General features: G+C 47.2%; 4 protein-coding genes, 1 long non-coding RNA gene and 1 pseudogene across 11 annotated transcripts; 1 reads left to right on the plus strand and 5 right to left on the minus strand.

Moving 5' to 3' along the window:
• Positions 1-2,001: 2,001 nt before the first annotated feature.
• On the minus strand, positions 2,002-5,778 carry LOC120711453. The gene is made up of 5 exons (XM_039996986.1): positions 5,580-5,778; positions 4,116-5,123; positions 3,840-4,009; positions 3,164-3,361; positions 2,002-2,859 (listed from the first exon to the last, which is right to left on the minus strand). Exons 1-5 carry the CDS (start codon positions 5,716-5,718, stop codon positions 2,251-2,253), a joined length of 2,124 nt encoding a protein of 707 aa, XP_039852920.1. The 5' UTR covers positions 5,719-5,778; the 3' UTR covers positions 2,002-2,250.
• An 884-nt stretch (positions 5,779-6,662) lies between these two features.
• Positions 6,663-11,089, minus strand: LOC120711454 (protein NTM1-like 9). The gene is made up of 7 exons (XM_039996987.1): positions 10,709-11,089; positions 9,681-9,967; positions 9,084-9,410; positions 8,662-8,952; positions 7,932-8,573; positions 7,438-7,531; positions 6,663-7,341 (listed from the first exon to the last, which is right to left on the minus strand). The coding sequence occupies exons 1-7, from the start codon at positions 10,875-10,877 to the stop codon at positions 7,127-7,129; spliced, it is 2,025 nt and encodes a 674-aa protein (XP_039852921.1). The 5' UTR covers positions 10,878-11,089; the 3' UTR covers positions 6,663-7,126.
• Positions 11,090-32,113: 21,024 nt separating this feature from the next.
• LOC120713179 (reticuline oxidase-like) lies at positions 32,114-33,739 on the minus strand. The gene has a single exon (XM_039999185.1). The coding sequence runs from the start codon at positions 33,737-33,739 to the stop codon at positions 32,114-32,116; it is 1,626 nt and encodes a 541-aa protein (XP_039855119.1).
• Positions 33,738-37,258, plus strand: LOC120713180 (annotated as a pseudogene).
• A 3,331-nt stretch (positions 37,259-40,589) lies between these two features.
• LOC120711457 lies at positions 40,590-41,796 on the minus strand. Its single transcript, XR_005690295.1, has 2 exons — positions 41,337-41,796; positions 40,590-41,111 (listed from the first exon to the last, which is right to left on the minus strand). It is a non-coding gene; the product is annotated as an uncharacterized LOC120711457 (long non-coding RNA).
• A 1,320-nt stretch (positions 41,797-43,116) lies between these two features.
• Positions 43,117-54,906, minus strand: LOC120711455. Of its 7 annotated transcripts, none has more exons than XR_005690294.1 (4): positions 54,424-54,906; positions 53,569-53,681; positions 44,536-49,280; positions 43,117-44,415 (listed from the first exon to the last, which is right to left on the minus strand). XR_005690294.1 is itself a non-coding variant. In XM_039996991.1 (4 exons), exon 4 carries the CDS (start codon positions 47,343-47,345, stop codon positions 45,975-45,977), a length of 1,371 nt encoding a protein of 456 aa, XP_039852925.1. In that variant the 5' UTR covers positions 47,346-49,280; positions 53,569-53,681; positions 54,424-54,600; positions 54,701-54,906; the 3' UTR covers positions 43,117-45,974. The 7 variants fall into 7 exon arrangements, 6 of the variants coding, with proteins under 6 accessions (XP_039852925.1, XP_039852929.1, XP_039852924.1 ...); XM_039996991.1 differs by having other exon boundaries at positions 43,117-49,280; positions 54,424-54,600; positions 54,701-54,906; XM_039996995.1 differs by having other exon boundaries at positions 43,117-48,852; positions 48,956-49,280.
• Positions 54,907-71,150: the final 16,244 nt, after the last annotated feature.

Raw genomic sequence — 71,150 nt, forward strand, 5'->3', positions numbered from 1 at the left:
GTCACCAATTGCATCTTATTTATCTATACAAACACGAAGTGCACATCAAGTCGGCATGTGTGTATATACAAATTGCATAGGACTTGAGCTTGTATATGCTGTTAACTCTCTTTTAAAATTTGTTTAAGGCATGTAATATCCTAATTTTGCTATGATTTGACCTCATCTAAGTTGCTCACATTAGAGAATCCAATAAGTTGGGGAAAAGATGATGCTGAATGTTATTGTGGATTTGTGGAGGGTTTTGGACTCCATAATGATTATTTGAGTGGAAAAGGGTTATAGATAGCGAGGCGGGATTATTTTAGGCAAAGTATGCATTTTGGCCCGTCAACTTTATTTTATATGTGGATTGATTTTCTAATCACGGATGACAAAATAAAGTTGATTCACGAAGAAACCATCTTGACAGGAGAACTGAAATTCTGAAACTACCAAGATGTAATGTGAACGCACACCATCCCATATGACCAATTCAGATGCATCACTCTGGCTGGCTTGTACTTTGGCAACACGTTTGCAGTACGTGTCAAAAAAAACACGTTTGAAGTACTGTTCAGGGACTAGGCCGGACACAACACGACCTGGCACGATTAAACAAACTAATCCTTGTTTCCGAAAGAGAATTAAACAATCTAACACATGGCTACAAGTTGCAGATTAGTAAAACTGTAAGTCTGTTCAAGTGGATAGGATCATCCTTGCTTTATGCTATCACATGCTCCTTCCAACCAAAACTTAAACAATCAACCTTTTGTACTTAATAATGGTTGCTCTCAAAGAACATACATAAATTTGAATAGTACTTTTCAACTTGCTTCTGGAAATAGGTTTTCATGCATGCATTTATGCATACAAGTGCTTGTTTCAGTACACTTCATCTCCGCGTGTGGTGGCATAACCTTGTCAATTTTTGGATCGTTCATACATTTCACTCACATTTATTTCAAGTACATGCATATAACAATATGGATACTCCATGTGCTTCTAGAAAAAAAATCATTGTGGATTGCAAACCTAAATTTGTTGTGCATGATCATAATCGATTCAGGACAAGATAACAGGAACGAAGTGTGCATTGTAAATAAACCTAAATTGGTTGTGCATGATCATCTCCAAAGAACCTCACTACTGGGCATTCCACATGAATTAATATTTCATTTATGTAGCACGCATGTAAAAACCATTCCACAGATTTCAGCCATATTTGTTTGCCATCATTGCCAAAATTAATTAAAGTGATGATCTAAAGGCATTCCTTTTATTTTTGATAAAAAATACTAGAGTGATCAAAATTACTATCTTATACTGGAATTTTTATCCTGTTCCCAAAGAGGCATTTTGATTGTTCTGTTCGCCTTTTATTAGTTCAGCAAGGAATTTATTATTGTATTAATCATTCAATTGGATACACCTTAAACTTAATCAACAGCTTGTTTCCAGTCTATCAATAAAAAAGGATTTCTCCTATTAACAATGCCTTACTAGATCCATACACTAAATACTCCATTAAAAAATCAACTGTAAGGTCAAACTGAATCAAATTATCTAATGGGGGCAGTGATTGAAACTTTGCTTTGTGAGGTTTGACTTTTTCATGTAATTATCAATTATCATAGCATTTATAAACCTTCTGCTCCTTTCGATTCTTTGGGAAAGCCTTTAGGAGTACACTTCGACCATCAATTACTCATACAATTAAAATAATTATCAACTGTACAACATAAATACAAATTAAAATATATGCGAAATGTGAATCTATCGATATAACTTTCATATACTAATCATGCATATAAATTGACTAACTGTTGGTCAGAATTTATGAAGTTTGTTTTTTTTATAATACTAATTTGCCTTGTACTTTGAAATATGAACGTCGGGGGAGTATTCTGTTTAGAAAGAGACTAGTTGCTAGCTTAGGAGCAGGTACCTAGAACCGACTTCTAAATCGCTAAATCTAGCTAACTTGCTGCGTATATGAATCCTAGTATAGCACCAGAGTCAACAAACTGCATATGTTCTCAATGACAATAATCATTTGCACTTAGCAGCATAGACCATTAGCATACTGATCCAAGTTAGGAATTATAAGCACTGTTCGCCCTAGTTTTCCGTAGACTGAAGCAGCACCGTTTAGCAAAGCAGTGTCAATTCATCCTAGTTATACACCAATAGGCCTTGAATGCCTAGGGATTCATGGTTGCTCATATATGTACAGTAGCTATATATGCATCTGGCTGGCAGATCCCTTCAGGTTGAGCCGATTTCTTCCTTCAGCACATGCTCCCAATCTGAAGATCCAAACTCACAACTTTCACACAAAATGCCATCGCTTCCAGAGATATGTGAGAGTGATGGCATTCCATCTGAAGTGCTTGCGTCCAATCCTCTGTGAGCCCTACTTGGTGCTACTAGTAGACCAGAATGAGCATGGGGGTGCACGCCAGTTTCTTCCAAGCCTGACAGGAAATATTCATCCTCAATATTATTTGGCACGGTTATGTGACCTTTTGACCTTGATAGAACACTGCTGTGTCCTGACTGAATGCGGTCGGCAGCATAAAGGTTATGACTCTTCCTCCAGGGGTGATCCTCGAGCATCAGTGGGCTAGTTATGGCAGATCCATAGGAACTACTTGGATCTCTACCCGTATCAATTAGATGGGAAGGAGGGATTCTTGGACCATCACATGTATGAGCCCTGCTAGATTCTAGGTCAATTTCCAAACGAGTTTGTTTCAATTGATACTTCAACGCACAATTTGCACGTTCTGCGTCGATCCACAATTTTTTATAGATAAGAGCCTGTGAGTGATCCTCCTCGCATGAGAGCTCCTTTGGAAAATTGTTGAGTGAAGGCTGTTCAATAAAATAGGTTGTTAGAAAGCGTAAAGCAATAATTTTACTGGATTTGCATGTGAGTTCAGGGGTCAAATCCTGATAAGTCTGATCGTAATGTTATAAAAGAAATAGGAAAAAAGATCATAAGATATTTTCAAAGAGAATGCTAACAGCAAGTTGTTTTACATGATCATTCTAAAAGTTGCCAAACAGCTTTCACCACATATCTTGTAATTTCCACTTACTGAGAGACAAAATATATCAAGAAACTCTGCATGTTCATAAACAAGAAAGCTGTCTTACAATGTGTAGAAAAGGTTACCTGGTACCCAGTCACGCACTTTTTCCTTAACTCACCAAGCAACCGACTAGAATCAGCAATATTAGAGATAATTATGCCTTTTCCATCATCAGCAGTGCAACTACCATTGTAGTTTCCTGTGACAGATTTTGAAACTGCATTCTGAGAGTAGCAAGCCTTTAGTCCTCCAGCCTTGTCAGAAACACCCTTAACAGGAACCTAGGAAGATCCAAAACAAAAGGGCTTATTGCATCACTGAATCAAATCGTGCAATTAGAGTACAGGTCTTTCCAGTTTCAAAATGCTTATGACAAGTGGCAGCACCGAGAATATTTAAGGATTTATCCAGCTCAAGAGGAACAAAATTTCACAGAACCAGAAATCAGTAGTTCACAAATAATACACAGAATTACACAAATAGGGTTAATGAAATATTCACAGTTATTCCTTATAAGAGGGCATTGGTAAATAACATTTAGCACCAGAAGGCAAATATGGTTCATATTAAAGAAAAAATAAGAATAAACCAGAATAGTTTAGCTTAACCCTGCCCTCTCATTTCAAAATAAACAAGCTGGAGAAACAGGACAGGAAAACTGAAGGGTGCACATTGTGCACATGGTCGACAGAATGTATTTCCAATTGACAGAATCCTGAACTGACAAGACTTTGACAAAAATAGCAAAAAGGGGTGCACCTTTCTTGCTTTAAAAAGACAACTCTGAAGATTCTCAATTACTGATTGGAGGAGGCTGTAGTCATGCTCCTCTAGCTCAACTTCATCAGAATAATTATTACATAACAGCTCCGACATACTCTTGATCGCCCTCAGGATTCTTGATATGTTCGTTCCAGATGAAAAGGAACCTGTAACAGTGTCAAATACATGCAGAAGCCAAAGAAGGAATTAATGCGATATACGGCGCACCAGGTGAAATCATATAGAACATTTTGATTGAGTTGTTAGACAGACCATTGCTGGTATTTGATTTCCTAACTGACAAGGGAATAAAGTCAGGAGCAGCAGAGTTTAGGCCAGATCGTTTTATGTCATCATCTATCACTTCTAAACAGTGTTTCTCTGCATTGCATTTTGCTGCACCATGTTTCACAGACTCGAGCTCCTTCCCATGGGAATCTTGTGTCAGGTTTGTACCAATGTCTCCAGGTTTTCTGGACAGATCCAATTCAGCATGCGATTGTAAATGGTTTTGCTTATTCTTGCTAGCGACCAAATGCGAAAGTTTAGTTGGAGCCTCACAAGCAGTGCTAAAGCCTTGTTCCTGGCCTGCATCAAAAGCCACTGATTCTTGTTTCACAGATTGGGCAACTAATGTTTGCTCAACGTCAAAAGGAGAGGGACGAGAAGCCGTCCCTCGCCAGCATGGTGAATCGACAGAACACTCTGATGGATCAGGATTGACGTCATCAGCCGCTGTAACACATGGGCTAGCACACGCAGATGGTCCCTGAGGCTTCACACTGAATTCAGGATTTAGCTCTTTCGAGAAAATCATGGTGCCTTGTGAAGTGCCATTTCCAATAGTAGGGTTACTGAATTCTATGTTTCCACGGAAGGAGACAACTTTCCTAGTCTCTTTATTAGATTCATCATTTTGCCTCATAGCCAATTCGCTAGAACCAAAACTGGTGTTGTCAGTTTCTGAAGTTTTGTTCAGAGGGCTTCTGATCGTCACCGTTACCCTCCCTGAGGTCATGGGAATTCGGCGCTGATTGAAATTGGAAGCTATGGTAACCGATGACTCTGAAACTACCGCATCTGAGGAACTTGGAGATGGATAGACACCAGCAGGACTTCCACGTGAGGAGCTTGGCTGACTTTGGCGCATTCCATGTGCATTGCTTGGATAAACAGCGTCGCTCGGCTTCGTCCCAAAGTGGGTTGCCAACGACGCCGAGTATGCATTGCTGACCTCTCCATTCAATGCAAAGTTATCATCAATCAACCTCGAAGCAACACCTACAAATCCACAAGACACAATTAATACCATCAATGCATAAGAAAAATAAATGGGAACACATGTATTAAGCTAGGCAGTACTACATCATCTACATTACTTTGATGCCGACTCAGTTCAAGCCAAGCAAGGATAAACTATTGAAAGGGGGAAGTTAAAGAACAGAACAACGAATATAATTTCTCTGATAATGAGTGCTACGTGCCAGATAGTGCTGCTTCAACCTTGGGCCAACCACTGCGAACCTTAGTAAAGCGCAAGAACCACAAGGTCAAAATCTTTCGCTACGCCACCGCACCAAATCGACATGTCAGAACAACAAAGTAATCGGGTAGCGCGAGAGGACGTGAGCAAGAGCAAGTAGCCTAGGAAAAAAAAATGCCATCCAAGAGGCATAGATAGCTCCGTGGGCGCCAGCGACGAGTGGTTGGGGACGGGAGAGGAGGAAAGAAAGTTACCGTCCTGGAGGCGCCCAGGAGGGGCGCGGCCCTGGCGCGCGAGGAGGGTGTAGGGGGCGGCGTTCGGGGAGAGCGTGGACGACGCGCCGCTGGGAATGGCGCCGCCGGCGCCGGCGCCAGCGAAGGAGGAGGAGGGCATCGCCGGCTAGGCCGGTGGGTTCGGTCGGTCTCAAGGCAGGGTGGGATGGGGTGGTGGAGAGTAGCGAGGGGCGGGATGGTAATTTCGGGGAAGTGGAGGGGCGTGGGTGTTGGACTTTCCGCCTCTTCGCGTTCCGGAGCGGAGGCTTCGTCGAGAAGGAAGGATAAAATTCGCAGGGAATAATCAAATCAATAACAAGTTTAAATTATATCATCGAGCTATGGTGAGCCTGTAATTGCAAATTGTAGAAAAGGATTAGAGGATGTCCCCAAAGAGAGACTATTGTCGGAAAGGATTAGGGATTCTAAAGAAAAATTCCATGGGCTTTGTTGGTTTTTATTCTCGTTTTTAAAAATGTATACCTCAGCAACGCACCCGTACATATCGCAGTCCCTGTGAAATTTGCAACGTAATTCTTGTACAGTCCAATGAAAATTCAAGCAAGACCTCCATTTTAGATGTTTTGATTTAGAAAAAAAAATTGGGAAGCAAATAAACTAAGCTTTGTAGCAGTTTTGTGATTTAGAAAATGCCAACCACAAAATCCTCTGTCACATCGAAACCATAGATTCGGTGGAGAAATGAAAAGGCTGCTTTGTTTTGGGTTAGGATTTAGAGTGAAGATTTCCGATTACCATCCGTCACAACACATCTTTATTTACTTGTCATTCCAACTTTTCGACCATCGATTTACTTTGCGTTCTACTTATTGTTCATTTATTATAGCACAGAACCAGAAACAATTAACAAACCCGATCCACAAAACCTCTATTACATTTTGCATGGAACTTCAGCTGCCACCTTATGCGCAAAGCATCAGCAGAATTCATAACAAACCTACACAGATAATAGCATTTCTTCACCACGAATACAAATTCATCTGACCCCGTCTCATCAGGTACCAACATAGCAACACAGAAACCACGACCAGCAAGACACCATCATCAGGAACTGAAACTTTTGCACGGACTATCTACATTAACAAGACATTACCAAGGTTCATCAGACATTCAGCGCCCTATCTAACAGGGTCTTGCTACATTACATCAGGAAATAAAGCCAGCAGCCGAGGGCATGGCTTGCAACTACACAACAGCTACCACAAATTCACCAGAATCTGCGGCAACAGCTGGAAAAAAAAACAAACAAGGACGTACTACTACTATAGTACTATGCCTCTAATAATGGTTCTTTTTTTTTTCTTTTTCTTCCTCCTAACGTGCTACCTCTTTTTTTGGATTTTCAGCTTACTCTGCTTGCCAAGAGAACAGACACAGGATGTACTACGGCCCTATAAACCCATGCCGTTAAGACAAAGTTATGTACACATGACAACACACCACCAGGTCAATACTGGGAACCTGAGTGCGCAGAACATGACTACCCTACACTGCACCGGGATTATCTTTCATATCCATCCATACACCCGGACACAGAGAAGCAACAGCAGGGGCACCGAAAGAACCAGCCCGACCATGTAAGGTTGGAAGCCCCCCTTCTGAGCTGGTGCTCTCACGTGGGGCTCAAGACCATCCTCCTGCTTGATAGCATCCTTCCCGCTCTTCTCAGAAGCTTTCCGCAGCCTTGGAACTGATTTGGCTTCTGGAATAGCTGTTTCAGCAACTGCAGTTCAGCAACATATGGAATCAGCTTAACAAAGCAGAAGTTAGTGATCACAAAGCTACACAACATACACAAGTTCCAAAGCTGTATTATTACCAATTTCAGGCATGTTCTTGTGTTCACTATCACCGCAATTGTCCAATATACCATCAACAGTTTCAGCAAAGTTTGTACTTGCATCTTCTACAATCTGGACAAAAAATCGAAAGAGAAGTTAGACGATATCATTTGCTAAAACAGGTGAGCCGGGATCAAAAGAGTTCATTACAAAACACTGCACAACAGATGCTACACATTCAATAAATTACACATTCAGTAAAATTATCTATTGAATATCCTGGGGTTAGCTCATTAATGACAGAAAAAAACAAATGTTCTTTTAGGTCCCGTTCGGATCCAAGTGCTAATGGGTGAAAGTGCTAAACTATAGCACTAATGTATCCAAACAGGAGTGCTAATAGGATGGGCTAAAGTTTAACCAAGACACAAAAACTACAGCAAATATACGAGTGCTAATAGGTGTTAAAGTTTAGCACTCAACTTTAGCCCCTACGAACAGACCCTTATTTCAGAGTAACAAGGTCCCTCACCTCAGATTTCTCTGCTTTGTGGTGACTTTCTGTTTCATTGATGATGCAACTTGAAGTATCATCAGTACTCGGACATGGTCCTGTCTTGAGGTGTGACTGCAGCCGCAGCCTTCGCACTGCAGTCCCTTGTTGGGTCAATGAACTCTCTGAACTTGAACTTGGAGCAGGCCGGCTTCTAATAACAATCCCTGTTGACTCAGCTTCATCTCCATCAGAAACCACATCCTTATCTGCAGCTTCATTCACATAGTTCGGAGTCACAATGCACGATACTTCATCTACAATGCACGATACTTCATCTTCACTCTCATCTCTAGTTATGCTCTCGCCACTCTCCAAATCAGTAGGCAACAGTAGCCGGAGCCTTCTTGTTGCAGTGCCCTGGTTAGTGAACACGGAGTTTGGCTGCACAGAGGGCTGTGACTGCCGGGGCATAAGAGAAATCCCAGTTCCAGCCCTCCTTGCACTTGAATCCTCCATGTTATTGAACAGTTCATGCAAGGAATCAGCAGCAGAGTCCACCGAAAGTACATCCTGGTCATTTATGTCATAATGAAGCAATGGTGTATTCTCATATTGAGAATTCAGAGGGTTTGGCTCATCTAGCACGAAATCTAGATTTGCCCACCAGCATTCTTCACCCTGCAAAGATAGCAAAAGATAAGGATGCCAGCATTTACCAAGCCCTAAACATCAGGTGCCAAGCTCAGTAAGAATAGAAAACCATTACCTGTGCAACCCCGTGGTTATCAAATTCCATAGGAATGTCCGAGTCATACTGAACTTTTGATGTTGTTGATGAATGTTCATCAGGATCAACAAGTGCTTGGTTCAAGAAAGCATCGAGGGCATCGGGAGGATTCATGTTGCCATCAAAATCAAAAGCTCCTTGCTGGAAATCAGAGAAGAATGCATTTCCATGCGGTAGATTGGGGGCAATATCAGGCACAAAATTGTTAAAACCACCATTCCCATTCTGTGGATGAACGAACTGAGCTGAAGCACCAGCAGAAGGATCAACCTGCTCGCAATTATAAATATGACAAAAGTCCTTAGAAGAAATTCAGTGCCTAGGATTGTAACAGGATGGATATTATGCAGCAAAATGCCGAATGCTAATAGAGTAATAGGCTTTTACTGTTTTGTGCTCACCTCAGGTACATTAGCATGTCCAATAATAGGCATACGGGAAACATCCGCTGTAGTAGCCACCAAGTTATCATTTCTGTCCGCCAGCCACCTCGTCATCGGCATGGCATGGGTTTCCACAGATTTTGGCAGCTCGATCGGACTTTCATGCAGACCAGACTCTGGAGATTCCCTGTTTAATGGTGTGTTTGCTTCCTCATTCACCTCTATGTTGTCAGGTGACGAGCGAGAAGGAGTAGGCGAGTAGCCACTCCTATCCACTTCATCTGGGCTAGGGCGCTCAGGTTTCTCCTCCTGCTTCCGGAAGAGGCGATAAAGAACGTAACCACCCTGAAAGCAGTAGATACATAACTGTCAGGTAATGAAATAACAATTGAACATCAGACACAAAGCACCAATTTCCTACAAACTCAAGCTGTAACTGCAACAAATGTTAGAGCTATCTTTACCAGCTGAAATCAAAGTATCTTTGAGGGACGTGTTCTAAGAATTCTCAGTTATATTTCTCATACTCAAAATAAACTATGAAGATTTCCACCACGGAGCTTAACAACCATTAGCAAAACAGAGAAGAGAAGCAACCAGACGGTAGAGATTTACCTGCTCGCCAGACTCGAACCCCGGCTCGGTGGTGCGGTACTCATGCATGATCCACCCTGTCCGCTCACCCTTGGGTGCGCGTCCGCGGTGGAACACAAGGGTCTTCTTCATGCCAATGATGTGCTGCTTGCGCTTGTCACCCTTGGACTTGATGATCCTGTCCTTGCCTGTGGCCTTCCAGTATCCAGCTTCGGTGGCCCTATTCGACCTGCTCCCGTTGGGGTACTTGCGGTCCTTGGGCGCGAAGAAGAACCACTCGGGATCATCCGACCGGATCAGCGATTTATCTGCACATACACAATCACGTCAGCAGTGTTCCGGATCACGCAACGGGAATCATCATCTTTCGCGGGCGAGTTTGTTTTACACGCGGGTAAACAAAGTGAATCATCGCCGTCGTCAAGGATTTTGTTCAGCTGGCATCGCACCAAATCAAATCGCATCTCGGAAAAGGGGAGGCGCGGGGATTAAAGTAAAGGATTCAGCGGAGTTCGAGGGAATCGCATCGGGCCAGCAAAGCAAAGCGCCGACAGAGAATTGCGCCTCAGGAAACTACTAGCGCAAGCAGAGGCAACCCCGAAACCAGGCAGAGTAAGCTGCAGCTGGCAATCTGCTCTGCTTTTCAGCAGATGAGCATCCGAACCCTGCAGCAGGAAGGTTCGCGGGGTAGGTCGCGACGGAAACCCGGAGAAGAAAGGGGGAATCGCGAGAACGGGGAACGGATTTGACCGAAATGGCACGATTCCAATCCGGCGAGGAAAAAATCCAGGAAATGGGGGAGTCCGACAACATCTGACAAAATCCCCCCAAATTGGGCACCAACTGGAAAACAACCTGATCAGAAACTGCACAAAAATAGGAGGAGTTCCGAAATACTGACTACCCGAAGAAGTCTTCAAAAATCTGCGCATAGCTCTCACCGTCTAAGACGAACAACCGAGACAAAATCGAAAGCGGAAACAAGGGGGGCGGGCGATCGGAGCGGTGATGGGAGGAGGCACGAGCCTCGGCGGAAGCAGCATCCGTACCTGGGAGGTCCCACGGCTCGCACTTGCAGACGTCGATCTCGGGGATGACCTCGACCTCGGAATTGATCTGGCCGGTGATCTTGCCCTTGAGGTAGTGGCGGACGAGCTCCTCGTCGGTGGGGTGGAAGCGGAAGCCCAGCGGCAGCGCCTTGAGCTCCATCACCGTCATCCTCGTCGAGATCCAGGCGGGGGGAGGGATATGCTTAGCGGCGAAGGAAGCGTGGGGGGAGGAGGAGGATGGGAAGGGAGGGAGGGGGAGCGGGGTTGGGCTAGGGTTTGGGCCGGGTGGATTTGGCGTGGGGATTTTAGGGGAGGAGGAGGGGAGGGGCGGCGGGGGAGGGAGGAGACGTGGTTGCGAAGAAAGCGAGTGGCTGGCCGCTCTGCTTTACCGCGCCGCGGAATTCCTCTGCATATACTAGCGCGCGGCCGCGTACGAGTAGGCGCGTGCCGGATGGGCCCCCCGCCCAGCCGCCGTATTACGACTCTGCCACTGGCGCTGGCAGGTGGGCCCAGCCACGCCCCCTTCTCTCTGCCTTTTGGCTTCCGGGCGGCGGAGAGGGTCCTTCTCATCTGTTTTCCTTTTTCTTCCTTTGATTTGATTTTGACGAGAATTCCTTTATCTTCTCTTCAAATTTGTCCGTTTTGGAGGGATTCCAAGTGCTCCGCTCGGCGATGTTTTGTTCAGCGCTCGAGAAGTTTTGCTGGGATTTGGTCGCCACACAGCATGAATGGACTTGATTTGTTCTGGCAGTGCTTTCTCGTCCTGTTTTTTTTGACGCCACCCGCACAGCCACGCCCCCTTCTCTGCCTTTTGGCTTCCGGGCGAGAGGGTCCTTCCTTGTCATCTGTTTTCCTTTTTCTTCTTTTGATTGATTTTGACGAGAATTCCTTTTATCTTCTCTTGAAATTTGTCACAGCCCTCGAGAAGTTTTGTTGGAATTCAGCCGCAACCCGCAACACAGCATGCATGGGTTTGATTTGTTCTGGGAGGGTTTCTTCTTGTCTTTTTTTGGCAAAACAGTCAAATTCATCCTTTGAATTATGGGGCTCAGCTCAATTTGGTCCTTGAACTATAAAAACATCCAATTTAGTCCCTAACAATCCTAATTGGTCCAACTTCATTCTTGAATGTGACATGGCACGCCATGAAGGCTACTCCAGTCACCGCTCAATCAGTTTGGGATATGAAATGTCCTTTTTACCCTCCATCTATAGAGCAGGCTTAACACTGACAACTTTCAGTCTGCATCGAGCTGACCGATCCCTCACTAGCAAGGTCCTCGCCCCTCCTAGGCAGCGCAGGTCATCAATGGCAGGAGGAGGAAGCGGCTCGATGCAGACTAAAAGCTGTATGTGTTAAGCTTGCTCTGTAGACGGAGGGTCTCGGACACACACACCATGGGTTCAGAATCAGAACGGAGCTTGAGGACATGTGACATGTGAGGAGCTTGGCTTTGGAACTCGGTCTCGTTGCCTTTCCTTCCCAGTGCGTCCCGCCATGCTTGCCACTGCGCAGAAATTCCCTGCGCCGCGCGTTCAGCTTGTCCCGCTTTATCTTTGCCATTCTCAGCCACACCCTGCGCCATTCGGCAGCAAGCGACGCCAGGCTTTTCTTCTTGCGAAGTTTGCAAATTTTCAGGCTTTTTCTTTCCGAAGCCGATGCATCGGGCATGCCAATAATACGAGTGTTAATAGAAGTTTCAGAAGGTTATACTGCCTGCTTCAGTAGTCTTCAGTGCCGTTGTTGACACGGTCTTTCGCTAACGACGGATTAAGAAAGATGTTTTCAAGTTGAGTTAGCTTTGCTTTGGCCTTTGGAGGGAACAGAGCAAGTATCAGTCGCATTCTGCACAAATCTGCAATACTATAATTGTCAGGATCTCCTTTTGGAAAATTAGAATTTTTCAGTCTCTCTCTCTCTCCCCGAAAGTTTCCTCCAGGTTTTGTTTCTGAACCAAAGACAGGGTCATGGAAGTGATGCGAGTACCAATACAAACATTGAAATTTATACATGCGCGCCTGTCTACTAATGTTCTTGTGCAGCCGCGCGAAGAACGGCACACTGCCACACTTTCACCTACTTCAGTCGCCGGTCTTTGCTAATCCGCTGATTAGAAACTTGTTTTTAAAAAAAATTGAGATCAATCGGAGCATTGGAGAACGACAGTAGTGGCAAGGGTTTAAACCTTTACTTGTTTCAGTTTCAGAAGATCAGCAGCAGCAGCGAGTTGCTGTCAGCGTGTAGTACTAAGGGTGTGTTTAGTTCATTTTGCAAAAATGTGTAAAGATGTAAACATGGCATTTGAAGTACTAAATGAAGTCTATTTGCAAAACTTATTGCATAGATGGGTTGTAAATCGCGAGACGAATCTAATGATGCTAATTAATCCATGTTTAATCAATAATTAGCGGATGGTTACTGTAGCATCAATGTTGCAAATCATGGATTAAATAGACTCATTAGAATCGTCTCGCGATTTACAACCCATCCATGCAAAAAGTTTTGTAAATAGACTTCATTTAGTACTTCAAATTAGCAAGATTCTGTTTCACTTTAATGCGTTTACGGCTTTTTTGCGTTTACATGTAAAGATCTAAACAGGGCCTAAAGTTGGGTGGCCATCAGGTGCAAGATTCTGACGCCTGACGGCAGTAGCTCGATCCCTGTGACGGAACCGCCAAATTAAAACTCTAATTAATTAAGTGTAATGGCCGTCATTTGAACGTATCGGGCCCATTAGCTTAACGGCTTAATTTGGCGATCCTTTATCAACCCACGGCTCGATCAAAACAACACCGGTGGTCTCACATGAAGGTGAGCGCAGATGGTACGAGCACCGCACATTACTTAAAAATACACACACCAAACCCTTATGAAATACTTAGTTTACAAACCGAGTTCGAAATACATAATAATACACAAATGTGTCTGCCATTTATACAAAGTTTTATAAACATGGAATCTGCCCACTACAACACATAAGAACGGAAATGAAAATTACACACTCAGCCCACGAGTGTGCAATCCCATACACTCCAAAGCTACATGCCTGGATCCTCGACGTTCCATCCATCCGCATCCAGTCGAACAAACTTGGCGCAACACGGACAGAAGTCTACGTGTGCGGGTCCTGAAATTATTTTTCCAACAAAGCCCTGAGCAACTAATACTCATCAAGACTTACCCGACCAGTGAGTATAACTTAGCCCACATATCTAGACATGCAAGATTTTCTGGCTAGTAGTTGGTTTTGCAGAAAAGCACTAGAAGTGAGTCATTCTTTCCAAATTTTATCTCCCATTTATATCGATAGATCCACTAATAATCTAGCATTTTGCAATTCTACAACAATCAAGGTGAGCAATACATTAACTAAATAACAGCGGCCCTCATTGCATCTCATCTCATTATATTCCATTTCCTTTCTACGACGTGACCAAGAGATCAAGGCTCTCATGACCGCGAGACACGGCGAATCGATCCGATTTAACCTTGCAAGGTGGACCTAACCAACACGGCACGCCAAAGCCCCGTCGGACCCCACGCACTAACATTTCCCCTCCCGCCTCGAACTACAGGAACCAGCCCAACGACATATGGTCAGTCGAGCTCAACGTGAGACCACCAAAAGTAAACATATGCATCCCCAATTCTCCGCGACTACTCGACTCGCCCAGGAGTTGGGTGCGGGTTCCTGTACTTTCGAAGCAAAGCAGTACTCGGCTTACCGGTTTCGACTACCTCCTACTCCCGGCATGCGGCTAGTACAATTCAATCCCCGATCAGCACAGCCGACAACGGAACGGTCCTTAATCGACACAGATGGGGCTACACCTTCCCCCATCCGGTCTCCCATCCCATACCTTCCATCTTGAATATAATAATTCATATACTGTAATATAAAGACATCATATATCTGGCGAGTAACAGAATTATCACTCGACTCTATCGAGCCCTATTAAGCATAGCAGTGCTAACGACCCATTCATACTAGTATAAGGCCTAGGAAAACCTAGGGATCATGCAACTTAAGTTTCAAACAATTCCTAAACCTAATGCACAATTATTAAAGACATATATAGGTGTCATAATTTGAAATAGTAGGATGTGCACCGGGGCTTGCCTTCGGGCTGCTGCTCGACACTGGGCTCAGCTGGGCCTTGGGCTAGGTGCTCACGCCGCTCTTCCTGCTGAACTTGCCCCTGCTGCTCCTGTGGCTCGGCGATCACCTCGTACACGGCTCCCTCGGCGGCGGCGTCTACACGTATGCTAATGATATGAGAATGCATGCATGGGTTGCAATCTTAAAATAGCCAATGACTAGATGTAACTATTAGTAATTTACACAAAAATTGCGCTCCCAGGCCCAGAACATTCCCCAAAAATCCGGAGTATCCGGATGAATACCCGGAGTATCCGGGCCCTAAAGTCCGGAGTTTCCGGGCCTATACCCGGTGTTTTCCCCGCAGTGTCCCAAACCCGGAGTATCCGGGCTTATACCAGGAGTTTCGCCCGGAGTTTTCCAAAACCCGGATTATCCGGGCTTATACCCGGAGTCTCCGGACCCGACAGCATTTTTCGCCCCAAAAACTGAAATTGTGATTTCTAGCAAAACCAATCCACAAAAATCGAAACCCTCCTAGACCCTAGTAGAGTGATTCATAAGAAGATGACTAACCGGAGGAAATCGATTCGAACCCCCTAGAACACGGGACTTGCCGAACCCTAGCTTATTTACCTTGGGGTGAGCTCTTCCTTGCTCCAAGGGCTTGAACCCAAGCCATCCAGGGATGGAGCACGCGGGATAGATGATCCACCACCCAAGTGAAGCTCCCGTGGGCCTTGGATCAAGGGTAGAGGGAGGGTTTTGGGTCTCTAGGGTTTGGGGGAAAGAGAGCACGAGAGAGAGGGAGAGAACACGGGAGAGAGTGAGAGAGAGCACGGGAGAGAGTGAATAATGTTTTATAATATTTAGGAACATCAAAAAGACCAAAACATGAGATATACAGTTCCAGGTCCGGAGTATCAGGAAGAATATCCGGAGTATCCGGGTAAATCCGGAATTTTCGGATTCATACCCGGAGTATCCGGGTTCCGCTGGCTCCAGGATTTGAAATCGAGTTTTGAGTCGATTTGTGACTCGACTTGTAACTTTGAGAATTTGGTCACTAGTTAGCTAGTTAAACCCAAGTTTAACACTTGGGTGTTACAATCTTCCCCCCAAAAAGAAATCTCGACCCGAGATGTAATGGATGTGCTAAATTGAGGAAAATGGAACTTGGTGAGTATCTTGATACATTTGTAACAATTCCGGGTATTTAGACCGAATGAAGTCCTCCGGCTCCCAAGTAGCCTCTCGCTCGGAGTGATTACTCCACTGGACCTTATAAAAATTGCTGGTTTGATTCCGAGTAACTCGGGTCTTGTGATCAACAATCCTTACCGGATGCTCTGGATAAATAAGATCGGGCTCCAGCTGCAAATTTTCCGTATCAACAACCTCAGTTGGAACTCGGAGGCACTTCCTGAGCTGTGATACATGGAAGATATTGTGGACCGCCGATAAATATGGTGGAAGCTCCACTCGATATGCCACCGGCCCACAACGCTCAACGATAGGAAACGGCCCAACATAGCGGGGTGCTAGCTTTCCCCGTACTCCGAATCGTTGAACACCCTTCATTGGAGAGACCCGGAGGTAAATACGATCACCAACTTCAAATATCAGAGGCCAACGTCTCTTATCTGCATAACTCTTTTTGCGGTATTGAGCGGCTTTCAAATTTGCCTGTATAAGACGAACCTGGTCCTCAGCTTCGCTAACCATATCGGGTCCAAAGAAGTTCCGTTCACCGGCTTCCGACCAGTTCAATGGAGTTCTACACCTCCGTCCATACAAGGCTTCAAAGGGTGCCATTTTGATACTTTCCTGATAGCTGTTGTTGTAAGAGAATTCAGCGAGAGGCAGGCACTCATCCCATTTCTTACTATAAGAGAGTACACATGCCCGCAGCATATCTTCCAAAATCTGATTAATCCTCTCGATTTGGCCATCGGTCTGAGGATGATAAGCCGAACTGCGGATCAGTTGTGTACCTAAAGCGGCATGGAACTGTTCCCAGAACCGTGCAATGAATTGTGCCCCACGATCTGAAATAATAGTCTTAGAAATCCCATGGAGACTCACAATACGGTCCAGGTACAGTTGAGCATATTGCCTCGCCGTATAAGAAGTCTTTACCGGAAGAAAATGGGCTACCTTTGTGAGTCGATCAACTATTACCCAAATGGAATCATACCTTTTAGAGGTGTTGGGTAGACCGACAATAAAATCCATACTGATGTCTTCCCACTTTCCTGAAGGAATATTCAGAGGTTGAAGCATTCCGGCAGGTTTCAAATGGCTTGCTTTCACCCTCCGGCAAATGTCACATTCCGATACATACTTAGCAATTTCTCGCTTCATCCTCGTCCACCAAAACCTCTGTTTCAAATCTTGGTACATTTTATTGCTGCCCGGGTGGATAGAATACCTAGAGAGGTGAGCCTCATTAAGAATCTGCTTTCGAAGCTCTAAATCTTTAGGTACCACCAATCGATTTTTAAACCAGAGAACTCCCTCACTATCCTGATGGAAGCATTGAATCCGAGGATCATTTTCGCTAAGCCTCTGTCTGATCTTACCCATGCCCACATCGTTTCTCTGAGCAGCAATAATTTGATCCCGAAGGGTTGGAGTGAGGGTAATGTTGGTAAGTGTACCCTCAGCTATCATAACTAGATTCAACTTCTCCATTTCTTGGCATAGAGTTGCATGCACAGGTATTGCTGAGGTGCAGTTGCAATTCACTTTTCTACTTAATGCGTCTGCAACAACGTTGGCTTTGCCCGGGTGATAATGAATCTCTAGATCATAATCTTTAATCAGCTCTAACCACCACCTCTGGCACAAATTTAGCTCCATCTGGGTAAAGATGTACTTGAGACTCTTATGGTCAGAGTAGATATGTACTGGATTACCCAAGAGATAGTGACGCCAGATCTTCAGTGCGTGAACCACTACGGCTAGCTCCAAATCATGGGTGGCATAATTCTCTTTCATGTCGCCTAAGGGCTCTGGAGGCATAAGCAATCACCCGCTGATCTTGCATGAGAACACAGCCGATCCCCGTGCCTGATGCATCACAATACACATCAAAAGGCCGAGTAACGTCCGGCTGAGCCAAAACAGGGGCCGACGTCAGTATCTTTCTCAAAGTCTGGAAAGCCTGTTCACATTTGTCGTCCCAAACAAACTTCACCCCTTTCTTAAGCAATTCCGTCATGGGCCTAGCAATTTTAGAGAAATCCGGTACAAACCGGCGATAATAACCTGCTAGCCCAAGAAAACTCCGGATCTCTGGAACGGAGGTTGGAGCTTTCCAATTCAGGACATCCTGAATCTTGCTAGGATCAACAGAAATCCCTTTGTCTGAGATGATGTGGCCCAAGAACTGGACTTCTTTGAGCCAAAAATCACATTTGCTGAATTTAGCGTACAACTTGTGTTCCCGCAGGCGCTGAAACACAATGCGGAGATGTTCTGCATGCTCCTCCTCATTCTTAGAAAACACAAGAATGTCGTCAATGAAAACCACAACAAACTTATCTAGCTCGGGTATGAACACCGAGTTCATGAGATACATGAAATGAGCAGGGGCATTTGTCAGCCCGAAAGATATAACCAGATATTCATACAGCCCGTATCTGGTAGAAAATGCCGTCTTAGTAATATCTTCTACTCGAATTTTGATCTGATGGTAACCCGAGCGGAGATCAATCTTGGAAAACACCTTGGCCCCGAACAACTGATCAAACAGGATGTCAATTCGGGGAAGTGGATATTTATTCTTAATTGTGACGGCATTTAGAAGTCTATAGTCCACGCACAACCTGAGGCTTTGATCTTTCTTTTTAACGAAGAGTGCTGGACGGCCCCAGGGCGAAGTGCTAGGACAGATATAGCCTTTATCGAGCAGCTCTTGCAACTGCTTCTTTAATTCCGCCAGTTCATTGGGTGGCATCCGATAGGGTCTTCTAGAGATGGGTGCCGTGCCCGGTTGCAACTCAATGGCAAACTCCACATTTCGATCTGGTGGCATGCCAGGCAAATCATCCGGAAAAACATCCGGGTATTCACACACCACTGGTATATCGGCTAGGCTCTTGCCCTCGGTGTGGTGCACAATAGGAGTCATCGACTTATGATTCATCAAAGATAGTGTCATGGAACGATGAAGAGGAGAGTTTACGTACACCACATATGATGACGTATCTAGGAGAATCCCATGAAATTTCATCCAATTCATTCCAAGAATAATGTCCACTTTCTGAGTTGGCAACATAATCAGATGAGTGTCGAAGATTTTTCCTTGGAATTGCAAAGGTACTTGCTTAACCGTTTGATTGGTTATTAATTGCCCTCCAGGCGAATGGATATTGTACGGAATCGACATATTTCCTATTTCCAATCCAAGTCTAGTAGCACAATCCTTGCTAATGAACGTGTGAGATGCCCCAGAATCAAATAATACCGTAACGGGTTGATCGTTTATGGAAAACGTACCCGCCATCACTGGAGCTCCCTCTGGAATGCCCTCGAGGGTGGTGTAGTGCACTTGCCCCGGCTTGAAATGAGCCACGTTCTACTTCTGGCTTAGCTAACCGGACTACTAGCCCTGCTTTGGTGGCATCGGGCAGTTCCGTGCAAAGTGTCCCAGCTGCCCACAGTTGTAGCACGGGAATAAATTGGGGCGCATCCCCGGCTGCTGCACCCATACTTTCTGCTCACCCTGCTGAGGAACAGGAGGTCTGGCTGTCCCCTGTGACGATGTGTTCTGAGGGGGCCTGTATCCCCACTGCTGCTGTGGCTGGTGCTGAAAAGGGGCTCTCTATGGGCCCGACTGCACCAAGCGAAATCTCTGGGGAGTGCTGCTTGAAGATCCCGCTGCCGGCGCCTTTTTTTCTTCTCTGCCTTGTGAGATAGGTGGGCGTCCTCCTGAATTATAGCCCCATTGACTAGCTCACTGAAAGTGTCAAACTTGACCATCGCCAGGCGATCCTGAAGCTTACTGCTAAGTCCCTGCCGGAAATACGCCTGCTTCTTCTCATCAGTGTCTACATGGTACCCGGCATATTGTGACAAAGTGTTGAAGGCCTGAGAGTACTGTAGGACACTGTTGTTACCCTGTTTCAGGGCCAAGAACTCTGTGAGCTTCCTGCGAATGACCCCTGCAGGGATGTGATGTGCTCTAAAGGCGTTCTTGAACTCCGCCCAACTGAATCGAGTGCCCGTCGGAAACATAGCCACATGATTGTCCCACCATGTGCGAGCAGGGCCCCTAAGCTGCTGAGCGGCAAATCCTGCCTTGTCCCCATCATTGTACGGGTGCAGGGTGAATTTGGACTCTATGGTCCGGAGCCAGCTGTCGGCTTCCAGCGGCTCATCTGCTTTGTGAAATAACGGCGGTTGGGTGCTCAGAAATTGCTCATATCCAGGAATAGGTGGCTGGTGGTGATGCTCAGGCTGTGGCGCTCTGCCCTGCGCCACAAGCTCACGAAGGAGTGCCGTCTGCTCATCGCGCCCAGTGAGCATGGCCGCAATGGCCTGAGCCAACTCAGGAGGGTTCGGTGGCTCTCCCATTCTGCATTCAACCATGGTTGAATTAGTCCCAAAATTTTGATTCCAAAACAATCAACCATGGAAGAAGGCAGAAAGCGCAATTTAAATCAAAAAGCCGGAACTCTTTTTGCAACTAAATCCGGACTTTCTAGATTTTCACCCGGAATATCCGGGTACCCCCACCCGGAATATCCGGAACTATATCCGGAGTATCCGGATATTCATGTCACATTTACATTGTTCCCACCCACTGAATGCAAGAATCCTTTTAAATCAATGAATGACATGATGCACAATGCATGATCGTCCTACGGTAACCTCTCAGCCCCAACCCAACAATCTAGCTACAACTCTAACATTAGCTATATAGGGCAATTACGATTAACCCCCGCTCACACTACTAAGTAACATTTTGCCTTAAGTCGAAGTTATATTTTTAAGTCGTAAAAACCCCAAAACTAGTCATGCTCGTACCACCCCCAGTGCGTTTCGGCTCTGATACCAGCTGTGACAGAACCGCCAAATTAAAACTCTAATTAAGCGTAATGACCGTTATTTGAACACATCGGGCCCATTAGCTTAACGGCTTAATTTGGCGATCCTTTCTCAACCCACGGCCCGATCGAAACAACACCGGTGGTCTCACACGAAGGTGAGCGCAGATGGTCTCACATTTTAACCCGTCTCTAAAAGAAAACGGGATGCTGACCACACAGTACTTAAAAATACACACACCAAACGCTTATGAAATACTTAGTTTACAAACCGAGTTCGAAATACATAATAATACACAAGTGTGTCTGCCATTTATACAAAGTTTTATAAACATAGAATCTGCCCACTACAACACATAAGAACGGAAATGAAAATCACACACTCAGCCCACGAGTGTGCAATCCCATACACTCCAAAGCTACGCGCCTGGGTCCTCGACGTTCCATCCATCCGCGTCCAGTCGAACAAACTTGGCGCAACACAGACAGAAGTCTACGTGTGCGGGTCCTGAAATCATTTTTCCAACAAAGCCCTGAGCAACTAATACTCGGCAAGACTTACCCGACCAGTGGGTATAACTTAGCCCACATATCTAGACATGCAAGGTTTTCTGGCTAGTAGTTGGTTTTACAGAAAAGCACTAGAAGTGAGTCCTTCTTTCCAAATTTTATCTCCCATTTATATCGATAAATCCACTAATAATCTAGGATTTTGCAATTCTACAACAATCAAGGTGAGCAATACATTAACTAAATAACAGCGGCCCTCATTGCACCTCATCTCATTATATTCAATTTCCTTTCTATGATGTGACCAAAAGATCAAGGCTCTCATGACCGCGAGACACGGCGAATCGATCCGATTTAACCTTGCAAGGTGGACCTAACCAACACGGCACGCAAAAGCCCCGTCGGACCCCACGCAACAACATTTCCCCTCCCCGCCTCGAACTACAGGAACCAGCCCAACGACATATGGTCAGCCGAGCTCAATGTGAGACCACCAAAAGTAAACATATGCATCCCCAATTCTCCGCGACTACTCGACTAGCCCAGGAGTTAGGTGCGGGTTCCTGTACTTTCGAAGCAAAGCAGTACTCGGCTTACCGGTTTCGACTACCTCCTACTCCCGGCATGCGGCTAGTACAATTCAATTCCCGATCAGCACAGCCGACAACGGAACGGTCTTTAATCGACACAGATGGGGCTACACCTTCCCCCATCCGGTCTCCCATCCCATACCTTTCATCTTGAATATAATAATTCATATACTGTAATATAAAGACATCCAATATCTCGCGAGTGACAGAATTATCACTCGACTCTATCGAGCCCTATTAAGCATAGCAGTGCTAACGACCTATTCATACTAGTATAAGGCCCAGGAAAACCTAGGGATCATGCAACTAAGGATTCAAACAATTCCTAAACCTAATGCACAATTATTAAAGACACATATAAGTGTCATAATTTGAAATAGTAGGATGTGCACCGGGGTTTGCCTTCGGGCTGCTGCTCGACACTTGGCTCAGCTGGGCCTTGGGCTGGGTGCTCACGCCGCTCTTCCTGCTGAACTTGCCCCTGCTGCTCCTGTGGCTCGGCGATCACCTCGTACACGGCTCCCTCGGCAGCGGCGTCTACACGTATGCTAATGATATGAGAATGCATGCATGGGTTGCAATCTTAAAATAGCCAATGACTAGATGTAACTATTAGTAATTTACACAAAAATTGCGCTCCCAGGCCCAGAACATTCCCCAAAAATCCGGAGTATCCGGACGAATACCCGGAGTATCCGGGCCCTAAAGTCCGGAGTTTCCGGGCCTATACCCGGTGTTTTCCCCGGAGTGTCCCAAACCCGGAGTATCCGGGCTTATACCCGGAGTTTCGCCCGGAGTTTTCCAAAACCCGGAGTATCCGGGCTTATACCTGGAGTCTCTGGACCCGACAGCATTTTTCGCCCCAAAAACTGAAATTGTGATTTCTAGCAAAACCAATCCACAAAAATCGAAACCCTCCTAGACCCTAGTAGAGTGATTCATAAGAAGATGACTAACCGGAGGAAATCGATTCGAACCCCCTAGAACACGAGACTTGCCGAACCCTAGCTTATTTACCTTGGGGTGAGCTCTTCCTTGCTCCAAGGGCTTGAACCCAAGCCGTCCAGGGATGGAGCACGCGGGATAGATGATCCACCACCCAAGTGAAGCTCCCGTGGGCCTTGGATCAAGGGTAGAGGGAGGGTTTTGGGTCTCTAGGGTTTGGGGGAAAGAGAGCACGAGAGAGAGGGAAGGACCACGGGAGAGAGTGAGAGAGAGCACGGGAGAGAGTGAATAATGTTTTATAATATTTGGGAACAGGAAAAAGGCCAAAACATGAGATATACAGTTCCAGGTCCGGAGTATCAGTAAGAATATCCGGAGTATCCGGGTAAATCTGGAATTTGTGGATTCATACCCGGAGTATCCGGGTTCCGCTGGCTCCAGGATTTGAAATTGAGTTTTGAGTCGATTTGTGACTCGACTTTTAACCGAGAGAATTTGGTCACTAGTTAGCTAGTTAAACCCAAGTTTAACACTTGGGTGTTACAATCCCGATCCTGCTGCTGCCTGCTGCTGCTGCTTCCAACAATTCCAGTTCCATGGCCAGTGCAGGTTCATCCATGGCTCTGGAATTGCACGGACGCCGTGTCGTGACACCGGGTAATAAGAGTGATTCCGGAGGCACGATCCTCGGGTTACCATCGGGTCAGCCAAGGAAGGACACTTTTGGTTGAAGGATTGCGACGTGTGTTTGACTGTTCGTGTGGTGTGCCAGTGTGGTGTGGTGTCTAGAGCTAGCGAAAAGCTTTTGGTAACGCGAAACATGGCCAAATTTCAGCAAGTTTGGCACTGTCAAAATCCCGAAGGTTAAGACAAGAGACTCGAATCTTGTCTCGGGGTGGATCATCGGATCAGAAATCTTCAAGTGGCTGTCTGCACATGCCAGAATTCCTGACCGTTTGAAATGGCCGAGAAGAAAACGAACACGGTTGCTACTAGAAGGTTTGGAAAAACTACACACGCACGCGCTGATGCACGGAGCAGCCGCGTTAAGGATACTCGTGCGTCGTGCCACCTACTACGTACTACTTCACTCCTCCGTGCTGAGCCTGGCACTTGTGTCCGTCCGCTGCTGCTAACTGCAAAGAACGGACAAATGCACACTTGTCTGAAACTCTGAAAGGGCAAGCGACCGGATTCAGAAGCATCATCGCTCTCGCTCGTCAACACGTAACAGCAGGGGGGGCCTGCTGAGGAGCGTTGCCTCCTGTCTGCGTTGGGATGTTGAACACTCGAATTTTCGCAAAAAAAAAGTTGAATATTCGAATCCGGATGGTCAATTTCTACTGCAAGAAATCTTATCCAGCTAAGTTACGCTCAGTTCATGTCCGATCAGATCTTTTGCTGCAGACACATCTTGGATTCCAAACTCTGCCAGAAACGGGCCATGTATGTTTGAACTGCAGGAATAGGATGATGGTTCCCCTCGAGTTGCAAAGACAGATTTGTGTGGTTCGATCCACTAGGCTGCAGACCTCTCTTGGTAATAGTACGTGGAACGCACGCTAGCTGCTGATATATTGCCAACATCCTCTCATGATCCATCCATTCAGAAAAAAAGGAAGAAGAATTAAAGCGATTGCGACCGGAGCAAGAAAAGGCGGCCTCCCTCTGCTTTTTGCATTGTTTGGCACACAAACGTGGCCTAGCCAGAACCCAGATTTGCGAGGCGCCAATCATGCCGGTCGCGGGGAAAAGAGAAGAAATCGCGTGCAGACCACTCGTAGTAAGCATCCTTGGGCAGAGAGTAGTAACTGGAGCTGTAGCCTACCATTTCATCTGGACGCTTGATCTTGATGTTTTTTGCCAGTGCCCTCTGCCTTTTTTTATTATTTTTTTTCTCTTTTCGGTTTCTAGTTTTGTTCTTTTTAACCCCAATCGATAGCACCGAGAAAACAGAAAAGCCGTGCACTCTTCATTTGATAGAAGGAAGCTAATATAATTGAGATGGTAAAATTTAGGCAACTAGTAGGGATTTTTCTTTTTCACCACGGTGTGGTGCACGTGCATCATGCACCGGGCAATAACAACGTAGCGTCGCCACTGATCACACGCGAAATTTGAGGTATGGTTTTCGCATCTTGTGAAAAGCATGTTAATTCGTGCCCACTGAGAGAACCACAAAGGTGTCAAAACTTTTGCGTCACATACATGTATCGCATCGGAGTATAATAACATAATTAAGGCCGCAAAGATAAGCTTGTATGGCTCCACCGAACCACTTGGCATCAGATCGAAATGTTTGCTCATCGTACAGCAGTGAGAGCATCTTCGTGAAAAGAGGTACCAGCAGACTCTTTATCTACCTCTCTTCTTTATCTGGTTCGTGCTCTCGCTAGGCAAAATTACCCAGTGGTCGCCTTCGCTATTGCTCTCCTCCCGCGCATCCCGCGCCCTCCCACAGCCCCCCGCCTCCTCCTCCTTCGGTGGTCCAGAATGACTAGTTAAATGAGAATTTGGCTAGTCTAATTTAGTGTGTCCCTCGAAAATAATGCTCTTGGTCCTACTATTTGACATGTAAATAGAAGGGCTAAATTTTGGATCAATTAAAACAGCAGGCCTCCTTAATCGATGCTACATATTGATGTCGACGTGCCATCAGCGGGCTCGATACCCGCTTTAGCTTCCCATCTTTAATCTCCCTTTTTCGGCGCGGCATTTCTTTATTAGGGTTTAACCCAACTTGATTATTGTTATTAGCACCATGAAGCAAAAGGCACAAGGAAAAAAGAAAGAAAACACGTGCGTGGTAAACTCTCGCTCGTGTTCCTCGCTCCATTGCTTACCTGGTTGTTGCTGATGGTATAGGTTTGCACGTAACCCTCCATTGTTGCGAGTGCCGGGGGGGTCGTCTTCAGCATCTGTTCGAGACGACGGCTGATGCATGCCAAATCAGACGTTACGCCTCCAAGTGGTAGACCACCCGAGATGGAAGCGAAAAAGGCGCGCGACGAGGCCGGGAGGAATCGTACGACGACACGGCGGAGCAGACGGGAAAGCAAAGCCGAAGCGGTCGAGGTGGGCGGTGGATGGTGGGCGCGGGCAAGTGCGCCGCGGGGCCCTTCCGAGCCGGCCTCGGGCCGAGGCGACCGACGGCCCGGGCGTCAGCGGCCGCCGGATGCGTGATCCACGGCCGGGGGACGAGTGACACGACAAGCCGTCATCCATGGCGACGCAATGCAAAGCGAGAAAGAGACGCGCGGGTAAAACCAGACGACGAGACAATGGCGTGCATGGGCGCTGTTGGCTGTTGCCATGGACAGGCAGGCAGGCAGGCGTCTTCCACAAGACTTTTCCTTCCTCCATCCCCATCGCCGCCCACTTTTTAATCTGGTCTGGAGTACCTTTAATTTCTTTCCCATCCTGAATTAAGCTAGCTTTCGGCCGTGGCTTTTGGTGAATTCGTGTCCTGCGCGCGCGCTCCAGCGGCTCGGCTCTACCTCGACTCGACTCAACGGCTGGTTGTGTGGCTCCTGATCGATGGACGTGCATCAGTGCGTGGCTGGTGTGTGCGCACCGCCCGTCGAACTCCGCATGGCCCGCGTCAATGGACGTCGTCCAAGGTCCAGCGTGGCGACAACCAGAGCAGGGCTCCAATACAAGCAGCAGCAGCAGCAGCAGCACGTACGCTGGGGCTTCTTGGTTGTAGATCGACTTGTGTATGAACCAACCAGTCAGCACGTATGGCATCGGCAGGCGTCTTGCTCTTGCTTCCACAAGCCTCTTCCGTTGCCACCACTGCCACCCCACCTGAGCCACCTCCTCCTAAGCTTTCCATCGAAACCTTTCTTTTCTTTTTCTTTTTTCTTTTTTTGCTTTCCGGCCCCCCTCTCGTCGATCGCCCGGTTCTGGACGACGCGCGCCGCCGCTTTCGAGGCTCGGCGCGGCGCGGCCGCGACGGGCACGACAGTGACACGCCAATGCCGCCGCGCAGCCAGCCAACGGCCCTCAACTCTCGTGGCTTGGCTTTCGCCAGAGCCCATGGGCCGACTCCGTGCCTCAGCATTCGGCCCAAGCCCATCCACACAACTGAAAACCCGCGGCCCAGACTGCACCCACCAATCCCTTTACGGCGGGCCCGGGAGCGTGACGAAGCGGAGGTTGCGGATGGAGGAGCTCGGAGACGTCATGGGAGGCGAGGCAGGAGGAGAGAGGCTGCGCCGGCGGAGCAGGTGGTTTGGTGGAGCGGAATGAAGACCGGGACAGGGACAAGGAGAGCTGCAATGGAGCTCATCATGCAACAAGTTTTTTGGATTGCGAAATGTGAGCGGGCGTGTGATTCGTGGTTTAGGGCCAAGACTTGAATTCAGAATCGGAGCTGTCCAGCTCGATCGTGACTGCCTGTCAATTTTCTGACGACCAAGTTTTCTCATGGAAGTGTTTGTCAGTTTGCGTTCGGCCGAGTTCAGAAAAGTTTCTGACGACGGAGTGGCAGGAAGAGGCGAGCAAGGAGATCTATCAGCGGCAATGGAGATCCTGGAAGAGGTCGAAGGTGATGACGGAGCAGGCAGGAGAGTGACGACTGGGCGAGAGTGATCGACACGGTGAGGAGGCCTGCAGCAAATATATTTTGGATTTGCGAAATGAAGACGCCTGAACATGGTCGTCAGCGAAGACTTGGCTTGGCTTCAGTGTTGGAATAGTCTTCCAGCTCGTGACGTCCAGGTCTCCAGGGAGGTCGCTGTCGCTCTGATGAAACTTGAGGTTTGTCTCGTCGATTTGACTTTTGAGTGGTGGCAGTTCGTTCTCTGAACCAGTAGTGTCTGTCTGCGTATTTAGTGGGAGTTCAGAACGAAAAAAAGTTCTCATTTGTTTTACCCAAGGTGTCCATCTAACCTTCCGGGTAGCAGCCAAGCTCGGTTGTTTGGTTTGTGAGTAGTTGCGTTTGATGTAATCTTTGGCCCAAACCATGACAGGTAATGTAGCTCAAGGCGGCTAGCGCACAAAGTCAAACGCGATGTGTACTTCATATAATACACTCCGTTCTGCTGGCTGCGGCTGGTGGCTGGTGCTGGTTTGTTGTGAAAGAAAATTACTGCTGGCTGGCTGGTGGCTGGTTTGGTGTGAGAGAAAAATACTGTTAGGTGACTGGAGAAGTAGCCAGCAGAACAGAGTCTGACGTGATGTGTACTTCATAATTTCTATTTTAATATAAAGATGCACAACTCTCCCGCATACTAAAAAAAAAATCTACCTATACCAGGCCATTTTGAACTATGAGTGTATATGTCATGAGTTCAAGTTCTGATTTGTGTATCCAACATGTCCATCAAGTTATACGATTTTCATGTGGGAAAAGGGCAGGAACCTGGTATAGCACATACTCCCTCCTTCCACTTCTATAAGACGCACACGCATATCAAAGATTCAAATTTTGCTATCTTTAATTAATTAATAATTTGACTATTAGTTTTTTTTATTTTTATAATGTATAATTGGATTTGTAATCAAATATACTTAGCTCATATACTTTATCATGTTAGACTATGTCTTATAAAAGTGGAAGGAAGAAGTATAGCTTTCGAGTGCCAGAAAAACAGACGCGCAAGAACTTCAATAAGTCTCTGAATCTTGTAGACCATGTTACTACAAGTACAATAAAAAAGCAAAAGATCCACTCATTCTTTTATTACTAGTAGTATAACAATTACATGAAAATTTGACGCTCTCTAGCTCCCGACCCTAATGCGAAGGAGGAATGCTCTGCGCATTGTTGAACACATTCCCGGGATCAATCTTCGACTTGGCCCTGCACGTGAGTTGGTGCTGTGTCCAACTCGATGGTGAGGCCCGGGGAGGTCGCTCTCATATATCTCATGGAAGTGGATTTGAACTACGGCAGTTTTCTGACGACCAAGTTTTTCTCATGGAAGTGTTTGTCAGTTTGTGTTCGGTGGGGTTCAGAAAAGTTCAGAAAACGCAGAAGCAGATCACAAGCTCTGCAGAAAACGTAGAGGCAGTTTCGTGAGTGCCTGTTTGATGGAATGGCAGGAAGAGGCAAACAAGGAGAGCTAGTGCGGTAGTGCCGGCAATGGAGATCCTGGAAGAGAAGGTGACGAGGGAGCAGGAGAGTGACTGAGCGAGAGTGATATTGGATTGCAAAATGAAGACGTGTGAACATGGTCGTCAACGAAGATTTGGCTTCAGTGTTGGAATCCTCGAACTCGTGACATCCAGGTCTCCAGGAGGTCGCTGTCGCTCTCATGAAAGTTGGGGTTCATCTCTTCCATTTTTTTTTCGAAGAAACACATCTCTTCCATTTGAGTGGTGGCAATTCTCTGAACCAGTAGTGTCTGTATGCGTATTCAGTGGAAGATGTCTGTATGCGTATTCAGTGGAAGACTTCAGAAAAAAAAAACGGTTCTGATTTGTTTATCCAAGGTGTCCATATCTACCTACGGCCGGCTCTCGTGCTGGTTAGGTTCGTTCTGACAGCGCAAGTCAAATAACACTATTGTTCGATTCTGACTATGTCAACCTTTTTTTTCGCGACCGTGTCTGAGCACATTTTTCATTAAGAGGAAAGCAGTTACAGACACAATCTTGACGTAGCCAAGCAGAGCTTGAACAACACAATAGCACAAAGAACTAAAAATAGAGAAACACTGAAAAACACACACAAACTAGGAAACACAACAACAACACGAACAACAGCAAAGCAACACGGAGATGACAAATGGCACGACCCAAACCTCTAGACAGAACCCTACAACTGAATCTGCTAGCAGAAAAAACAACGTCCAAGGTGCAAAGGTCCACGACCTAACAAAGGTGGCAAAGCATCCACCCGATCAACGAACTATGGCGGCAAAGCATCAGCCTGAAGCAAACTTCAACCAACGTGACGACGGCGGCAAAGCATCCGCCAGCGAAGAGAATCCGATGACCAAGCGCGACCCGGACGATGCAGATGAAATGAAGCGAAGGCAGTCGCAGAAGCAGGAGCTCTCCGAGGAGAGCAGATGACCGCCACCAGCAAAGCTTTCAAGACAACGCCTTCAGGAAGGAAACGACGCCACAGGCGCCGTCGTTGTCTGACCAAAATAGTCTAGGTTTTCACGCAGAAGGCAAGCTGGAGCGGGTGGAAAAGGCCGGAAGGATGACGCCTTCAAGAAGGTAAACGGCGCCAGAGGGCGTCGTCGTCATCGGTCCGCAAGCGGATCCAAAGCTTTCGCCATCACCCCTTTCCAACCCAAAGCCGACAGTCGAAAGAGCAAGCAGTGGCGCGGCCGCCACACCAAGGGGCCGGCGGTGGTGGCCACGGCCACACGGCCACTGAGAGCGGCAAGGACACGTCCCCATGGCCAGACGATGGTGGCCGCAGTCCTTGGCTGCCCAACAACACAGAGCAATGTCCCCACTGGCGGTCGCCAAGGACGGCCGCAAGTGCCCACCGAGGACGACCGCGAAGATGGCCAGCCGCCCCGGCCAGAGGAGACGACGCATCTCCGCCCACCGGGAAAGGCCGAGGCACGAGGGCCATGGCGGCGGTGGCAGCCGAGCACCGCAAGCCAGCCCCCGCACGGACAAACACGGCGCAGCACCACCGCGGCGCCCGCCGAGGATGGCCCACGGCGGTCAGATCCAGGATAGGGCGGCGCACGAGAGCGCAGGAGGCCCAGGGGCAGGCGACCAAGGCGCGGCCAGGGCCGGCCACGCGCGGGCACTACTACAGAACATGCCTTTGTTCCAAGCCATTTGTCCCGGCTGCCTTTGGGCCCGGGACAAAAGGTGGCTTTTGTCTCGTGTCCAACGGCTAGCCGGGCCAGCGGGGGGGGGGGGGGGGGGGGGGGAGGGGGACAGAGGTTTTTTGTCCTTGTTGGAGGCACCAACCAGGACAAAAGGACCCTCTTTTTGTCCCGATTGGTGGCTCCATCCAGGATAAAAGACCCAACCCTTTGGTCTCGATTGGTAACACCAACCCGGACTAAAGGTTAACCCTTTGTCCCGGTTGGTGGCACCAACCCGGACTAAAGGACCCTTTTGTCCCGGTTGGTGGCACCAACTCGGACAAAAGGCCCCTTCACGTGATAGTTCAAAAGGAAGTTATTCTTTACTAGTAACATGTACTACTTAGGTGAGTTGACAAGGAAGCCATGCGCCAGGCAATAGGTCTTGGGTTCGAATCCCGCAGGGCGCAAAAAATTTTTAGCGTGAGGGACATTTTGTCCCGGTTCTACCACCCGGGACAGAGCTTTTGTCCCGGTAGCCGAATCCCGGTTCCAAAACCGGGACAAATGGCCCTTTGGAACCGGGACAAATGGCCGGATCTGTAGTAGTGGGGAACACCCGCCGCCGAGGGCTACCACGCAACCGCGGGCGACGAACCCAGCCGTGCTGCACGCACCAGCACCTGCCCCCACACGCGCGGTGCCACCGCCGCAGGCAGCCCCATGCATGCGAGCCACGCCGAACCAAGATGGCAAACGGCCAGATCCGGCCCGAGGGGGGGGGGCGGATCTGGCCCTGGCAGCCGGCGGAGAGGCGTCGATGAGCAAATCGAGGTTTGGAGGTCGTGGGGAAGGAAGTGGGGGGAGGAGAGGGAGAGGAAGGCGAGCTGCGCCAACTTTGGCTCAGCCGCGGGCCGCCGCCAGTGTGGGACTGAGGGCGGCGGCGCGGATCGCCCCCCCCCCCCCAAGTCGATAGGAGAGCCACGCGGGGAGCCAGGCCTTCTTTTTCCAGGGTAGCACTACGATCTACGACTATGTCAACACTGTTTTCATAGGGCCCACCTATGGAGAAAAAAATTGCTCAATCACTTGGAAGCCTCCCTCGCGCAAGCTACAGCAGCTCATGAGCCGACTCGTCCGCACGCATCGTTTTTCAGTCTGACCAAAAATTCGGTTGCCACTATGTTGACGATTCGATTCGACGACCAACTCTTGGTTCGTTTTTTCCATACGCTGGAGGTGCCCTACCAGGCCGTTTTGAACCAGGACTCCAGGAGTGTGCATGTGTAGGAGACCTCCTGCCAGAAAATCGTAGAACTTGATCCCAGAAAAGCAGACACGCAAAGTTCAACAATTCTCTGAATCTTGTAGACCATTTACCATATAACAATAAAAACAAAAGATCCATTCATTGTTTTATTGCTAATAATAATAATTACATGAAAATTTGACGCTCTCTAGCTCCCGAGTCCCGACCCTAGTGCGAAGGAGGAATGCTCTGCGCATTGTTGAACACATTCCCGGGATCAATCTTGGACTTGGCCCTAACCAGCCGGTCGAAGTTGTGGAGGAAGTAGCGCCGCCCCCATGACGCCGCGTGGCTCACCGAGCTCGCCGACAATGGCCCGCCGGTCGCCGTCGTCCAGTTGTTGGTGCCCAGGTCCAGGTCCACGTAGTTCACATACGCGCTTCTAGGGTTCTTGGACACGAAGGGCGCCATGAACTCGTAGAACTCCCGGAGCCACCGCATGTACTCCCCCGACCGATCATTCTCCGACGCCTTCCAGTCGATCGCGTACTGGACGCTGTAGAGGAACCCGGCGCGGTGTGGGAATGGCGTCTCGCTGCTCCCGATCCGCGCCATGGCGGCGCCGTAGGGGTTGAGCTGGATGGACCCCTCCGTCGGCGCCGTCGTCATGTACCGGGCGACCCTGGCCATGTCCTCCTCGGAGAGCGCCGCCTGCACGTAGTCGGACTTGCGCTTGGCGTACTCCCCCACCCCGATCTGCCGGCCGGGGAGGTCGGCGACGGAGGAGAGTCCGGCGAACTTGGCCGCCGACTCGACCCAGCTCACCTCCGAGAGCTCCGACGCGGCGAGGCGGAGCTCCGGGTAGGCCTTGGTCAGCACGGAGAAGGCGAGGCGCTTGGGGCCGAGGACCTGGCCGGTGAATGACATGGTGAGGTTGCCGCCGCTCGCCGGCGCCGGCGTGAAGTATATCTTGGTGGAGATGTAGAACTCGTCGGGGAGGTGGGGCCCGACGAACTGCCACTTGTGGATCAGCCCGGCGATGAGGCCGGCCGGGCCGCGCCGGTCCATGTCGAACACGGTGACGATGGCGGGGACCGGGACGAGCCGGAGCTTCCACGAGGACACCACGCCCCAGCTTCCGCCGCCGCCGCCGCGGATGGCCCAGAACACGTCGGCGTCCATGGTGGCGCGGGTGAGGGCGCGGCCGCTGGCGTCGATCAGGGTCGCGTCCAGGACGTTGTCGACGGCGAGCCCGTGCTTCCTGGCCAGCAGCCCGAAGCCGCCGCCGGAGACGAAGCCGCCGAGGCCGATGGTGGAGCAGGTCCCGGCGGGGAACGCGAGGGTCCGGTTCGACTGCCACACCGCGTGGTAGAGCTCGCCGAGCGTCGCGCCGGACTCCGCCCAGACCGTGGTGGAGGCCGCGTCGACGCGGACGCGGTTCAGGTTGGCGAGGTCGATGACCACGAAGGGGACGTAGTTCTCGGAGGTGTAGGAGAGGCCCTCGTAGCTGTGGCCGCCGCTGCGGACGCGGATCGCCAGCGAGCTGCTGCGCGCGCAGAGGACGGCGCGCTGGAGCTCCCGCTGCGACGCCGGGAGCACGATGGCGGCCGGCTTGCCGACGCTGGGGACGTCGAAGCGGAGGTACCGGAGGGAGGAGTCGAGGATGGGCTTGAAGCTCTTGGACGCCGGGAGGGAGAAGTTCTTCACGCCGCTGGTGACGAGGCAGGACGCGATGTCGTGCGCCGGCCCCGGCGCCGGCGGGTGAGCTCCGGCGGCGCCTGCCGCCGCTGCGGTTGCGACGAGGCTCAGCGCAAGGGCCGCAGCGGCGGCGGCTACTACGGTGTGTATCGCCATTGCAGATTCCAGAAAAGGATGGAGCAGTGCAGAAGATGGTGGATACATGCATGGTTGTGTATTTGTAATGCCTTGGAGCGTGAAGAAATCTGCGTTGGGATTTACAGGTCGTTAATGCTAATTAATTTTGGCTTATATGTTTCCCAGCCCAAAGATTCTCAGGAAAGATATTAGGTCAGTCTCACCAATAGAGTTTTATGGAAGGTTTCATGACATTGAATATTATCAATTTTGCTGACATGACAAGTAGAGACAAGGATGAAGTTTCATAGAATGTGAGGAGAGTTTCATCACCATGAAACTCATCTAACACAGTTATCTAGTTTTCAGTTTAGGTAATTGTGCCTATGAAACTCCCACTGAGACTAGTCTTAATACCAAAATGCATTCAAGTTGGTGAACTGATGCCTTGGGTGAAATTTCACCTACACGTTTCCAGCATGCCTTGATCACAGAATTTAATTTATGCAAGCTGATAACTGTTTGCCTAAGAAAAGAAGAAATTACATGTGACTATCATGTCTAGGTGGCATTGGAAATGTCTATAATTTTAGGTGTTGTTGCAAGACGTTCCCCCACGCAAATAGCTAATAAGATTATTGTGGCTAGCGTATCCATGCCAAAGATTCACTGGAGATATCTAATATCCAATTTGCATTGTATCTGTTAGCCAGAATGTATATTCAAGTTGTAAAATTTATGTCTTGTCAAACTTCACCAGAACGTTTCCAAGATGCTTTTTTTTAGGGAAATTTGTCTGCAGGACATTGTGAAAGTGTGATTTTGTGTGCAACACATCACAAAATTGAATATTGTCTCAAACACACCGTGAATGTTTGATTTTGTCTGCAACACATCATAGCAATTATAATAATCATTTTCAGCTGAATGAAGATGTAAATAGACCATTTTGCCCCCGGGCCCACCTGCCATCCTCTACCTCTCCCCTCCTCCCGTCTACCCTTTTCTCTCATTCTCTTCCTCCTCGACCCTTCCCTCCTTCCTTTGGCTCCACGATCGCCGGTCGTCTCGCCCGTCACCAAAATTGGTTGCTGCAGCCTGTAGGTCGCCGGATCCGTCCCTCCCGCGGCCGAATCTGACTCGCCTTTGGCTGGATCTCGGCGTTCCTGGTCGCCACTGCCTTGGGGCCGCTGGTGGTGCCGCTCGCGCTGCAGCTGGACGGGCGGCTACTGCTGCGCGCCACGGACGCCATGCTCGCCGGCTTCAACAGCTTCCGGGGGCTCCTCTGCGCGCTGCACAACGCGAGCTCGCTCCTCTTGCTCATCCTGGCCAGCGGCGCCGTCTCCCGCGCCGCCGCGGCTGGGGGGCCGTGCGCCATGGAGGCCGGCGCGGACGCCGCCGGTGGCTTCGCGGCGTCCATCGCAATGCTGCAGCAGAGGATGGCGGAGGAGGCCGAGTCCGACGGCCCCGGCGCGCCACGGATCAGGATGTGCGAGTTCTGGTGCGCGCGCGCCGCCGTGGAGGCCGCGCGGGAGGAGGTGGAGCGCGCCGCCGCGGCGGGCCGCAAGAGCGAGGGCGGCATCGTCAAGGACAAAGTGGAGGAGCTCAAGGCGTAGCTGGACATGCTCCGCACCGGCATGGACAGCCTGGTGTGCCAGCTCGACGACTTCCTGGGGGCGAGCGCTCGCCGGTGCGCCTCCTGCACGGTGAGCGCGGCGTTGGGGCGGCACGCACGCAGCGCCCCCGCCGCAGCGGCCTCCAACTCGGGCCGCTCCAGGGACTCCCTGGAGGGCGCGACGCGGAGCGGGGCATTGGTGGAGGCGGCGATGGGCCGCGGCGGGGAGCGGGTCGGCGGCGGCGTGGGGCGGAGGCGGCTCGAACCGGCGGTGAGGGGCCATGGCGAGGAGCGGGTTGGTGGCGGCGCGGACGGCGTCGAGGGCAGCGGCAGGACACGAGGAGGAGGCAGCGCAGGGCCTAGGTGGAGGCGGCTCGGACCGGCGGCGAGGGGCCATGGCGAGGAGCGGGCGGTGGCGGTGCGGACTGCGTCGAGGGCCACGACGGGACGCGAGGAGGCGGGGGCGCAAGGCCTAGGCGGAGGCGGCTCGGACCGGCGGCGACGAGGGTGGAGGTGCAGCAGCGATAGAAGTTTTTTTTGAAAAAGGCAGCAATAGAAGTGAAGAAGAGGATGTCAAATGAGGGCAAAATGGTCCTTTTACCCAACCTCTCACTGCAAATAATTAGTTTATTCCATGCAGTGTGTTGTAGACCAAGTTGCACTTTGGTGATGTGGTGGAGACAAAATCGGCTTTGATGGTGTGTTCCGCACAAAACTGCATTTTGATGGTGTGCTGTGGACAAACTTTTCTTTTTTTATCATGAATTTAATAGCATACTGTGGGCACTGGAGAAGGCCTTATGTTTTGCCTCCCCAGCCACCCTCTGCTTCCCCACACAAATAGCTCGCTTCCTCGGCTCCAATGCGCTTTGTTTATTTGTTCGTGGAGACGTGTTTGAGTTTTTGAGTTTACTTGGCGGAGGCTAAATTTTATTTTTAGTGTAAAGCTCCATTCCATTGGACAGTTACTAAAATTAAAAAAATAGATAACTACACCAATCTATTTATTATTAAGAAAAAATAAAAATGTGCGCTCGAAACGGATAGATTTCCCATCATTGTTTTTTTTTCATTCAGGTAACTTTGTAGGTTATTAGTAGATTACGAATAGCACAAGCTACTTGTTTTTTAACGGTGACCGCCATTTGATCTTGCACTTGCAACCGAGTGATTTATTTCGAATGTGGAAACCATCGATGTTATTAAATGTCTAATCAAACCTAGCAGTCGCCATGGCGCCGATAAAGTTCTGATCGGACGATTAGTCACGACTAATTAATCGGGCGATACGTCCAACTAATAGGGGTTTTACCAAGCTGAAAGCAAACGTGACAACAGATGCGACGAAGCAGTACTGCTGTATCTTGCATGATACGTACGGTCGTTCGAGATCTAAAAAACACAGTTTCGGTCACTGCATTACCCCCCCCCTCGCTCCCCAGGGGCGACTCGGGTGGAGCCGCTCCCACCACCACGCCACCACCCTCCGCGCGCCCGCCCCCCACCTCGCCGTCGCCCGAGCGGCCGCCGGTGCCTGGACCCACCCCGCGCCATCCCTAAGCCCGGCGCTGCTGCCTCCTCCCCGTCACCGGCTCCTACCCCGGCGGCCGCCGTGCGCGCGCGGGTGGTAGCGCTCGGCGCCTGCGCGCGCCTGCGCGCGCCTGCACGCCGCTGCGGCGGAGGTCGAGCAGATCCACGCACTCCTCGTCAAGTATGGCGTCCCGCGGGCCGCCTCCGACGTCCACGCGTGCACCTCCCTGGTCCGCGCCTACGCGCGGTTCGGTCGCGTGCGTGACGCGCGGAAGGTGTTCGAAGGAATGCCGGACTGGACGGTGGTCTCCTGGAACGTCCTGCTGGATGCGCTCCGGCCCCCCGGCGGTGGCTGGTGCCACCGCCACGCTAATTCGAAGGGGCCTGCAACCGTCGGTCCTGTGCGCGGCTAGGCCCTCCACTCTTCCCCTCGCCGCCGGAGGCGAGCTGGTGGCTCCACCGCGGGGGCTCCGCACATCCTCCACGCCACCTCCGCTCCGGTCGTCTCCCTGCACACCGTGCATCCTCCGAGGATTGAGGATTGAGGTCTAGGCGAAAGCCTTTTTCCGCCTGTGCGGGCCGATGACGATGACGTTCTCGGGACGCCATCTTCCTTCTTGAAGGCGTCATCAAAGGGCCTCCTCTTCCTTGCGCCATTGCCACTGGTGACGATCGTTGCTCCATTGCCGTCTTCCACAAGTGTCCACTGTTGGTGCCTCTACTTCGTCGACGCTCTCCTTGTTGTTGGAGATACCATATCAAATGCCGGGCGTCGCCATTACCGGCCCTCCTTCCTTTGGGGCTTCCTCCCCCCGAAGGGCGTTGGATGGCGGTATGCGGCATTCAAATGTGCCCCCACTGGTATTACCATCAGCTCGAAGGGAGGTCGTCATTTCCTGTGACGTCTTGGTCAGGCTGCTCCTCCCCACCCTTAGCCCCCATTCTGTTGTCAAGCCCTCCCAGTTCGTTGGAGGGTGGTCACAGGACGGCGTAGCCGCGACCGATGTGGTGGTGGCACTTTGGCTATGGTGAACCTGGCAAGTAAGTATCTCGGCAGTGGCTTCCTCGGAAGACCACCACTCCCCCCTTCGTGTCTGCAACCATTTTACAAGCCTGTTGGTGTTCTTTTTGGATTCTGCTGTTGCTCCACAAGTACCAGATGCTGGCGCCTCTACTTCGTCGGTGCTCTCCTTGTTGAAGGGATATCAAAATCAAATGCCGGTCGTCACCTCTGCCGGCCTTCCCTCCTTTGGGGCTTCCTCCCCTCGAAGGGCGTTGGATGGCGGTATGCGGTGTCTGGATGTGCCTCATTTGGTAGTACCGTCAGCTTGAAGGGAGGTCGTCGTTTCCGGTGACATTTTGGTCAGGATGCCCCGCTTACCCTTAGCCCCCATTCGGTCGGTAAACCCTCCCAAATCGTTGGATTGTATCCACAGAGCGGCATAGCTGCGAGGGGTTTTGTGGTGGCACTTTGGTTGCGGTGAACCTGGCAAGCAAGTTGTTCGGCGCTGGTTCCATGGACGTTTGGTAGAATACATTTGGTGTACTCTTAAGCTGTATTAGAATTGTGATGTTTCCATGTAACCTCTCCTGTATTTTCTCTCTTTTCGGCCTAGCCGACCTCACGTTGTTCTCTCTCGGTTTGCCGAGATAATCTTTGTAAGCGTCATTGTAACAGCTCCGTCTCGGAGCTCTTTCGATCAATGAAATAGTAGGTGGGGATACCCCCGAATTTGTTCGGAAAAAAACACAGTTTCAGCAAACGTGACAACGGACGGATATATGGTGGTCAGTGGTCACTGACCAGCCCCGCACCTTGTCTTTTACGCTTGTCTTAGCTCGAGCGAAGATGACCAGCAGGTGTAGCTAGCAGCCACGGAATGCATGCGACCACGCTCGCTCATGCGAGTGTGCGGAATCCAATAACACCGTGTACGTAGAGGTGAAATTTGATCTAAATAATCTAAGAATCGGGTCCTAAAACAGCCAGACTCTATTCTTATACAATTTTAAAATAAAAAAATTTAAGATCCAAATTGAGCTGTAAAGTGATCAATAGGGCCAGGCCCATTACGACCCCTTACGTCTAGCTTGCTCCGGCCGGCCGCACAGATTAATCGTGACGAGCTACCGGCCGGCCGGAACACCACGGTTATAGTATTAATCACTTTGTTAATAATGCTCCTAATCAGCCGTTGCTCTCCCTGATCGGCCTCACCATTCACCATCCTTCTCCTCGATCGTCACCTGATCACTTCCCTCCCGTGTCCCGTCACCGACCCAGCATATTAATTAAGCCGTTAGTAACCCGTTGAAATCTAGCCTGCACCGGACCAGCGTATTTATCTTACCTTGGCTTGGGTTGGAAACAAAACTAGAAACTGTTAAAACTAGACCATGAACAGGGCGAGGCACCACCATCCAAAAGGGAAGAGAAGAAAAGCCAGCCAGTGTATCTCAATATATAATTAAGATGAAATCGCGAGGAGCAAAAGCAAAATGGAGGTCGACACAATGTGCACACGACAGGAGTCGTACAATAAGACATGGAAAAATTGCTCTAGAGCCTGGAGAGTTTGGTAGTCGTAGGATTGAGCAATGACAGCGTATAAAGAAGTAAAGATCTAATAGATGTGTAGTAATCTTTTGCACAGTAGTAAAATCACTGTACACGGCCGTTTACACCATTTACACTATGTGTAAATACTGCTACTTGTTGGGTAGCCATGCAAAATTGTTTCGGCAGTTTAAAAATTCATTTAAATGGCCGTTTATAGTATACCATGTTTTGCTAAACGATGAGTCATGTGACCAACTGTTCACCATTTAATGTTTAGGCTAAGATCGAGTAAAATAATCAATGGCCCTGTTTAGTTCCTCAAAAATTTTCTACAGTACCTGTCGCATCGAATCTTTGAACACATGTACATAGTCTAACTGATTAGCATGAGACGAATCTTTTAAGCCTAATTAATCAATAATTGGACATTAATTGTCAAATAACAATGGAAGTGCTATAGTGTCAAAATCAATATTTTTGTGACTAATCACCCTTATTGGTCAGCCGCTACCAATAAGGGCCACCGACTCGATTACCTTGACTACAACTCTAGTAGTCCGACTAATCATCGACTAACCACGATTAGTCGTTCGATTAGCGTGTGGACGACTAGTTTTATAGTGTGCAGCAACTTTTTGCCTAGATAATTTTTGGGCTAGTAATTTATTATTTCAGCAACAACAACTTGCCAAGCTGATTTTTTTTTGTGTTTGGATACTTCGGAGTTTTGATTGTGCAGCAATGTTTTTTCTGACGGTCAGTATATCTCCTCTATCTTGCTGTTGTTTTAGCTCTAGTCTAGTGCTCTTTTGATCTAATTCACAAATTAAAACTCATAAATTACAAAGTTAGTGACCATCTGAGTATCTGACCATCAACATTATATTAATATATACTTTAAATAACATACTATATGGAATATGGATACAATATGTATAGTAAAGATCCTAGAATATACAGGACGACTAGACTACGACTAGGACCGACTAATCGAGCTAATCGACGACTAATCACGACTAATCATCTTATCAGTGGTCTTACGACTAGGTTCGATAATACGATTTGAAAACATTGGTCAAAATCTAAACATTTTCGCGAACTAAACAAGGCCACAGTTCGTGTTCATCTCCTTTTCCCACTAGCCTTATGCCAGTGTTTACTGAAATCTGACACATCACAGGGCGTGCATGTCACCCTCTTCTCTAAAGATATATTACATGTTGCATTACACCGTACCTACTGTGATAAAACATTGAACAGGCCCTGCAAGCATAGTTCATCTAAAGGTAAGATGAAACTATTTCACATCCCACCTACTATTAGGATAACTTATCAGCATGGCACCGCCTGCAGTGCTCCACAACAGTCAGCTTAACTGTAGACGGAACTTTATCCTCGATGTATGTTCTAATAGCCGCAGCACCTCTACGGGATTCAATGAGAAAACCCTTACTCATGGGTATGCAGCTGCCGCCAGACATTTCAGTATCACACTTGGGATCACCATAAGTGGTGTCCAGTGTAAGGCAATCTAGTGACTTCGTGTTCTTGAGAATATAACATGTTAGCTCAACCAAGCCCTTAGCGGAGCTGAAACCTGTGATCTTCACACTCTTGAGGTGGTCATGGTGCTGTTCAGGTATCTGCCTCAGTTGTGATGAGCCTCCAAAAATAGATACACGATGATCCAAACTTTCCTGACATACCTGAGGGCAGAAGACATCATAAAATAGAATTAAAAATGGTTCCAACAAAGTGGCCAGATACTTTGCAGAACGGAATGAACAATGCCTTACATCCAACAACAAAGTCTCTAAGGAAGGAGAGCCATCAAGAAAAGAAACAAGAGAAAAATAATCATAGGATGGGTGAAGCATCCATTTCAGAAAAATAATTATAGGATACACGTAATTGGTCCTTCCTGCACTTACTTATGTGTAACTTGAGTAACCATTGGCATGTCCTCATCATCCTCCCCCTCTTGAAAAGGAGTCGTCCTCGACTCTTCTGATCCAAAGAATGTAGAGAGATCGGAGACATTGAAACTCGTACTAACACCATATGTACTTGGAAGATCAATCTCATATGCATTGTTATTGATCTTTCGAAGTACTTTGAAAGGGACCATCGACTCTAGGGCTGCAACTTGCTCTTGTGTTGTTCAGGAAAGCGATCCTTGCGTAAGTGCACCTAAACCAAGTCTCCTGGTTCAAACAACATCTTCTTGCGCCCTTTATTTGCACGCTGCTCGTACAGCTTGATCATCTTCTCAATGTTTACTCGAGCTCGATCATGAAGGTTCTTGACAAATTCAGCTTGCTTGCTTGCATCAAAGTTCACACGTTCCTGCATAGGCAAAGGCAAAAGATCGATGGGAGCAGTAGGTTTGAAACTGTTGACGCTCACTAATTATCATTTCTAGGCGTCAACTTAATCAGAAAATCATGAGAGTTTGCATTTCTTACACGTACTTATATTCAATAAAGTCCCTAAACAACACTTTACCTTCTAGAATATGCAAGTTGTATTTTTGAGCTAATATGCAGGTTGCAAGCACACTTTGGCCTAGCAGAAAATCACAGAAAATATCAGCGTACCGATTCAGGCTCAAATGGACCAAGTGTAGCACAAGAACCGAAACAAAACAAGTCAAGACAGGCCAACCCAGCGTGGATCAGACAAGGAGGCCCGGACAAGCCCAACCCCCAGCAGTTGGGGGCGGTTGGTGGCCAGGGCAGGACGGCCGACCTATAGGTCGGCCGACCAGGCCCATGGGCCCCACCACCTCAACTTTGCCATGTGGCGCCTCTCTGTTGCTCCTTTAGGTCGGTTTGCGGTGCTGCGGCCGCTGGCTCCCTCCTATAAATACAAGGGAGGGGGTAGAGAATGAGAACACACACACCACACTTCACTCACCTCTCAAGTTCCTTCTTGCATAGTCTTTAGGCTTAGTGGAGTTTAGACAGTTAATCTTTTGTTCTTAGAACTCTATCAACTGCTCTAGTATTCGTATGATTGCTCTAGTGTGATGTCTATCCATTCGGAGGGTGGGGGCTCCGTGCGGGACACTAGAGTATCCCTTACTAGTCTAGACATGGTGTCTAGATTAGCTAAGTGTTGCTGGATGTCAACTATACCCACGGTTTGTAGAGGTAGCCGGCAGGTGGTGACAGCCCTGTCCGAGCCTTTTAGTAATCCTCCACGTTCGGTATGGGGGGTAGGAGGTACATAAAGTCGCCGGGGTGTACGGGCCCCTCCCGTCGCTTTGATAGCGATCTTCTTGTTGTGTAGTTTAATCTCTGATGAGCTAACCAATGAGAAAGTATAGATATAGCTAGCCTAGTACAGCTGACTCGAGCTCTGACTTTTACCTTGCTCTCGGCCTAAAGCATATTTTATCTTTCTTTTATTTATTTATCCAAGAGGGTAGTTTGTGTGTGTGTCACACTACCTCCTACCATGTTATTATCTTACCCCTGTTTATGCATTAGAATATCCAATCTAGATAGAGTTCATCCACTAATCTATATATTCTCTCACTCACCACCTTCCCTGCGGAAATATAAATGACACCCCGGTATACTCCCGGGTAAAATGCTACATCGGTATTTCATGCGCTTGCGGATTCATTCGTGGTTCATGAAATACTGCCACCCCAAATTGGTGTCTGCGGGCATCATCGCTGGTGACGTTGGTAGGCGCCAACAGAAACCATATACAATCTCAAATGGACAAAATTTAGTGGTCGAGTGTACCGCCCTGTTGTATGCAAATTCCACATGTGGCAAGCTTTCTTCCCATAGTTTCAAGTTCTTCTTAAGAACAACTCGCAGCATTGTTGACAATGTACGGTTGACAACTTCGGTTTGCCCATCAGTTTGTGGATGACATGTTGTGGAGAACAGCAGCCTTGTCTCAAGTTTACCCCACAAAGTCTTCCAAAAGTAACTCAAGAACTTGGTGTCACGATCCGACACAATGGTACGTGGCACTCCATGTAGACGCACAATTTCCCTGAAAATTAATTCAGCAATGTGTGAAGCATCGTCGCTCTTATGGCAAGAAATAAAGTGTGCCATTTTGCTAAAATGATCAACCACAACAAAGATTGAATCCCTCCCCCTCTTGGTTTGAGGTAATCCAAGAACAAAGTCCATAGAAATGTCTTCCCAAGAGACACTAGGAATGGGTAAAGGGGTGTATAAACCATGAGGGTTCAAGCGTGACTTAGCTTTGTGACATGTTACACAGCGAAGAACATATCTCTCCACATCTCGCCGCATCTTTGGCCAAAAGAAATGATCAGCTAGCACTTGCTCTGTTTTCTTGACACCAAAGTGACCCATAAGGTCTCCGGCATGAGCATCCTACAAAAGCATTAAGCGAACAGAGCAATCTGGAATGCAGAGTTTGTTAGCTCTAAACAAAAATCCATCATGCAAATGGAACTTTTCCCAACCCTTGCCATCACAACATTTAGCAAATGGTTCAGCAAAGAATGAATTAGTAGCATACAAATTTTTGATGTTCTCCAAACCAAAAATTTTAGCATCAAGTTGGGACAACAAAGCATAGCGTCTAGATAAAGCATCTGCAATAATATTTTCTTTTCCTTTTTTGTACTTGACAATATAAGGAAAATATTCAATGAATTCACTCCATTTGGCATGTCGTTTGTTCAGTTTTAGTTGACCCTTTAAATGTTTCAAAGATTCATGGTCTGAATGTATCACAATTTTTTTAGGTAAAAGGTAGTGTTGTCAAGTTTCCAAACTCCTCACAAGAGCATAAAGTTCTTTGTTATAAACTGAATAATTCAAAGTTGGACGACTTAGCTTTTTCACTAAAGTATGCAACAAGTCTTCTTTCTTGCATGAGCACACCTCTTATCCCTACACCACTTGCATCACATTCAATTTCAAAGGTCTTACCGAAATCTGGAAGTGCAAGGAGTGGAGCTGATGTCAACCTTTTCTTCAACTCTTCAAATGTGTGCTCTTGTGTTTCACCCTAGTGGAATGGTATATCTTTATTTATCAATTGGTTTATTGGGGCAGCAATGGAACTGAAATCTTTCACAAACCGACAGTAGAAGCCGGTAAGTCCAAGGAAGCTTCACACTTGGCTCACATTTTGTGGAGGCTTCCATTCACGAACAGCCTTGATCTTTTCCTCATCCACCTCCACGCCATGAGCTGAAACAACAAAGCCAAGAAAAACTACATTGTCGGTGCAAAAGGTGCACTTTTCAAGGTTAGCATACAAGCATTCCTTCCGCAAAATAGTAAGCACACATTATATATGTTCAACATGTTCATCAAGTGACTTGCTGTAAATTAAGATATCATCAAAGTAAACAACAACAAACTTACCAATGAAATGTCTAAGCACATGGTTCATCAATCTCATGAATGTGCTAGGTGCATTGGTTAATCCAAAAGGCATTACCAACCATTCATACAGCCCAAACTTTGTTTTGAAAGCTATTTTTCACTCATCTTCCTCTCTCATTCGGATTTGATGTTAACCACTTCTTAAATCAATTTTTGTAAAGATGATAGCACCACTAAGCTCATCAAGCATGTCATTAAGCCTAGGTATGGGGTATCTATATCTTATTGTGATGTTATTTATAGCTCGGCAATCAACACACATTCTCCATGAGCCATCTTTCTTTGGAACTAAAAAAACAGAAACATCACAAGGAGAGAGACTTTCCTTCACATAACTTTTGTTGATGAGATCTTGCACTTGGCGCTGAATTTGTTTTGTTTCCTCCGGATTGGTGCGGTATGGTGCACAATTAGGAAGTGGAGCACCAGAAACAAGGTCGATTTGGTGTTCAATCCCTCTCTTTGGTGGCAGCCCTGGTGGTGCTTCCTCGGGAAACACTTCATATTCCTGTAACACATCAAAAACAGCACTAGGCAAGGTAGAGGGTAAATCATTAGTGACAAGAAAAATATCCTTGTACAGGAGTACATAGAATATGGCATTGGGTTCACTCAATTCTTTTAAATCCCCTTTTCCCATCATCACTAAACCCTCTTTTCCCTTTGGCTCGGTTATTTGCAGCTGTGGAGTTTTATTTGGCTTTGGAAACACTCCCTCACTATTTATGTGGGTCACTCGCAAATGGTTCTCTCTCTTGCTGTTTTTTTTTTCATATCATCCTTCAAAATTTTCTCGGGGGACAAAGGAAGCAAAGTGATTCGATCTCCTTTGTACATGAAAACAACCTTGTTGGCACGACCACAAATCTGAACATCACGATCATATAACCAAGGTCTTCCCAAAAGCAATTGGCATGCTTGCATGGGCACCACGTCATACTCAACATGATCATTGTATCTTCCAATAGAGAAAGGAACGGCCACAATGTTGCTCACACGCAGTGTACCACACTCATTTAACCATTGGATCTTATATGGAGAAGGATGACGCCGCTGTTTCAATCTCATTCTCTCAACCAATTCTTGACTTGCAATATTATTGTAGCTGCCATTATCAACAATGATGCTGCGTAACTTATCCTTGATTATGCCTCGGGTGTGAAAAAGATTGTGCCGCTAATTATTCTCCTCTTTCACAACAGCAACACTAAGCACTCGGCGAGAAATAAAACAATTATTGTCTCCTTCATCAGGTTGAATTTCCCCACCTTCATCATACTTAAGTTCTTCATCATATCTTGGAGCATCTTCCTCCGGTTCACTTTCAGATTTCCATTCACCTTGCTCATTTATAATCATGGTTCTTCGACTAGGACACTGAGCAGCAACATGCCCACGACCTTTACACTTGTGACAAACGATGCTTCGACTATGTGAAGATGATGCAGCAGCTGATGTAACAGAGAGGGCTGTTGTACTTGTAGAAGGACATAGTTTTTCTTGCTGAATTGCAGGTGAAGAAGCAGTAGAAACCACCATCTTTGCTGCACCAATAGATGGAGCATGCCTAGCTGCAGCACCTTGAGATCGAGCTCGAACAACAGAGATCCCAGCTTGCTGCCGACACCATGGAGCTAAAATAGATTGACTGCCATATGACCTCCTTCGACTCTCTTGCTGAATTTTTCTCTCAGTGCGCATGGCTTGCTGCACAAGAGCTTGCAAGTTATCATATGGAAACATCTCAAGAAAACCTGAAATTTTTTCATTGAGACCATTCAAAAATCTTGCCATTTTTAATTCCTCATCTTCTCTAATTCCATATCTCACCAAAAGCAACTCCATCTCCTTGAAATAATCATCAACATATTTGGATCCTTGTCTCAATGTTTGTAACCTATTACAAAGGTCACACTGATAGCTTGATGGAACAAATCGTCTTCTCATTACCTTTTTCATTTCATCCCATGTGTTGATATGATCACGTCCCAACACAAGCTGATTTTCTTGTATTTGATTCCACCATGTGAGAGCATAACTTGAAAATTCAACAGAAGCAAGGTTTACACGCCTTTGATCAGAGAGATTATGCACTCTAAAAATATGATCACATTGCTCCTTCCACTCAAGATATGAATCAGCATCTTCTCTTCTTGAAAATTTTGGAACACTCAACTTGATGCGAGCATTGCTGTTTAGATCACCTCTATTGCGACGACCATGATGATTTGCCCCATCATGACCAGCACCACGATGCTGTTCATATGGCTGTCCAAAACACCCATGGTGTGCAAAAGAATTTTCATTATCATCAAAGCCTTCGTCATATTCATCATGAGCTTCATCTTCATCATCAAAATGCACATGACGATCATGTCTACGTCCTCCTCCATGCTGATTATAAAAGTCAGCGCGCCGTCCACCACGACCATTGCCAAAACGATCATGAAATCCATTACCAAATCCAGAATTTTCATCACCAAATTCTTCTTCTTGTGGACCTCGACCACCCGCTGCGGGAAGACGTTCATTGAACAACCTCTCCATTGCCTCCAAGAGTGTTTCCTAGTTGGTGTAACTCAGCCCGCGCAACTGGAGGTTCTTCATCTCCATGGTTCCCACCATGAACACTCGAATCAGATCCTGCCATGTTAGATTGGTAGCAAAAAAAGTGGAATAGAGGGGGAAAAATTTGTGGAATCACACAATCTCACCACTTGCTTACCCAAGTTCTTAGCCGTTCTCAAGGACTGTGAGTGTGCTAAAGTGGCAGTACCGCAGCTATGATTAAGCGATCGAAAGGATACAAGACGAGAGGTCCGGTTTCAGGTTTTTGTGGAGCTATAGGTGGCTGTTCAAGGGAGGCTTATGGTACTGAAAACAAGTGTGTAAGCCACTCAAAGATGGTAAACGTTGCTGCTATTAGCACCACAAACTTTTAGATTCTAAATTTAGAACTTGCAGGTACACAATCCACAATATAGGCCCTTTCAACTTCTTTTTTTTTTTACTTTTTTTAACTCTTTCTTTCTGATCTCTCCTTTTTTCACTTTCTTTTTTTCAGTAGACACAAGATAGCATACGAGGGGGGTGGGTGAGAAAAAAATTTAACAAGATTACGGCGGAAGACAACAATGGTGACTAGCAAGCAACAAGATGAGTGTAAATATCACAAGATAAACAGTACCAACAAAAGACTATAGGATTTTTTGTATGGCTTTTCAGTGGACTATAGGATATGGCAAAACAAATATATGAGATGGATGAAAACAGTAACAGATGGTAAACAAAAGATAGATAAACGGGTGATAACAAAATCTACCGTGACAACGATAGCTCTGATTACCACATGATAGGTGCCGATATATTCTAGCACAAGGATGGCCCAATCTTCATGACAGTAGGTTCAAGAACAATGATAACTTTGCTGCGAACATCGGGTAAATAGCTTTATACCTGCCAAGATTAGATGCGACGGGGAGAGAGGCACCGAAACCTTGAGGACTTCGACTCAATCTTCAAACGATCGCAGAACCACAAATCGGGACTAATCCACACAAAATGGTACAGCTGTATTGGAAATCGTAGAGCTCGAAGTAGCGGAACCCAGAGGGATCTCTTCACAAGTCCAATAAGAACAAGGAAGAACAAGGGTGTGCAAGGCACTCAACAGCTCGGCTGCAAAACAATTTCAGTTTATCAAAATGATCAAAAGTCTTCTAATCTCTGAGATACATAGGATATTTATACAAGGAACAACCCTCCTTACTGGGTGTGAATGGACCTTAGAGTTTCTGAAGTTATGGTAAATGAAAAGTCACCACGAACTGAAATCCCGAGGAGCCTCGCGTGGCTGTTGGTCTTCTGTGCAGTCTTCACTCAATCCATCATAACTCTTTATTTGGAAATCCAAATGACATGAGGTTTATTGCGTTGGAAAGTAGACTTATTTATCTTTCCAACCATGTATAGCTTGCACCACGAAACATCGTAGATTGGTACAGTTTTGCATGAGAACTTGATGGTCCGGTAGATTGTTGACCTTCTGAGCAGTCTTTACTAAAGTACTCGGATCTCATTAGTGGTAATCCAAAGTACTCGGCTTAAATTTCATTGGAAAGTAGACTTGATAATATTTCCAAAATTTCCTCATTGACCTTTATAGCTATTGGGAATCAAAAGTTATGACTGCTTCTTTCAGACTGTTATGCAGAACAAGTCGGGCTCGAAGGTGGTCCTTCTTTGTAGTCTTCTTTTGTATTCTTGTCATCCTCCTTGGTGAACATGAGTACCAACAACGTGCACATCTTAGGCAGTATATAATTCTCATTGATACTAAAATAAATTTCGCAAAGCAGCGTGTTCACCTCTTGTTGTAGTTTCTTAGCTCGGCTACGCGTAATTGGTCCTTCCTGCACTTGCTTATGTGTAACTTGAGTAACCATTGGTATGTCCTCATCAGAAGAGCTCACAATTCACTGGCTAAATGTGGAGACCCTATGTTAATATTTTGCTTTAATTGGACATTCTACATCTCTATTAGACATTTAGGGGAAACCATGTCAAACAGCATCAAAAATCATATGCCTCATGTAATTCATAAACATACTTAGACTCTAGATAATGGGAGTTGTGACATAATTAAGAATGGAATGCATGTTGATTGGAGAGGTTGAGGTATTTTTGAAGAGGTAAACCTTGTAATAGTAAAATAGTGTATGGCGTTGACCTAGACTAGGATGGCATGTAATATATAGCTGTGGAAGATACTAAGAAGTTGCACAGTAAGGGTTCCGGTAATGACAAGCAACACAGTGGTAGATCTTCTGCAAAATAATCTCTATCTCTATATCTATCTCTATTATTGCTAGAGCAAGCGATGATTTCTTAGTCCGTCAAAAGGAGTCCTAATCGGAATTCAGCTGACTATATGTTAAGGATCCGAAACCATTTAGAATTAGCGCTTGGTGAGTAAAATAGAAAAAGACTAAATTCCTCAACCGGCACATACAATGTTACAATAAAATACATATGGTGTATAGTATATATATATACCTATTGTCTATTCAACTCACGGGGTATTGAATACTATTCAATGCACCGGCGGCGCAGCCCCAACTCCGGCGAGGAAAAACGCAACCAATATTTACTACTCCACCAGCACTCATCGCATTCAACGCAATTAAAAGCAACACCATGACCCCATACCACAATTTTACGGTCCAAAAGATAGCCTTTTTACGGGCCATTGATTGCTATTTATTGGTGGCACATAAAACATGCATTATTGCCGTATCAATTATGGTCATTTTGCTCTATAATTGGTGGCCATTAATTAGCCATTATTAATTTTGTTCAAAAACCATCATCCGGCAGTGTTTTATGGACAAGGAAGGACGCCTTATTCGGAACCATCGGGAATCGCGCCCCTGATTATGCGAGATGAATAGATGATTATGCAACCAGCGCAAGGAAACTAGGAGGCCTCCCCCCACCCAAACATCGACTCGCTCCCAATCCACTAACGCCAGACTGTTCTAGGCATCCAAGATCACCACCCTTGACGCCAGACTGCCAAAGAACAAGCAGAGGCAACAAACATTCCGCTACAACCACCGGCTACACTGAAACTTTGAACTTTGCAGCACAGAGAGGAAGCAACAACCCCATTAGTGACAGCAGCAGGTTAGTTTATTTGCTCCCAAAATGCGTTCAATTGGTAGTGCCTAGCTGCAAGCCACAGCCCACGTGCATGAATTTCGGGTGTTACCATGTTTTCGAACAGACAATTGTGTTCATTGCCATTAGAATTTTTTACGTCATCTTTTACATTTACTGATGTGCATCTAGTTATCATTTTTACTTCAACTTCATATCGAATCATAGAGTATCGCATCGTATCAAAATCATAGAGTATCGCATCGTATCAAAATCATAGAGCACAAGTGAGCAAGCACTCTCCGATTCATCATATCTGATTCCTCACAACTAGAAGCTGACCCCTTTGTGCAATATCCAGAATAGTAGTAGCACAAGCAATACTGTAGTAGTATTTTTCACAGCATAAAAAATTATCATTGTGTTTCCATGTTGCAAAGCTTGCTAGAGTAGTATTTTTTATAAGCCAGAGTAGTATTTGGTTCTTATTGAAGTAGTATTTTTCACACTTTTTGAGTAGTATTGTTGTACAAATTAGAGTAATATTTTTTTTCTTACTGAAGTAGTATTTTCCACAATTTAAAGAAGCACTTTGATAATTTTGAGTGGTAGCTTTTGTGTGTTATAGTAGTTCATAACTCGTGAATCATGTGACCATTACATTATGCTGCCACACAACAGCACGGCCAATTTAGATAGTGAAAATAATTCTGCAAGTCAATAGTCAACAACACGGCCAATATCATGATTTTTTTACTTCTCTGATTTTGGAAAATTACTCCTAGAAATCTTCAACATTTTTGGTAAATAATTCTTTGAATAATACTCTTCTTAATTATAAAAATTATGTAGTGTTTTTTTAATTTAGAGTAGTATTTTGTTCATATCCAAGCAGTACAATTTCACAATTTAGACCAGTATGTGCTTTTGTTAGATAAGCTACAAGATATAAGGATTGAGAGGCAGTTGCATGAATGGGATGATTAATTACTTCTTTGAATATTACTCCTCTTAATTTTAGAGAATTTTATGCAGTATTTTTCATATTTGGAGTAGTATTTTTATTCATATTCGGGTAGTAATTTAAAATTGAGAGTAGTATGTGCTTCTGTTAGATAAGTTAGATAAGTCCCAAGCTAGAAGGATTAGGGGGGGGGGGGGCAGATGCATGCACACTTACTTCTTTGAATATTGATCCTCCTAATTTTAAAATTTTTGGTAATTACTTCTTCGAATATTAATCCTCTTAGTTTTAAAAAAAATTATGTAGTATCTTTTTCATAATTCAAAGTAGTATTTTTGTTCGTATTCATATAGTAATATCAAAATTTAGAGTAGTACGTGCTTCACGAGTTAGATAGAGTAGTATCTTTTACAATTTTCATATTCGATATTTTAGACACTGCAATAAATATTTATTGGTAATGCAGGCAGTTAGAAGAGGCATAGGGCTGACATAGAGGCGCTCCTCAAAGTAGTGCTACATCGGAACATTTAGGACAATGAGCTTGTGGAATAGCATATTCTTTTCATTTGCAGATGTATTTCTGCACGTTCACTTGTGTTAGAGCTGCATCATCAACCGGCAAAATTATGCTTGTATTGTTGTGTAAATGTACCTAAAAGTACTTGTGTAATCGTACCTGTGTTTTCACAAGAGTAATATGAGTCCTCTCATGTCAACATTTTAATGGCAGAACCTGCTATAGCAGTACAAATTTACTACAAGTTAAGAATATTACAGATGTTGTAAACCGGGGGCGGGGGCCACGCGTGCTGGGAGGAGCCATGATTATTTTTAGACCCATCGGAGTAACATCGCTAGACAATTTGACACCACATTTTGCCAAAAAAAAAGGGAAAATTCGATTCATGCCACCACAACTCCGTGAAATTGGGTGTCATGTTGAAAATCATGCCACTCAATGGCGTGATTTTCAACATGAGATCTAATTTCAAGAAATTGGAGTGGCATGGATCCAACTAAAAAAACTAGTGGTAAATCTCTATGAAATTGATGTATGGGGATTGACAAAATTCACCGCTCCCCGATCAATACAATGGTCAACTAGGCACTAACCTAGGTCAAACACATGGAATATGGGAAGAATCAATTATTACTCCCGCGCTACCTCAATGGTGTAATTTTTAGATCGTTGTTTTGGAGGTCTGGTGAATGTGCTACCTCAACGGTTTAATTTTTAGATCGCTGTTGGAGGTCCGGTGAATGTGCTACCTCACGCGCTGAAATTTGATGACTTTTACTTCCAGGACACATGATGATATCACATTTTACTCCCGCATACACTAACGTAGTAAAATTTAACTTGTCAGAGTTACCGCGATCACTCCACCGCATGCTACAACCGGTCAACTCAAATCCCTTTAAGCACGACAAAACATTCATAGAGATAGAGATAACTTTTACTAGTAAGCGTTAAATCAGGATAGACTGGTAGGTGTCTGGTCAAACGAGCATTAAGGTATGGTGTCAAACATTTACACACTAGCTTTTACTACCCGCACGATAATGAAGTCTGCATTAAAATGCCTAGCCAGCCAGATTTTACTACCGTAAATACCTCTCGCCGGAGTGGGGGCGGCGCTCCGCCGGAGTGTTGAATAATATTCAACACCCGGGGTGCTAAATAGACGGGGTGCTATATATATGCTAACCAATATATTTATATGGCTTCTCGTAGCAACGCACGGGCATATTTGCTAGTTACAGAAAACGAAGAACAAGCCACAACAAATTCGAGAGAAATTAAGCTAATTCTAGGAAATCTACTCCTTGTCAAGATAACAGGGGATCTAAGGCTTACAATAGACCATTCTCTGCTGGAGTTAAAGCTGCAGCATTTTTTAGATGAAAGCTGTAACGCTTCTTTTGTGAGACTAAAAGGGCTACAGCTCAAAATAAAACCAAGCATATTTAGGAGCGCAGGCCTGTGAAACAATTGCAGCACTAGGAACTCTGTTCTATGTTTATCGATAATATATATAGCTAACATAGTACAAAGAATTTGATTGGCTAGAGCTGTCATGGTGATATTATGCTTGCAATATAATCCTTCCATAGTTCCATCAGCAAAATGTTATGTCAGAGTACCTCTGGAAGGGTTGGGATTGAACACATCATTCTCTTAGCAGCTTGAGAATCGCCACAAGCATCATGTTGACAGGGTGAGCCCCTTCCTTTATCCACTGAAGCAATCGATCCATCTGCAAATCAACAAGGATGGTTATGATAGCCTATCCCAGAATTGAATATGGTTAAGAAAAAATGAATGTAATCAGAAAAGACAACAATCTCTTGAAATTAGAACTTTTATGAACCAAAGGTAGGGGTGCCTACAGAAATTTCTCATTGCTTAAAAAAATTTCAGCACAAGGACAGGGGCCTGAGGAGACAAGGCACTACCAAATTACCTCCACTAGGTAACTGTGGACACACGCCTTTTTTTCTTTCTAAAGAAACAAACATGTACACTAAATGTTTGGTAGCTGACTCACATGTTTTAAGGCCTTCTTTAGTTGCGCGTGCAAAGTTTTTGAAATAAAATCTTTTCACATTTGAAGTATTATATATAGACTAATCACAAAACTAGTCTGTAAACTACGAGATGAATTTATTAAAACTAATTAATCCATTATTAGCACATGTTTACTATAGCAATTTAGTGTCTAATCATGGTCTAATTAGGCTCATTAGATTCGTCTCGTAATTTACAAGCAAACTATACAATTAGTTTTTTTTTCGTCTAGATTTAATTCTCCATGCATGTAAGATTCTCATTTGACGTGATAGTTTTGGAATTTTGAATTTTGCAACTAAACAAGGGCTAATATGAACTACTTTGCGGATACAGATACGATAGGTAAAAAGGTGGATTTTTTTCACGAATTGAAGAAACAGCGCCAAGTTAGACATGAGATTCCGGGGAGTGCAAATAGAGGGCCTTACTCAGGGGTCGGTGTCGTCGCTGTCGGTCACGCTGCAGGGACAATGAGCCGCTATAGAGCCAGAAGCCCCATTGTGGTTGAAGCAGATGACGGTATCTCCCTCGCCTAGGGATCTAGCCGAGATGTCACGGTTTCCGCTCTGCCCTCTGTCAGATCTGGGACTCTTCTATATGTCTACCTACACTACAAATCTGCTCTTAGATTTGGTTTTGAACTCAACTTCTATTCGAATCCTACAAGCGTGAAAGAAATCGCGCCGGACTCTTCTATTTGTCTACCTACACTACAAATCTGCTCTTGATTTGGTTTTGAACTCAACTTCTATTCGAATCCTACAAGTGCGAAAGAAATCGCGTCGGGGCCGGCGCCGCCGCCGGGTGGGGCTACGGGCTACCTGCCACGAACAGGGAAGGAGATCGTGGGAGCTCCCAGCTAGCAGAGGGGACCATCACCAACCAAACCCAACCGAAAAAGTCACATGAACACCAACACCCTCCTTCCCCAACTATTAAAGGTGGACTAATTCACCCCCAAACTACAAAACTAGATATTCTACCCACTAAACTTTTCAAAATCGATCAAATAACTCCTCATATTTTGGATGGTGATTTTGCTACAATAGCACCGTTGTCTTTTTCTTGTTTATTAATTTCGCATGAATCTTTGAAAAATCATAGTAAATTGCAGAAAAATCATAAAATGGAAAATTCAATTTTGTTTGACTACATCAGTAGATCTACTCAATGAACATATAATGGTACTTTTTAGTACAAAGTTTTTGCCATAGATTTAAATCTATGTTTTCTATAATTAATTGAAACAATTCATAGGTGCAGATTTAATGGTCTATTTGCGGTGAAATTTTTATGGTTGGCATATTATTGTACGCTTGAACTATAGTAAAAATTTCATACTCATTGGATCCCCTATAACTTAATTATAGATTTATTTAGGTTTATGCTTGTTAAATCTATGCATTATCTATAACTAAGTTATACGTGATCCAATGAGTATGAAATTTTTACTATAGTTCAGCATAAAATAATTTGCCAAACATAAAAATTTCACCACAATTAGACCACAAAATCTACACCTATGAATTGTTTCAATTAATTATAAAAAATATAGATTTAAAGCTATGGTAAAAACTTTATACTAAATAATACCATATTATAGTTTACTATGTAGATCTGATCTACTGATGCGGAGTCTAACAAAATTGGATTTCTATTTTATGATTTTTCTACAATTTACTATAATTTTTCAAAGATTAAGAAGAAAGAAATAAAAAAAAGAAAAAGGCAAAACCGTGCTACTGCAGCAAAACCACCGTCCAAAACCACCTGGTGGGTTATTTATACTAAATAATACCGTATTATAGTTTGCTGTGTTGAAGCAAGTATTAGGCTAATAGAAAAACACCACTTAAAACGTGTCCAACAGACTCTCCACTGTATCCAACTCGGTATTCCCTTCCTTCCGCTAGCCATCTTTAGCTAGCGCTTCCGACTCGCCATCTCTGTCCTTCCTCATGCACTCCTCTTTCCCGCAACACTTTCTCTCCCTGCGCCCTCACCACCCCTCTGCTCCATCCTCTCATGGTCGCGCTCCCTGCCCGGGCAGCACCCCCGTCCCCGTCGACCCACTGTAGAGCCTGGCCGGCTGTCTGAGCCAGCGCGCGGCGGCGGAAGCGCACGCGACCGGCCCTCTGAGCCAGCGCACGGCGGCGGCAGAGCACGCGGCCGGCCCTCCAAGCCAGCGCGCCGGAATGCGAAGGGGAGGGAGGGGCCGACTGTCGTTGCTGAAGGAGGGGGCGGAGAGGAGAGGGAGAGGGCCGGCGTGAGGGGCACCTCAGCCAGGCGGAAGCATTCCGAGGAGGGTGTGGCCGGCTGCCGTTGCCGGAGGAGGGGGAGAAGGTCGGCATGAGGGGCCGCTCGGCCGAGGCGGAGGAGAGCAGAGAGGAGTGTGCCAGGCTAGCAGAAAGGATAAGGAAGAGGGGAAAGGAAAATGATGACATGTGGGACCCACGCGTCAGTGTGTGTGGAGGAAAGAGTTGAAGGAGCTGTTGGGATTTGTAGAGTGGGAAATGAAGAATTTGTTGGAGTAAGCCTCTCAATATAGAGAGGAATTTGTTTAGAGAGTTAAATTGAGAGTCAAATAGAGAACAAAAAATAACTACTCTCTTGGCTGTAAGCATGCTTTATAGGAGTTCCACATTCGTCACACCACTTCTCTTTTTTTTTTCAGAAACCCACTTTGAGTTATGCCATTCAGAAATTTCATATTTGCATTGTAGATAACAGTTCCGATATGAATTTTCATATCCCATAACTTAAAGTATGAAAAATAGTCGCTAATACAATGTGACACCTGATCTTAATTGTCTGAGTTTTTGTTCAATATTGTAACTAGCTAACTTTTTGACCATGTGTTTGTGAAAGTGCCTACGGATATGAGATATGTACAATTTACTTGCCGTGGACATGTGTGTCATCACGGATACAGAGATGGAGGGTCTAAAGGGATGGAATCCTCAGAGAAGTGAGAGATTACTGCTAAGTTGGGTTGGGAGAGTTCAGAGCTCTCTGTTGTGTTTTGCACAAGAGCTTTTCAAAAAAAAAACCTGGCGAATTTCCAGTGAGGTTGCAAAATATCATTGAAATAGGTAACCATCGTTTGTTTGCAGATTTATATTTGATCTTTTTCCTTTAGTTACATATATGTAAGTATGTCGATTTTACCACTGGTTCAAGGTTAAGAAACATCCCATGCCCAATTAACTCGGGAAGATGCTGCTGATAACACATTTTGGCCATTGGTGAGCTGTTCTTTGACAGCTCTTGGTACTTTATTCTTCTTGCGATCGGGAGCATCCAAGGATTCTTGTTGCAAATTGGCGATGTTCAAGCTTGCTGTGTGATGGAATTTCTGTGCCCATTCTAACATTGCGAACTTTGACCGAGAAGATACTGAAGCTGCAGTAGAGACTAGGAGCATCATCCGGTGCCTATGTTGATGCGATTGCAACATTAGAAGCTTGTACCATCGTTGGTCAATTGAAATACATATCCGTGGTAACGCTTATAATCAATTTTGATGATTTGGCATTTATGATTTGGCACGAAACTTGAATGGCCAGGTCATAATGGGCCTATAATCCTTGAGCACACTAGATACGTTCTCTAGGCTTGTAGCCCAACAAACAGGCCCAACTTAACAGCTTATAACTACTCTACAACTCCACTAGCAACGCCAACCCAGAAGAATCGTTTCCTCCCCTGCCACCGCCGCCACTGCTCCTCCCAAGAACTTGAGCTTGCTTTCCTCCATTCATCCTCAGCTCAGCTCAGCTCCGGCCACTGCCGACCATGTCCCAGAAACTCAAGCTTACTTTCCTCAGCTCAGCTCTGTTCGCCGACGACCATATCAGCTCACCGTCGCCGCATGGAGCTTCGGGAGCCCCACCGGCCGCCGGCTAGCCACTCAGTCCCCGAAGACCATGGAGATGGAGGTTGCCTCCATTCCGGCCTCCCTCTTCGATAGCAGAGGCGGCGTCGAACGAGCTTCGGCGGAACGGAATGTGGGCCCATCACACCTTTGGGCTCAGATCGCCGTGCCGGCCAACTCACCTCGACGATGGCTGCGGGCCCACTTCTCCGCCGTGGCGCGCACGATTGGATCCGCGGCATCTCCAGCTCTTCCGTGGCACGCACGGCTCTGGATTTCCGTGCGGCGCACGCAATCTCCGACCCCCGCTCCCCCGCCGCTGCCCCTCGGCTCGGGGTCTCCGTGCATCGCACGGAATCTCCAACCCCCCGCTCCCCCGCCGCACCCCTCTGCCTCTCCTCCGGTGCCGTCGCCGGCACCTATAAGTAGTGCCCCTCTAGTGTTGTCGTTTTCAGGAGCCATCAGAAGCAATCGCCACCACACATAGGAGCCAACATTGGAGGGGAGGGATACATCCGAGGGGAGAGGAGGCAATGGCGGCGCTCGTGGAGGAGGCCGTCGCCGTCGCAGCGGCTGTGGCGATGGAGATTTGGTCTCTGCGTGCGTCTCAGGCGTACGCGCTGACACTCTCTGACGGCGTCCACATCCGCGCCATCGACCTGGAGGGTCGTCCCGGATCAGCTCCGCATCTCCAGCAGTCCAGCCTCGCCCGCATGGACCACCTCCTCCTCGTCGGCATCCACGGCCACCTCAGGATCATCGCCGACCATCCGCACCACCCCCTCTATCTCGGCGCCTTCCGACAGTGGACGTGGACCCTTAATGCGGCACAGGACGTCGGTACGCCGCATGTAGGCGGCGGCGGCAAAGCCTACCAACAGATGCAGCTGATGCAGCTGGCTTCCGGGTGGCAGAGCCAACCTACGATAAAGCCTAGACCCTTTGTGATCTCGGGTGACAGAGCCAACCTTCGATGGATCACAACTTATGCAATAAGTAACTATATTGGTTAAGTGAGAGACCAACACTTACAAGAACAACTCTTTATTGCAACACAACAATACTACACAAGAGTTGTCGGTACCCTGTAGCAGGGATACCCCACTCCTACAGCAGCAAGACAGGACTCGCGTAGTCATTCATAACTACGCCCTAAGGGGCGGAGCAGCCGGGCCCCAGGGGTCCGGCTCTTACCTCACCAGGCCAACGGCCCCGGACCCGTTCCCCGCTCTGGGAATGGGTCCGGCGACGCCACGTGTCCCTAAGGAAGGGAAGCTCCGCGCCAACAGCCGAGGGCTCGGACCCCCCATATAGGTCCGGGACCTCCCCGCGTCCGTCCGGACCTCCCACGCGCGTAGAACCAATATACCGCCGGGGCGGGGTCCGGGGGCGCCACGTGTCCTGCAGCAGCAGGCGCGGGCGCGAGTCTTCCGCTGGTACACGGTGCAGCCGCATGCGCCGCATCCGAGCAGAGCCCGTCTGCCGCATTAAATGGATACGACGGCACGGCACCCTTTCATCATACCGTCTACGCCGCAAGCTACACGGCCCGTTCAGCTACGCGGAAGGCTACGGCAAGCTACGCCGCAAGCTACGCCCTGGCGCCGTTTCGACAAGACAGGGCATGGCTATGCTGGACGGAAGATTCCCACGGGCAAAGCAAGGAAATCCCGGAATAAGATCTTTCTCAGGCGTAGCACCATAATAGCGCTAGGCCATTCGTATTAAATACAACATCGTTGGGCCCACCTGTCGGGGACTCAACGGCCATGTACGCGCCTCCCTTGAGATATAAAAGGGAGGCGCTCGCTGCACACTCTAGACTCTCTCTACACTCTCTAAGGCCAAGTGAAGCCAGACACAACACAAGCTCGGATTCACTCCGAACAATCCCATTCTCAACCTCTTGAGAGCACAAGCAATAACAACACACATTGGATGTAGGGTATTACGCTCCGGCGGCCCGAACCACTCTAAACCCGCTGTGTTCATCGTGTTCTTGCATGTAGATTGGACTAATCCTAGCTAACCCCCGAGTACTCACCCTCTGGGTTTAGGCGGATGCACTACGCCACCCGACTGTCGGTTTGCACACCACGACAATAGTATACAACAATACTCTCCTCTTTTAGTGGCTAGCCTAGCACTCACTTTTTCCCTCCTAGCACTAGCACTACCACCTCTCTTCTACCATGCTCATGGATGGATGTCATGGCAAGAGGGGGGTCTCTATTTATAGGCCAAGGGGAGACATAATATTATGACAAGTGTCCCCTTCTAGAAAATTCCAAAACATTCTAATATATTCTAAATTTATTTATTACTAATGTTAGATGTGTCCATAGAAAATATCTCATTCTAGCATTGTGAAGAACACTCTACAAGTTTGTATTGCACTCTTCTCACCAGTCAAGAAGTTGTGCCAGGTTGGGCGCAAGATCGTCTCTGCAGGTCTCACGAGGAAGAAGTCTGACATCTGGATTATCACGAAGCTCCATGACCTGCTGACCAGTATCCTAGCCGTGAAGGTAGGAGTTGTCTTTCTGGTTCATCCTTAGTACTAGTGATGGGATTTGTTGATCATTGGGGTTTGTTGATCATTGGGATTTGTTGATCATTGTAGGTAGTGTTGAATTGAATGTGAGGGATAGGTATAGCGGGTGAACAGTTATCCGATGAATGAGTTGAGTCAGTATCAGTAAGCGGGTGTAGTAGAATTTGATGCGGCTAAGCTTTGGGGCTGTTCGATTTTTGATAGTGAACAACTCCGTTCGGTATTCATGTTTTTTGTTTCAAAGATTTGCTGAATTGAATTCTTTCTATCAACTGTATGTAGTACGAATTCTTCCTATAGTTTGACGAATTCTTCCTATCAGCAGAGAAATGGTTCCCTGCAGTACTTGCTTGTTGGTTTCCCTTTCTGTTTGGTGCCTCGGCTGTTGTGTCTCTATGTGCTGAGCAGGCCTAGTGCTGAGTGCTCTTGTGTCTGTGTAGTCTGCTGAGTTACTGTTGTCACGGTTAGCAGTGCCGCAATCCGGCTGAGTTACAGACTTACAGTTCTAGCTGTGCTCTAGTAAATTGACAGCTGGGAATTCTAATGCTCCTTTTGGTAGCTATCAGATCAGTATGATATATTGACATCACAAACTCATGACAGATTTAAAGCAAAAAGCTTCCTCTAGATACATGTACGGCCCAAAAGCCTCCTACATCCACATAACTCAAAATTAGCATGTCTTGCTATCTCTAATTTGTGTACCGTCACTACATTCCGGATGTTCAAAGTACAATTCTATCGTGGTGTGGCAAACCACAGCCGGGTGGCGGAATACACCCGCCTAAGCCCAGAGGGTGAGTACTCGGGGGTTAGTTAGGACTAGTTCGATCTCGCTCAAGGACACCAAGAACACGATGAACACACACCGGGTTTAGAGTGGTTCGGGCCGCCGGAGCGTAATACCCTACGTCCACTGTGTGCTGTATTGCTCAAGACTGAAGAGTTGGAGCTGAGTCCAGCGTGCGTCTGAGTGTGCTCTAACTTGCCCGAGAGAGCCTGAGAGAGCCCGAGAGAGCCTATTGTGTACAGCGAGCGCCTCCCTTTTATATCTCAAGGGAGGCGCGTACATGGCCGTTGGGTCCCCGACAGGTGGGCCCAACCGGTGTAGTATAATGTACTGTTCATACATTATGGCATTGCAGGCGAAGGGGATCTCTCTCCTGGATTTCTTGACTGCTCCTGGAATCTCGCGTTCAGCATGTCCAGGCGCTGTCTTGTCGAAACGGCGCCAGGTGTAGCTAGCGGTGTCGCCTGCCAAATAGCTGAACGGGCCGTGTAGCTTGCGGCGTAGGCAGCATGATGGTAAAAGTGCCATGCCGTCGTATCTAATTAATGCGGCAGACGGGCTCTGCGTGGGTGCGGCGTAGGCGGCTGCACTGTGTACCTCGGTAACACGCGGTCCACAGTGAGGCCTGACAAAAGCTGCCCCGCGTGCCGTGGCGGCAAAGCACGCCTCAACCACCCTTATTGAATGCGGTGGGTGGGCGAGCCTTCCAGTGGAAGACCCGTGCCTGCGCCTGTATCTACAGAACAAGTGGAGCATCCGGACCCCTCCTGGCGGTATGTTAGCTCTACGCGCATGGGAGGTCCGGACAGCTCGCGGGGAGGACCCGGACCCCTATGGGGGGTCCGAGCCCCCGGTAGTTGGTTCGTAGCATCCCCTCCTCTGGGACACGTGGCGTCACCGGACCCGCCCCAGAGCTGGGAGCGGGTCCGGGGCCGTTGGCCTGGTGAGGTAGGAGGCTGACCCGTGGGGCCCGGCAGCTCCGCCCCTTGTGGCGTTAGTCGCGGATGACTATGCGAGTCCTGCCTTGGTGCAGTAGAAGTGGGTATCCCTGCTACAGGGTACCGACAGTGGCCCCCGGGCCCACCTCGGGAGAGGTGACGAACCCGCATGTGGGGCCACTACTGCAATTTGGCTTTGCATAACTTGAAGCCTCTTACTGCATGAGTCTTGTCCGGCCTTGACCATCCTTCGAGTTATTTGTTGCCTCATCACATCGTAACGGCTTACTGACTTGTGGCCCCCACGCACAGTGGTTCACCTAGTCACGCGCGCGACGCTCGGCATCGTTGCGGCCGGAGTAAACGAGATATTTACTACCGGCGCAGTTCCCGAAAAGCTTGGTCATGCCAGCGCTTAATACGCGCACGTCAGCTCAGCTTCTGCCTCGCTTCGCGCACGGGCGACGGTTCAGATCCCGCCTTTTCACACCTTTGTTTGTTACCCGCTCTCCTTGACAGGCGGGCCTGGGCCCCCTTGTTATGGACTGGGCGGTTAACACCAGGTGCGGGCGCCGCTTGGGTTCCAGCGACGGTTCCGGGGCATGCCGGTTGGGTCAGGCTTGATAAAGGGGCGAACCGCCTACCGCGGTCACTTTCCTGCATTCGCCTTATTTCTTCTCACCCCTTGCCCCTTACTCCCCCGCGTAGATTGCTTCTCACCTCCATAGCGGGATGGCATCCCTTGCTCATCCCCACCGTTTCCAGTCCGAGGAGGAGCTGAGCACGGTGCGCCGCCTGCTTGGCTTGAGTGCACAGGAGACTGTTTGGGGGATTCGAGCATGCTCGGCTCCCCTCGGCAACCTGCGCACCGGGGAGTTTGTGCTGTTGTTGTCGGTCGAAACCCACCTGCGAGCAGCGACAGGCAACACGAAGAGCCGGGAGGTTGCCGGGGCGCTGGCAGGCACTGCTCCCTCGTCGACGGCCCGCAATTCCAGCACACGCCACGGCTTGTGAAGACGCAGGGCGTGCCACCTGACCTATACCTGATCAGGAAGGTGCGGACGTGCTTGCAATGATTCGCCTGCATACACAAACACGTGGAAACATAAGTTCGAGCCATGATCGGCTCCCCGGGACGACTCTTGCATCGGCTTTAAAGAGCCGATCGAGTCCCGGTGTCAGATGGGATCTGTTTGCATCCGGATATTGATGATTAAAGCGAATAACTGTAAAGCTGCTTCAATTAAATCTAAAAAGATCTAATCCACGACGGTGAAGGCTTCACTGCTAGATCGGAACATCCTACACGTGATTGGGCCTAATAAACGTAACAGATAACTAAACCATAACCAAAACAGAGGCCTAAGAACTAGCAAGAGCCGATTCCCGGATCAATTCCCTGTTAAGACTAAAGCAGAGCATCTAACACGCCACCGGATCATCTAACCCGTTTGCAAGGCCTAACCTAGCAAATATTACGCCAACTCTCAAGAATAAGAGCAAACCGTGACAGATCAGATCTACTAAACATAAAGGAAGCAGGGTGTTGCCTTTACGCAGCTAACTCTATGCAACAAGAGCTAATGTAAGATGATAACATAATCGCGTAAAGACAACATGATATTCGTAGACAATAAGCAACAAAGCACGACAGATCTACTAAAGGTCATGCTACGAACATCAGGATAACTAGTACTACTCGCCATCAAAAACGCTTCAGTACGAGTAATACCAAGGTAAAAGCAAGAACAACGCTGCCCTGATCGCGAGAAGCGATCAGGGCAGCATGGCGCTTACTTGGATGAAACCCTAAGATTAGGGGTGGCGATGCGCCGAGATTGTTAATTGCGAGACGTGATGATGTCCTCCCTTTATGAATAACATAGGGTACATATTTATAGTCCGGAGACTTGGGAAACAATCTAAACTAATCTTGTCCCGATCGGACTCTATCTCTAATCTTAAACTAAATCTAAAAATACATGGCCCATGTGGCCCAAATGCTCACGCAGGAGCCGATTTACAAGCCTTCTAATTCTCCTGCTTCAAGCCCATCTTGCTTTCGGCCCATAAATTAATCCTGTTAATTTATGGCGATAACACATGCCCCCTGGTTTTGGAAATGATAGTTCCAAAACCATTCCGTCGCTTCATCTTCCCGTTAATGCTCATTAAACATACTGCAACCACCAAGGAAGATGCAACGTCTCTGCAACTGGCTCCTCGTAGAATGTGAAACTGCCAATTCGTCTTCCATCTTTTCACTATTTAATCTCACCCCGAATCGGCTCTTCTTCACAGCGAACTCCTTCTTCCTCCCAAAGCCAGTAGCGCAGAAAACCCCAATCCTTCACCAGCCATGGCCATCTCTTCTTCCTCTGGCTCCAACTCTTTTGGAGATTCCTCTTCTTCCTCTTCCTCATCTCCTTCTTCTTCTTCCCTCTCCGCCTCCTCCATCGACTCTATCCCAGAGAGCCGAGAGCCGACCCCCGAATGGGACCCGATAGCAGCGCACGAAGCGCTGGCTCCTCTGCATTGGGATGCAGAGGAGTTCGATTTCGGGGTCGTCTCCGAGGAAGACGAGCCTGAGACCGAAGGAGAAGACCTCCAACTCCTGTTCCAGGAGGAATTGGAGAGCGACGAAGAAGACTCCTCGGAGGGAGATCGACTCCTCCTCCGATAACAATGAGCCGATGGGCGGAAAGCCCTTCCGGTTCCTCGGGTCCTCCGAGGAGGACAGCGAGGAAGAAAACAGCGGCGGCGGCGACGGCTGGAGCGACTTCAGGTCTAAGGGCGGCAGCAGCGCCTTCGGCAGTGACGATGATGATGACGACGACGACAGCGGGGACGCGCCAGCCCGAAGCCCCAAACGCCGTAGGTACTAGGTACCTACGAGGAGTAGAAGTAGTACTGTAGCATCGTAGGGGTAGGATCACAAAGCCGAAGGATTAATTCCTTTGTAACAATCGGCTTTCCTTATAATGAACTTTCCTTTAATGAAATCGAATTTCCTTCAATTCCGTGCATCTGTTTACTTTCCAAAAAGCCGATGGCAACGCATCAGGCTTTTATAAATATCTAAGAGCCGACGAAATTCAAACTAGAAGCAACCCGCACAAGAGTAGAGTATCACTTCCACCTTGAACCGAACTCGACAAACTCTCAAATTCGAGCGTAATTCGAAAACCAAGCTCTACAAATTCGAGCAAGAACTCTCCAAGCACTTGGAATTCGAATCAGAACCCACAGCAAACAAACCCTAAGTCAACGGATCTAGACCATGGCAGATTCTGCAGCTCAGACGACAAGCTCTGCAATCTATGATGCGGCAATCTGCAGTCTGAAGGTAATATTCGGCCTAATCCTTTAGTTTTCTTCAGCTTACTAAGCCTCTGAAACACTGAACTCTGAAACACGACACCATATGCATACTTCTGAATTTCTGAACTTCAGGTGTTAGACATTCTTCTGCCGCATCCTTCCAATCCAAAATCTTTCTGTCTTGGCCCACGAACCCAGGAAAACCCCATAGATTTAATCTCTTGTGAAGCAAATAGGATCCCTTTTGTGAGTCAAAACATCGATCTGAACCTCTGGGCCGACTGCTTAAGAGCCTATATGCCCTTGTGGCAGGATTTAAACATAGCCGATGCACTTAGCTTATCATTGTCTCCACTTGACAAAGATGAAAATCTTCTGAAAACCATCGGCTATTTTTGGTCTGATGCTCTGAACTGTTTTCTTTTTGGTCATGGACCCATGACTCCCACTCTGCTAGATGTCACCATGATCACTGGCCTAGACATTGGATCTCCTAATCCAGCTGCCCATAAAATGGCAGAAGTCCCCTTCAAACTTTCTTCCAAGGTTAACTGCACAAACTGGGGTACTTACATGAATCAGCACATGAAAACAAAAGGTCCAGTGACTGAGAAGGAACACACAGCCTTCTTAAATCTTTGGCTAGAGCACTTCATCTTATGTGGCCATTCTTTAGCTCCAACTAAGAACTATCTTCCCTTGGCCTACCACCTGGCCCATGGCAATCACATCGGCCTAGGCAAACTTTTTCTTGGAGAAACCTACAGATATCTCCATTTGATGACATCTAACTTGCTTAACCAGAAGAAGCTGAGAGCTGGAGGCCCTTGGTGGTTTATTCAGTTGTGGGCACAACTATACTTTCAGCATCATATCCCCAACTTCCAAGGCCTAACCAAGAACTCTTTTCCTGATGAGAGTGGCAAACCAATTAGATGTACTAGCTATGGTCAAGCTTTATTTAGTCTTCCTGGCAGTAAACTGAATTCAGCGGATGCAGCAAACTAGTTCAGAATCTTCTATAAAGGCTTAGAGAATCCCCTTTACTTTCCATTTACTGAATCTGAATCTTTCGAGAACCCAACTGCCTACAGACTAGATAATTTTGCCGATGACGACAACACTCGGCATCTATATTCCCTGATGATTCGACCCGGCTTCCTTCCTGTTGGCATTAGCACCTCTAATAGAATCATTAAGCCAGGTTATGAATCTTATCAACCAGTCATAGCAGCTCGGCAATTTGGCCTAGGACATGTCCCTCCCCACTTCCATATTCACCACTTGGTGGAGAGCAGAGCCGATCTGCCTGATGGCCTCACCAGTTCAAGATGCTACAACATGCTCAATGATCTCCACATTCCAATACCAGCCGATCTATCCTTTGATCCTTCATCGATCGATTTTAGCACATGGTGGGGAATGTGGAAAACCCATGTTTTCAGAAAAGCTCTAGGTCCTCGACTGCAGCAAATTGATCATCAATATGTAATCCCCGAGGAAGAGGTACTGAATTCATGCATTTTGCTCTTTCTAGATCATCCATTCCTTTACCTGACTAATCCTTTCTTACCCTGTTGGCAGCAACAAGATGGTCCAGAACCTATGACCAGTAACGGGGAGCCATTCCACTTTCTTCCAACTGCTCCTGATGTACTTTTTTGCAAAGGATCACCATCAATGAAGAAAGTAATAATGACTATTCAGCCAGACTTACTTCAGCCGGCTTCCAAACGAAGACAAACTTCTGCAAGCGTTGCCCCCCGAGTCTTGACCAAGAAAAGGAAGATGATCACTAGACGAGTCATCAAGAAACCAGCACCAGCTTCCCCAAGTCCATCAGAGTCCAACACCAACTAGGTAACTCATCTTCTAAAACTTCTTCTTCATTGCACACACATGTACTCTGGTTGACTATAATTCTATTTTCAGGACATGGCTGAAGACATCTCCAACGTAGAAAGCCCAGTACAACATGAGATGACTGCAAATCCCGACATACTGATAGAGGCAAACGAAGGGCAAGCTGACGCAGTCAATGTTCTTGATGATGACACAAACTCTATTAGGACTATTGCTCTTGAACTGCCCAACGCTACTTCTTCAGAACAGGTATCATTACAAGAACCAATCCTGAACCAGCCGATAGCTTTATAAATGCATCTTGCTCTAACTCCAGATATATCCACAGGGCTTTGACATTTCAAGCTTGCTCTCCTTTGACCCGGTATCAATGGGTCTGACCGCCCCTGGAGTAAAAACACCATCTTTACAGCAATCGGCTAATTTGGCACATCAGCTTCATCTCATCAAGGATCTGCTATCTACTCCACTCACTGCTCTAGTTGGCGATTCCAGAGAAATAAAGAACATCTTCGAGCAAATAGAATCCCAACTCTCGGAGCCACTGCAAATCAAGCTTTGGCCAGCTAGCAATCTTCCATTCTTCCGGGTAGAAGTGAACAAAGCACAACAAAGAATAGAAGCACGTCGCTCTCAAGCTTCTCTGAAAGCTGACATTGCTCAAAAGTGCAAGGCCCTCAACCAGAAGAAGGCAACTCTAGATACCAAAGCTGACGTGTCTGCCAACAAGAAACGACTCGACCTCCTGAAGAAAAAAACTGGCAGAACTCGAAGAAAAGGTCCGTACCACCAAGAAACTCATCCAGGCCGAGGAAACTTCCATCGCAAACTCCGAACAAGAAACCCAGGAAATAGCCGAGCAGATACAAGCAGAGTTTACAGAGATAAGCACCTTGAGTCGGCAGATAGTTACAGGCGATGACAAGGATGACGAAGCAATCATAGCAAGAGCAGACGCCGTCCGCACAGAAGCCATCCACGCCATAGAAGAATTCCTGAACCAGTAGATAGGCTCAAGAAACAATTATTACTGCCTGTTAACCTGGAACTTGTAACTGTTTAAAACATCTTAAGTCGATGGTCGCACATCGGCTACCTTGCTCCTCATATGTATTTTTTTACTAGCCAACTCAACGTGGTGGCCTTCTCATTCATTTTTTTTACCGGCCAACTCAACGTGTTGGCCTTTTCTCCCTTTTTTTTACCGGCCAACTCAACGTGTTGGCCTATCTCAATACAGCCGGATGGATCTCATCGGCTCTTGTCGCTCGCCTTCCCACATGCTCGGGAAATACTTCTTGAGGTGTTGACCATTGACAGCAACAGGAAACTTGACACCATCCAGCTCCTCAAGCATGTATGCATTCCCAGGCAAGACTTGATCAATCTTGTACGGTCCGTGCCAAGTTGGAGACCACTTGCCATATTTTCTATCTTTAGTTCCCAATGGCAATACTGCCTCCCAAACCAAGTCTCCAACCTGAAAATTCTTTGGCTTGACCTTCTTGTTGTACGCACGAGCAACTTTAGCCTTATTCTTCTTGATCTTCTCCAGCGACCAAAGCCTTAGCTCTGTCAGATCCTCCACATTATCGTTCATCAGGACCGCATACTGTTTAGCAGATAGATCATTCTGAAACTCGACACGCCTTGACCCGGCCGTGATTTCCCAAGGTAACACAGCGTCTTGGCCGTAGACTAAATGGTACGGCGATGTCTTAGTGGACCCGTGACATGAAATACGATATGCCCACAAAGCTTCTGACAACACCTCATGCCAGCGCCTAGGATATTCATCGATCTTTCTCTTTATGAGCTTGATGAGGCTCTGGTTGGATGCTTCAGCTTATCCATTGGCTTGGGCATAATACGGAGATGATCTGATCAGCTTAATCCCTATGTCATCGGCAAACTTCCTGAATTCCTCTGATATAAAGACCGATCCTCCATCGGTCGTAATGGTCTGAGGGATCCCAAATCTGTGAATGATGTGTTCTTTGACAAAGCTGATCACATCTCTTGACGCTACTGATCTCATGGGCACTGCTTCTATCCACTTTGTGAAATAATCTGTAGCAGCTAAGACCCATTGGTGACCCTTGCTAGACGATGGGTTGATCTGTCCAATCATGTCCATGGCCCAACCTCTGAATGGCCACGGCTTGATGATAGGATTCATTACTGATGCTGGCACTTTCTGAATTTTGCCAAACCTCTGACATGCCTAACATCCTTTGTAATACTTGAAGCAATCTTCAAGCATAGTGGGCCAGTAATAACCCGATCGCCTAATCAGCCACTTCATCTTATGAGCCGATTGATGAGTACCGCAGGCTCCTTCATGAACCTCACGCAAGAGCCGATTTGACTCTGAAGGTCCCAGACATTTAAGCAGTAGTCCTTCCAAGGTCCTGTAGAACATATCATCCCCTATTAGAACATACTTCATGGCCTTGAGTCTTATCCTTCTGGGTGCCCCCCGAGCCGAATCCTTCAAATAATTGAAGATATCGGCTCTCCAGTCTCTAGGTTCTAGAAACTGAACCTCTACATTAACCCCATCGGCTGCTTCTTTGTACCCTGAAGCCATCTGTGCTAAATCATTAGCTTCATTGTTCAGAGTTCTTCGTATCCAGTGGAAATTGATGTACCTGAATCGTGACATCAACTCACGGCACTGCATCCATATCGGAAAAAGAGCCTCGCTCTCACATCTATATTCTTCCGTGAGCTGAGAAATCACCAGCTTGGAATCTCCGAATATTTCCACCGCTTCTGCACCAGCTTCGAGGAGCAGTTCCATCCCTTTGTGAACGGCTTCATATTCCACCAAATTATTGTTGCATGGGGCAGTCATCCTAATGGAAAAAGAGTAAGTCGCCCCTCTAGGCGACACCAAAAGAATTCCCACACCGCACCCATCATCACAAGCCGATCCGTCAAAATAACATAACCCAAGCACGAATAAATAATGCAGCAATATCAGTGCTGATCTTGTCCGCAACAAGATCCGCCAGTGCCTGTCCTTTGACTGCCTTCGCAGGCTGATATCGGATATCGAACTCTGACAATGCAAACATCCACTTTCCGAGCCGGCCTTTCAGGACAGGAGCCGACAGCATATGCTTTATGACATCCGATTTGCATATGACAATTGTTTCCGCCGAGAGCAAAATATGACGAAGCTTTGTACATGTAAAGAATAAGCAAAGGCAAAGCTTCTCGATTTCAGGGTACCTAGTCTCGGCATCTAACATACGCCTGCTGAGGTAGAAAACCACCCTCTCCTGGCCATCGTGCTTCTGGATTAACACCGAAGCAATGGAAGTGTCACCCACAGATAGGTACACATAGAACGGCCTATCTTGCTGAGGAGGAACCAACACTGGAGGCTTTGATAAATATTCTTTAATTTCATCGAAAGCTTGCTGCTGTTCTGCCCCCCAGCAAAATTCATCATCGGATTTGATCTTCACTAAACTCATGAACGGTTCGATGCGCCCAGACAGATTAGAAATAAATCGTCTGACAAAGTTAATTTTACCGATGAGCTTCTGTAACTCTTTCTTTGTAGTAGGTGGCTTCATCGTCTTCACAGCTTCTTGGCTCTTCAGCCCGATCTCGATTCCCCGTTCATGCAGCAGGAATCCCAAAAATTGACCGGCCGACACGCCAAAGGCGCACCTCTTTGGGTTCATTTTGAGCCCAAACCTTCGACTCCGCTCCAAAACTTGACGTAGATCTTCTAGGTGCCCCCCAGTTGATTTGGATTTGACCACGACATCATCAATATAAATTTCTACCAGTTTGCCGAT

Source organism: Panicum virgatum, chromosome 6K, assembly GCF_016808335.1.
Source record: "Panicum virgatum strain AP13 chromosome 6K, P.virgatum_v5, whole genome shotgun sequence".
NCBI classification, from domain to species: domain Eukaryota; kingdom Viridiplantae; phylum Streptophyta; class Magnoliopsida; order Poales; family Poaceae; genus Panicum; species Panicum virgatum.

Excerpts from the sequence above, each read along its gene's own strand:
- LOC120711453 (XM_039996986.1), bottom strand. The coding sequence starts at position 5,718 with ATGCCCTCCTCCTCCTTCGCTGGCGCCGGCGCCGGCGGCGCCATTCCC. Across the intron at positions 4,010-4,115 it reads GAAATCAAATACCAGCAATG|GTTCCTTTTCATCTGGAACG; the intron begins GTCTGTCTAACA and ends ACACTGTTACAG. Across the intron at positions 2,860-3,163 it reads AGTGCGTGACTGGGTACCAG|CCTTCACTCAACAATTTTCC; the intron begins GTAACCTTTTCT and ends TTTATTGAACAG.
- LOC120711455 (XM_039996991.1), bottom strand. The coding sequence starts at position 47,345 with ATGGAGAGGTTGTTCAATGAACGTCTTCCCGCAGCGGGTGGTCGAGGT.
- LOC120713179 (XM_039999185.1), bottom strand. The coding sequence starts at position 33,739 with ATGGCGATACACACCGTAGTAGCCGCCGCCGCTGCGGCCCTTGCGCTG.
- LOC120711454 (XM_039996987.1), bottom strand. The coding sequence starts at position 10,877 with ATGACGGTGATGGAGCTCAAGGCGCTGCCGCTGGGCTTCCGCTTCCAC. Across the intron at positions 8,574-8,661 it reads ATAACCACGGGGTTGCACAG|GGTGAAGAATGCTGGTGGGC; the intron begins GTAATGGTTTTC and ends CTATCTTTGCAG. Across the intron at positions 7,342-7,437 it reads CAAGAACATGCCTGAAATTG|TTGCTGAAACAGCTATTCCA; the intron begins GTAATAATACAG and ends GCTGAACTGCAG.